Source organism: Heterodontus francisci, chromosome 19 (genome assembly GCF_036365525.1).
Source record: "Heterodontus francisci isolate sHetFra1 chromosome 19, sHetFra1.hap1, whole genome shotgun sequence".
NCBI lineage: Eukaryota > Metazoa > Chordata > Chondrichthyes > Heterodontiformes > Heterodontidae > Heterodontus > Heterodontus francisci.
Genome location: NC_090389.1, coordinates 85,837,556 through 85,897,922, shown reverse-complemented (window position 1 = coordinate 85,897,922; position 60,367 = coordinate 85,837,556). Strand labels below are relative to the sequence as shown.

Here is a 60,367-nt window from a genome sequence, read left to right as displayed (position 1 = left end):
ATCTTTCCTCAAATACCCTCTAAACCTTCTGCCCCTTACCTTAAATCTATGACCCCTGGTTATTGAAAAAAGATTCTTCCTATCTATCCTATCAATGTCCCTCATAATGTTGTACACCTCAATCAGGTCCCCTCTCAGCCTTCCCTGCTCTAAGTAAAACAACCCTAGCCTATCCAGTCTCTCTTCATAGCTGAAATGCTCCAGCCAAGGCAACATCCTGCTGAATCTCCTCTGCACCCTCTCCAGTGCAATCACATCCTTCCTATAGTGTGGCAACCAGAACTGTACGCAGTACTCCAGCTGTGGCCTAACTAGCGTTTTATACAGCTCCATCATAACCTCCTTGCTCTTATATTCTATGCCTCAGCTAATAAAGGCAAGTTTAGTTTAGTTTAGAGATACAGCACTGAAACAGGCCCTTCGGCCCACTGAGTCTGTGCCGACCATCAACCAGACATTTATACTAATCCCACATTCCTACCACATCCCCACCTGTCCCTATATTTCCCTACCACCTACCTATACTAGGGATAATTTAGAATGGCCAATTTACCTACCAATCTGCAAGTCTTTTTGGCTGTGGGAGTAAACCGGAGAAAACCCACGCAGACATGGGGAGAACTTGCAAACTCCACACAGGCAGTACCCAGAATTGAACCCGGGTTGCTGGAGCTGTGAGGCTGCGGTGCTAACCACCGCGCCACTGTGCCGCCCAAGTATCCCATATGCCTTCCGAACCACCTTATCTACCTGTCCTGCTGACTTCAGTGATCTATGGACAAGTACACCAAGGTCCCTCTGACCCTCTGTACTTCCTAGGGTCCTACCATCCATTGTATATTCCCTTGCCTTGCTAGTCATCCCAAATTGCAACACCTCACACTTCTCAGGATTAAATTCCATTTGCCACTGTTCTGCCTATCTTACCAGCCCATCCGTATCATCCTGTAATCTAAGGCTTTCCTCCTCACTATTTACGACACCACCAATTTTCGTGTCATCTGCAAACTTACTGATCAGACCTCCTATATTCACATCTTAATCATTAATGTACACTACAAACAGCAAGGGCCCCAGCCCCGATTCCTGCGGTACACCACTGGTCACAGGCTTCAACTCGCAAAAACAAACCTCGACCAGAACCCTCTGCCTCCTGCCACTAAGCCAATTTTGGATCCAATTTGCCAAATTGCCCTGGATCCCATGGGCTCATACCTTTTTAACCAATCTCCCATGCGGGACCTTATCAAAGCCTTACTGAAGTCCATGTAGACTACATCAACTGCCTTACCCTCATCTACACATCTAGTCACCTCCTCAAAAAATTCAGTCAAGTTTGTTAGACATGGTTTCCCCTGACAAAGCTATGCTGACTATCCCTGATTAATCCCTGCCTCTCCAATTGGAGATTAATCCTGTCCCTCAGAATTTTTTTTCTAATAGTTTCCCTACCACTGATGTTAGACTCACTGGCCTGTAATTACCTGGTTTACCCTTGTGCCCTTCTTGAATAATGGTACCACATTCGCTGTCCTCCAGTCCTCTGGTAACTCTCCTGTGGCCAGAGAGGATTTGAAAAATTGTGTCAGAGCCCCTGCTATCTCCTCCCTTGCCTCACATAACAGCCTGGGATACATCTCATCAGGGCCTAGGAATTTATCCACTTTTAAGCCAGCTAAAACCGCTAATACCTCTCCCCTTTCAATGCTAATATATTCAAGTATGTAACAATCCCCCTCCCTGATCTCTACACCTGCATCATCCTTCGCCATAGTGAAAAGTAATGATTTATAACCTCACCTATGTCCTCCAGTCCTCTCGCACCACCCTTGAATCTAGGGAAGACTAGAAAATTATGGCCAATGCCTCCACAATTTCCACTCTCACTTCTCTCAGTATCCTTGGATGCATCTCTCCAGTCCTGCTGCTCATCAACTTTAAATACAGCTAGACTATCCAACACCTTCTCATCAATTTTAAGCCAAGTTTCTGAATTACCTCCTCTTTCAACCTGATCTGTCCAGCATCTTCTTCCTTGGTAAAGACTGATGCAACGCATTCATTTAATACCTCAGCCATGCCCTTGCCTCCATGTGTCCTTTTTGGTCCCTAATTGGCCCCACTTCTCCTTTTACTATTAATATGCCCATAGAAGACTTTTGGATTCCTTTTTTATTAGCTGGCAATGTCTTTTCATACTCTCTCTTTGCTTCTCTTATATGCTTTTTCACTTCCCCTCTGAAACTTCCATATTCCGCTTGGTTCTCGGCATCTGACACCTATCATAAGCACACTTTTTTTCATCTTAATCTCTATCTCTTTCATCATCCAGGGAGCTCTGGACTTGTTGCCCTACCTTTCCCCTACATGGGAATATACCTTGACTGTGCCCTAACTATCTCTTCTTTAAAGGCAGCCCATTGTTCAACCTTCTTAAATAGATGTAAATGATCACAAGGCATTGTTTCAAAGAAAAACAGAGGAGTTGTCCCTTGTGTCCTGGCCAATATTTAGCCCTCACCTAAATCAGAATATATGGTTATAAACTCATTGCTGTATGTGAATTCTTGCTTTATGCAAATAGCTGCTGCATTTCCTGCACTATAACAGTGACCACACTTCAAAAAGCTGTGAAGCTTGTTGGAATATCCTGAGGTCATAAAAGCCACTTTTTAAATGCAAGAACTTTATGTTTTTAAAGATGCTCTATGCAAACAAGTTATTATTTGCTCCAGTTCCTTCTCTCTCACAACCTTGCTCATCTCTGTTTTGCAGATGCTACCATGCTCAGCTTTCCTCTCTTGTTCCATCTAAGCTGTAAATACAACATCCTACACACTCTTCCCTCCTAACACTGCACTGACTCATCACACCACCACCTGCTCGAATGTGCTCTTTCCCAGGGTTCATAAAAACTGATACTTCCTAAATACCTGTCGCCCCTGCCTTCACATCCACATTTGGTGTCAGCTAACAGTTACAACCTGAATATTGCACTGAATACTTTTAGTATTGCACTGCTTTACTCAAAGGTTGACACTCCAGTGCGGTACTGAGAGTGCGCCGCACTGTCAGAGGAGTCACCTTTCAGAGGAGGTGTTAAATTGAGGTTCTGTCTGCCCTCTCAGATGGATGTAAAACATCCCATGGCACTAATTTGAAGAGCAGGGGAGTTCTCCCCGGTGTCCTGACCGATATTTATCACTCAACCAAAGCCTCTTGCACTAACTTTTTCCTACAACCCAAGCTTGGCCTCATCTAACTGCTACTGACTTGAACGGTCTCAACTTTGCACCTTCCCTGTCTAAGTTCACTAAGTAAATCAAAAATCGCTGTTTGAATAAAAAGGTTGCCACAACTAAAAACATCAACAGGATAGGAATAGGAGGCCATTCAGCCCCTCAAGCCTGTTCCACCACTCAATTAAATCGTGGCTTATCTGTATCTCAACTCTATCTACCCACCTTGGTTCCGAATACCCTTGGCTGAAAAAGTTGAGGGATGCAACCTTTCAAGCAAAATAGTGTAGAGCACACTAGGGTCCATGATGAAACTGTGGGGATACTCTGAGTCATTAGCTTTCAGTGTTTGTTGACTTTATTGGTATAGTATTTCTGTTGCCTATACTAACAGTTTTCATCGGAGTAGCTGACACTTTCTTTCCTAAGTTGAAGCAGGACATTCCTGTAAGATTTGCCAGTACTCACCTGGAGAGTTCCTGGACTCTTAATAACTGTAGCGGGAGGGAAAGGATGGGGTGGGGTTAGGAGTAGGCGGCGTGCCTGAGAGAGCTGTCAATTCGGCAAGAGGTCTCTCAGAGGATTAACAACACTGCGGGGGTGGGAGGGCCCGAGAATGTACTAACACTTGCAGGAGGCCCTGGAAGTGTGTCAATAGTTGCTAGAGGTCCCACGCAGAGAAAAAGTGTGGAAAATCTCTGGTACAGAAAAAACTTGTTAATAAAAGGTTTGGACAATTCTGCCCCCTGGTGTCTATTACTGATGGCATTTTCTGTTCATGGAATACAAAGAATTTACAGTTATCTAGTAATACCTTTCACTAGCAAAAACACCAAGAGTGGTGGATACTGGCAAGATAATCCGTTTTTAGTTGAATTGGTTGAAGGATAAATATTGTCCAGGACACCAGGGAGTATTCCCCTGTACTTGTTCAAAAAGCACTGTGGGATCTTTTGCATCTCATCCAAAAGACTGCACCTCCGACAGTGCAGCTCTCCTGTGTAGTACAACAAGGGAGTGCCAGCCTAGATTTTGTCCCTGGGGTCATCTATAAATCCATGATCTCCTGACTCAGAGGCGACAGAGCTACCCACGGAGCCACAGCAGATTACAAACCAGCGTGTATTGAACCTAGGTAGGAATGGGGCCGAATTGTTAGGATTTGGGGGGAGCTAGGCAAATCATCTAAACTGTCAAGTGCGTGGCACAAAAGCTCTGCACTTTGACAGCCTCCTGCAGGCAGCTGGACTTCTCGGCAGAGCTTTAATCAATAGGCAGGCTCAGTCTGGTCACAACTCATTGGATCAAGGGCTTGGCAGAAGCTTTGAATTCCAACAAAGGATCCTATTGATGGAGCCCATCACTGGCTAATAGCCTGGAAGGCAGAAATTCTCTCCACTGACGCGCACACACACACTCATATGGTTCAACTGAGTTAACAGCAGACAGAGCCATCCTTGTTTCAGCCTGGTTTTGAAATAATCAGTGAACCTCTTAAGAGCCTCAACAATATTACTCCTTGCAGATTGCACTTTATGTTCTCAAGCTTTACTTCACAAACAACAACTTTCCCACATGTCCTTCAGCATTAACATTGCAGTCCACTCACTGGTTACACCCCACACTCTCAAATAAATGATTCTTGCTACTATTGCACTTTGTAAAGGTTAAACATTTAACACTGCCTGGATGATTATACGGACAAGGAATAAATAAGGGGGATTAGTATGTAAAATTAAAGTGCATGGGATTGGGGGCAGTGTATTGCGATGGATAGAAAATTGGTTGGCAGACAGGAAATAAAGAGTAGGGATAAATGGGTCTTTTTCCGAATGGCAGGCAGTGACTAGTGGGGTACCGCAGGGACTGGTGCTAGGACCCCAGCTATTCCCAATATACATTAATGATTTAGATGAGGGAACTAAATGTAATATCTCCAAATTTGCAGATGACACAAAACTGGGTGGGAGAGTGAGTTGCGAGGAGGGGGAGTTGGGAGGAGGATGCAGAGAGGCTTCAGGGTGATTTGGACAAGTTGAGAGTGGCCTAATGCATGGCAGGTGCAATATAATGTGGATAAATGAAAGGCTATCCACTTTGGTAGCAAAAATAAGGCAGATTATTATCTGAACAGTTATAAACAGGGAGGGGAATATGCAGCGAGACCTGGGTGTTCACGTACACCAGTCGCTGAAGGTAAACATGCAAGTGCAACAGGTGGTAAAGGCAAATGGTATGTTGGCCTTCATAGCGAGATAATTTGAATACAGAAGCAGGGATGTCTTGCTGCAATTATACAGGGCCTTGGCGTGGCCACACCTGGAATATTGCACGCAGTTTTGGTCTCCTTATCTGAGGAAAGATGTTCTTGCTATAGAGGGAGTGCAGCAAAGGTTTACCAGACTGATTCTTGGGATGGCGGGACTGACGTATGAGGAGAGATTGAGTCGGTTTGGATTATATTCGCTGGAGTTCAGAAGAGTGAGAGGGGATCTCATAGAAACCTATAAAATTCTAACAGGACGTTACAGGGTAGATGCAGGAAGGATGTTCCCGATGGTGGGGGAGCCCAGAACCAGGGGTCATAGTCTAAGGATACAGGGTAAACCTTTCAGGACTGAGATGAGGAGAAATTTCATCACCCAGAGAGTGGTGAGCCTGTGGAATTCACTACCAAAGAAAGCAGTTGAGGACAAAACATTTCATGTTTTCAAAAAGGAGTTAGATATAGCTCTTGGGTCTAAAAGGATCAAAGGGTATGGGGTGAAAGCCAGAACAGGCTACTGAGTTGGATGATCAGCCATGATCATAATGAATGGCGAAGTAGGCTCGAAGAGCCAAATGGCCTACTCCTAATTTTTATGTTTCTATGAATCAACAGAAGCAGTGAGTCTCCTCTGGCCTACAAAAATGAGATTCCCATCACAAATATATTGGGCTGTTGAGGGGTAATTTGTCTGTCTGATTTTTCTCAAATTTGGGGGAAGAGTCTTTCAGTCTGGTACCTCAGCCAAATGTCTATTCTTCAGTTGTCAGCCATGGCTCAGTGGGGAGCACTCTTGCCTCTGAGCCAGAAGGTTTATGGGGTTCAGGTCACATTCTAGAAACTTGGGAGTACAAATCCAGACCGACACACCCAGCGTCGGTTGTGAGGGGATGTTGTACAACCACCAATGGTGAAGTGATTAAAATTGGGGATGCTCGTGAGGTCAGAAATAGATAAATGCAGATATCTTGGAGGGTGACAGGGCTGGAGGAGATTACGGAGATAGGGAAGATCAAGGCCATGGAAGGATTTGAAAACAAGGATAAGAATTTAAAAAATCGAGGTGTTGCTTAACCAGGGACCAATGTAGGTTAACAAGCATGTGGTGATGGGTGAACAGGACTTGGTGCAAGTAAGGACACAGACAGCAGAGTTTTGGATAACCTCAAGTTTACGCAGTGTAGAATGTGGGAGTCCAGTCAGGAGAGCATTGGAATAGTCAAGTCTAGAGGTAATGAATGCATGGATGAGGGTTTCAGCAGATGAGCTGAGGCAGGGGTTGAGTGGAGTGATGCTAGAGGTGGAAATAGGCAGTCTTAGTGATGGCGTGGATATGAGGTTGCAAAATCAAATATGGTACATAGATTGGAATTGGTAGCTGGAGGCTACTCTCTCAGTACTGCACTAGACTGACAGCCTACATTTTTGTGCTCAAGTCCCTGCAGTGAGTCTTAAAACTGCAGGGATGCAGATCCACAACCACCCACTCATCACAAATAACAATTCCTTATGTAAACAGTAGAATATTTGACTGATTTGGTGATTCTGACAGCATGACAGCTGTCATGATGTTGGTCACACAAATGTACACACCAGTGACAGTGAGTGACCTCTGCAGGGGAGTTAGAGGTTGAAACTGCAACAGTTTTTCCCCTGTGCACTAACCCCATGAACTTCAACCAGCTACAGTAACTTCAGCTGTTGCATTGGTTATGCCAACTTTCATACAGTACCATCAACATAGCAAGGTGCTTCATAGGAGTGTTATTGAACCAAATCTGACAACGCACTAATCAAGTAGATATTGGGACATTTAAGGAGTTATCACTGGCCTGCACCCCATCATAAATGTCAGAATGGGAATGCTCATTGATGACTGCAGAGTGCTCAGTTTCATTCTCAACTCCTCAGATAATGAAGCAGTTCACACCCATGTGCAAAACCTATCAACATTCAGGCTTGGGCAGGTAAGTGGCATGTAACATTCATGTCACAGAATTGCCAGGCAATGATCTTCTCCCATGATATAGAGTCTAACCACCTCTCCATGACATTCAATGGCATTACCATTGCTAAATCCCACCATTAACATCCAGGGCGTCATACTGAACAGAAATTTATGTGGCTACAATAGGTCAGAGGCTGGGTATTTTGCAGTAAGCAACTGACCTGACTCCATACTTCAACCACCACCTTAAAGAATCACTCCCTCAACCATCAGTGTCGGGGAAGCAGTGTGTGCCATCTACAAGAGCACTGCAGCAACTCACCAAGACTTCAACAGCACCTCCCAAACCCACGACCTCGATTACCAATGGCAGCAGATGGACAGGAACACCATCTCCAAATCACATCATCCTAACATGACCATTATTGGCTGTTCCCTCGTGTCGCTGGGACAAAATCCTGGAATGTCTTACTCATCAGCACTGTGAGTGTACCTTCAGCACAAGGATTGAAGTTGTTCAAAACAGCAGCGCCACAAGGACAATTAGGATGGGCGATAAATTAGGGCCTTGCCAGCAAGGCCAGTGAATGAATAAATAAATGTGACCAAAAATTAGTCGAAGAGGTATGTTTTAACAAGGGGCTTAAAAAGTAGACAGAGGCAGAGAGGTTTAGGGAGAGAATTCTCAAGCTTAGAGCCCAGGCAGCTGAAAGCATGGCCAACGGTGGGAGTGATTAAAATCAGGAAGGTGCAAGAGGTCAGAATTGGAGCAGCACAAAGTTTTCAGAAGGTTGAAGGGCCGGAGGAGGTTATAAAGTGGGGGGGGCACAAACATGTTAACTGCTACAGAAAATCTTGACTTACTCCGGGGGGAAAAGAACACATTTCAAGAATTAACAAAGATGCCACAGTTGCTTCTGTTTTAAGCACTAGGAAGAAATCTGACTGACATCTTCATGAGGGTATGTTAGTGCAGTGACTGTATTACGAGATTAGTAATCTAGCAAGAGTTCAAATCTCACCGTGGCAGCTTGAGAATTTGTTCTTCAGATCAGTATAAGAAAAAAAGTCATCAGTACCAGTGTCCATGAAGCCTCAACCCAACTAACTAATTTTTTGAATTCATTCATGGGATGTGGGCGTCACTGGCTCGGCCAGCATTTATTGTCCATCCCCAATTGCCCGAGAAGGTGGTGGTGAGCTGCCTTCTTGAACCACTGTAGTCCTTGGGATGTAGGTACACCAACAGTACTGTTAGCAAAAGACTTCCAGGGTTTTGATCCTGCAACAGTGAAATAGTTCCAAGTCAGACTGGTGTGTGGCTTGGAGGAGAACTTGCAGGTGGTGTGAACTTATGCTGAAGGTACACTCACAGTGTTGATGGGCAAGACGTTCCAGCATTTTGTCCCAACGACACAAGGGAACAGCCAATGTCCTTGATTGGAAGGAAAGCTGCCATATCCGGTCCAGTCTAAAAAGTTTTCATGGGACTGGAATCACTCAGTTGCATCAGAACTAAGACTTGCATTTATGTAGCGTCTTTCGCAAGCTCAGGACATCCCAAAGCACTTTGCAACCAACGAAGCACTTTTTAAAGTGTAGTCACTGCTGTAATGTAGGAAATGTGGCAATTAGTGCACAACAAACTCCCACAAACAGCAATGTTATAATGACCAAGTAATCTATTTTAGTGATGTTGGTTGAAGGATAAATATTGGCCAGACAATAGGGCAATTAGGGATGGGCAGTAAATGCTGGCCTTTCCAGAGAAAGGGAAAAAGCTGACAAATTTTAATGTCTGGAACAGTGACATCCCTTATATGTAACAATGATCAACATAGTGAGATCCATCGCCACGATTCGTATAGGTTACCCCAAACTGCTAAGTAAATTCAGCTGCCTAAAGTCATTAACCATCAGGTACAGCAAATGCAGATGGGTCAAACACATTTCCCACCAGAAATGGAGCAAAGTAAGAGTCTGAGCTATTTTTCCCACAGCTATGCTGGAGAATCACAAAGCAGGAATCTGCACAGAATACTGGACAAACAGCAGCATTTTTAACCTCAGCGCATTAAAGGTGGAAACCGAGATAAGTAAACAAAAGTTCACAAATGACTGATTATCTTATGGTTTCTGCTATCTAAACCCTTTTCTAAAACCAATCTATAAATTACAGAATTGTTACAGTGCAGAAGGAGGCCATTCAGGCTATCATGTCCGCACCAGCTCTCTGAAAGAACAATTCCCTCAGTTCCATTCCCCTGCCTTCTCCCCATAACCCATTATTGATCAATGTGGCGAGGCCAGCAATGTGCTATGGAGGTTAACCGCCAGTTCAGAAAAAACTGGTTATGCACCAGCTTACACTAGCAAAGCTAAATGACACTGATTGCTATACGTATCTGGCGCATACACTCAATTAAAGCAGAAAATTAGTAGCTGTACATAAAAGTTAAGCCTGAAGTTAAAGCTGTGGGTTTGAGTGGCATTGCACTCACTATACTTTTATATTGCTGGTCTCTTCACTATGAAACATCTTGAAAAATTACTGAAGACACTGTAATCTCTCAAGAAAGTTAAGTACCAACTTGCATTTATATAGCAAGTTCTACATTGTATAAAGTCCCAAGGCACTTCACAGGAGCATAGTAAGACAAAAACTGACTGAGCCGAAGAAGGAAACATTAGGACAGGCGACCAAAAGCTTTGGTCAAAGAGGTAGGTTTTAAGGAGCATCTTAAAAAAGGAGAGAAAAATTAGAGAGAGGGGTTTAGGGAGGAAATTCCACAGCTTAAGGCTCTGCTGTCAATGACACAGTACTTAAAATCAGGGATGCGGATGAGGCCAAAATTGGAGGAGCACAGAGTTCTTGGAGGTTGCAGGGCTAGAGGATGTTATAGATTTAGGGAGGTGATGAGGTTATGAAAGGATTTAAAAGTGCTTGGAAGTGTACAGTTTGACAATTGTAGGAATGGTTTCAAACCAAACAAAAACTTGGAAAAACATCTTTGATAGAGAGATACTGGAACACAAGTTAGACAATGTACACCTAGTTTTAATTATACACTCAGAAAAGAGCACAATTTGGGGATAGGGGGTTGGGGGGTGGAGTCATTAAGCAAAGTAGGATAGCTTCAGTTAAAAAATGTGACAGTCTTATTACAAAAAGATAGTACTTCATTGTAACTAAATGGAGAAAATCTTTGCAGAAGTTCTTCTTTTAAAATCTGTTGAAAATACAGACATTAGTTGGTAAAGTTGGCAGACAAGATGGGGAAAACAAAATCCACCAAGAGGGCATTCAAAAAGCAACTGGATGAGAGTGTTCAGGTACGAGAAGGAATGAGCTTTTGATGGGTCAAATGGCCTTTTCATCCTTAATCCATCGTGTGCTAAGTACACAGTTCATTGCTGTAACCATCCAAAAAAATGCTCATCTATGCCAGGGACATGCCGTCAGTTTTTGCATTATGCCAAGCCCCGCACAATTTCTTCTCTTTTTAAATCAAAACTGCTGTACGATTAACTTCCTTCGCACATCGTGAGTGAACTTGTTAATTTTGAAGAGATCGCTTTCGTAAAACGCAGTCATGTTGTGAATGCTGATTTGACGAGCCTAGAACAAAAAAAAGAGCAAAACCTTAAGCCAACTAAACCAGACAAATCACAGTAAAACAAGAGGGTCCCAATAGCTTCTTTTAAATTGAATATTGACAAAAGAATGATGGGATTCAATAAACTTCAATATTACTGGTAAATGTGCACATAACAAAATGTTCAAATGAATCAGACAGCGTGTGTTAATGGGCCAGAGAGCACAAACATAATTCAGGCCCCCCATTTTTGAAGTCCAACATACTCTGTCTTTATAAGCTGCTTTGCCCAAATTTGTAATAGCAAACTTGTCTCACTGTATTTAAATCCTCCAGCCACTTGGCTTTCACAGGAAAAGTGTCGTAAGTTAATGACATTCCCTAAGTACCTGTGAAATCTTGGAATTTCATGCAACTGAAACAAAATTAGACTTGATCATTAAATCAACATGGCCAATTATGATCCAGAAATTCTTAAAATTAGAACACCTTAAAAAAAAACTATGTGCAGCAGTGTTTTGCTTGGCAGTCCTGCTTTACAGCAACATGACATTATTTTGCAATTGCTGAGACTTCTTAGATGCTCTGGGTGGGTACAGCAGGGACTCAATACGTTAAGTGTTTTAAGAAAAGCACAAGATCCCAAGCTGATCAGTTTTGAATGCCGGGGTGGTGAGTGAGTCTGGGTGGCAGAGGTTGAAATGAATTTCCCAGATTCTCTCCACCCAAATTTGGCTTGGGATTTTAATCCGGCTTCTTGCCTCTCCCAGGATAATGGTTTTTGGGTGGGGTGGATGCATATATAGCGTGTTATCATAATTGGGTCCGGCAGGCTGGATGGACCTGAGGGTCTTTTCTTGTCTGTATAAATAGGCAGACACAACTAAATTGGTTCCTGAAGGTGAAGAAGGAGAGACGATAGGATAGAGCATCCAACTGTCTAAAGTAGAACAACATTCAGTTCTACACCTCAGCACAGGACCCAAGTACTAGAACTGGTCCAGGAAACTCAATCTTATTCCTTGCTCTACATAGTTCAGAGCACAGACACATGCTAATGAAGGATGTAGAAATTGTTGCAAATGAAACTATCCCAATCCTTCAGATGATACTAACTCATGCTGGAGTATGGTTCCACAGGCACCAGACATTTTTTTTAAATTCGTTCAGGGGATGTGGGTGTTACTGTCTAGGCCAGCATTTATTGCCCATCCCTAATTGCCCTCGAGAAGGTGGTGGTGGTGAGCTATGTTCTTGAACCACTGCAGTCCTTGGGGTGTCGGTAGATCAACAGTGCTGTTAGGAAAGGATTTCCAGGATTTTGACCAAGCAACAGTGAAGGAACGGCAATATAGGTCCAAGTCAGGACGGTGTGTGGCTTGGAGGGGTACCTGCAGGTGGTGGTGTTCCCGTGCATCTGCTGCCCCCATCCTTCTAGGTGGTCGAATTTGTGGGTTTGGAAGGTACTGCCGAAGCAGCCTTGCTGAGTTACTCAAGTGCATCTTGAAGACGGTACACACTGCTGCCACCTTGCAATGGTGCTGGAGGGAGTGAATGTTGAAGGTGGTGGACCGGGTGCTAATCAAGTGGGCTGCTTTGTGCTGGATGATGTCAAGCTTCTTGAGTGTTGCTGGAGTTGCACCCATCCAGGCAAGTGGAGAGTATTCCATCACACTCCTGACTTGTGTCTTGTAGATGGTGGACAGGCATTGGAGAGTCAGGTGTTGAGTTACTCGTTGCAGAATTCCCAGCCTCTGACCTGCTCTTTTAGCCACAGCATTTATGTGGCTGGTCCAGTTCAGTTTCTGGGCAATGGTGACCCCCAGATTATTAATAGTGGGGGATTCAGTGATGGTTATGCCATTGAACATCCAGGGGAGATGGTTAGATCCTCTCTTGGTTGAGATGGTCATTGCCTGGCACAAATGTTACTTGCCACTTATCAGCCCAAACCTGAATGTTGTCCAAGTCTTGCTGCTTCAGTATCTGAGGAGTCGCGAATGGTGCTGACCATTGTGCAGTCGTCAGCGAACATCTCACTTCTGACCTTATGATGGAGGGAAGGTCATTAATGAAGCAGCTGAAGATGGTTGGGCATAGAACACTACCCTGAGGAACTCCTGCAGTGATGTCCTGGGACTGCCTTTATCTGCTCCCGGGTGTGCATGCCTCAACAGTGTTAGCAAGTTACTTGATCATTGGGGATATATCCATTGTGCCCTTGGGCTGCATCCACTTTCTACTCCAGTCACTAAATAGTGATCAACACAGGGAACCCCCCCCAACCCATCTGAGCTCGAGGGCAGCGAATCCCTATTGCTGCCCTCACCCAGATTACCAAGTGAACCCACCCCTCCCATGACACTGACTGAAACTGGAAGCTTCCTAGTGGGCTTACCTACTGGACCATCGGGGAGTTGCTGTGTATGTTTTATTTTCAGTTAGTAAAAATTAATCCTAAAACTCTTATTGAAGTGACAAAGTTATTAGGAGACCACATAAATTTCACTAACTGCAACAACACAACCATAATTCTCGTTTACCTTTTCCACCAAATCTTTTTCAGGTATTTCAATGGTGTCCTGCTGTGCCCCATATCTATTGCGTTGGTAAGTGGCCTGTTCTGCCACTAACTGCTTCAGAACGAAGAGCAGTAGCTCATTATTGTCTCGTTTGAATGTCAAGTACCTTGAAAATGTCTGAGGGGGAAGAAAGAGTGAGAAAGCATAATTGCAGTGGTTATAAATAAATGTCTTTGGTTGATTAACACATCTTCCACAAGTTCAGTTTTTAAAAAGCAAAATGAAACTCAAAGCAGGAAGCTTTTTGCTTCCAGCATCCATTTTAATCCTGTCCAACATGACGGAATTCTCTCCTCGATCCCCACGTGTAATGCATTTGGATAAGTCCAATCCAGCTTTTAGTGAGTGGACACAACAATGCAATCAAATATCCCCAGAGAGATACTATTGAATTGATTACAGGACTAGTGAATCTCAGTAGCAGCAGACATCAAACACCATTATGTGGATTCCCTCAGGCAGATGGACCAAGCAGGATTCGAGATTTGCAGATAATTGTTTTTTTTTAAATTAAAAATTTATTTGAAAGCATTAACCCAATGAAAAAATATTTCCCCAGGGCACCAACATTTCTACAATTTGTGGACCTGACCAGTTGATTGCAATTTCTGTCATTAGAGCCACAACTTTAAACCAAGTTGAACTACCTCTGGTGTGCCTATAGATTAAACCATAGGTTTTTGAAATCAGGTCCATGAGGAGATTCCAGAGAGTCCACAAGGTCAGAATTATAAACATCTGAAATCAGATATCAAGAATTCTGTGTTTTATACATATTTTTCCCTTGTAATTGTTGGCCTACCAACACTTGTTTTTTTAAATGCAGCATTCTAAAAAATCTGTGCCATTTTATACAATTTTGCTGGAGCTATAAACAGAGCTTTTTAGTAGGAATTGCAGACACTATCTCAAATACCCCCAGGAATGCCACTTATGGGGTGGTTCCTCAAATGACTGAAAACCACTGGTTTAAGCTCAACAAATTCCCAGTCAGCATTGTAGAATACCCTCTGCCAATCCACTACCATTCATACTCAGGGGCTGGACGAAGATCGGGACAGCTTGACATGATAAGGCCAAGAACATCGACGGGAAAAGACAGAGCAATTCATACACATGTATTTAATTTGGACGGAAATCTAATTATATCTAGCAAAAAGATATAAATTTTACATTTATTGTCCAGCACACTCAAAACTGGATATTCCACCTCATCCCATAATCAAACACACAACGACCTGGTTGAACAGACACTGGCAACAAGAGCAACAACAAAAAGCAAAAACAGCCTTCCCGCAGGCTCACCTTCCTCATGCTCCTCATGACACTAAACTTCTGCGTGTCAATGAAGCTCTCTAGCATGACCCGAATGGCCATGTTGACATCATCCTCCATCACATAGTCTCTCAGGTGGATGCGAGCATGTGCCTCAGCCATGCGAATCATGGATTCAATGTGTCGCACCGTGATGGGAATACTTCCTGTGGCCTGTAGGGGAGACAAAGGGCATTTCCTATAAACCCATATTAAAAAGGTGACATTTGAAAATGCCTGAATCGGCACAAATTTTTTGCAAGACAGGGTTAAGCTTCCAACTTAATGTGCATTTAGTTAATTTTGCTGTGTTTAGAATGCCATTGTTTATAATTTAGCACTATCTTGTACTAATGTTCAAGAGTCCTAAGGCTGGAACATTACTTTCTGTAATGTGCTGGATTGTTTTGAAACAATGTATGTCGCATAATTTCCATTCCTTGTCCTCCTCCCTCAGAAGCTGCTGCTAGTAACCCACTGGCAAGTACAACCAACCTCAGGATTCTAGGTAGTAGAGTTGTTCCACCGCCTCACCCCCAAAACAGGAGGACAATACAACATGTATGTGTATGTCTCTCTCTCATACCTGGAGCAGAGGGGTATAAAAAACCCTTATCTAAGTCTTTAGGCAGGATATCTGCTTATAAATAGAAGCACCAACCTCTCATTTTCTATAGCTTCAACAACATATATTTCATTAGACAGAAACTATTTACTGTTTTATTTAGAGGCAAATAGCACAGATGCATTTAAGGGGGAGCTAGATAAATATGTGAGGGAGTAGGGAATAGTAGGATAAGCTGATACTGTTAGATGAGAGAATGCTCGTGTGGAGCATAAAAAGTGGCATAGACCAATTGGGGCAAATGGCCTGTTTAAGACTATGTAATCCTGTGCAATGTCTGTGAGACAGTCACTTAACTGGTGATGCTGGGAGTTCCCACCTCCTACTTCTGCAGCAAGTCGGTGTAGCCTTATCTACACCTCGATCAAGTGCTTTAGAGAAGCAAATACATTAGAGTGGTGGCTGTTTATAAGGCTTGTTGAGCTATTTTAATATTTTTTTTTAAAAAATCAGTATTTGCCTAGTGTCATTTGCTCTGCACCCTTAATTGGGTGAATCTGTCACTACTCCTCAATAAACCTTCTACCCATATATTTTCACAAAATGCCGAATAACTGATCAATAAAAGGTAGCAGGAAGTATGAAGAAATGCACACCACAGAGATTTAAACTAGCTCAGCTTGTCTTTGGAACAGAAGGGGAGTGTTCAAGCCCAGAGTCTGAGCTCACAAATTTACTTTAGTAGTACAATGCAGTTCTGAGGGGGTGTTACATCGCTGGAGGTGTCAGCCTTTGGATGAGGGGATTATACGGAGGCCCTGTCTGTGCTCTCAGGTGAAAGTAAAAGATCCCATGGCAATATTTCAAAAAGCAGGGGAGTTCTACATGGTGTCCTGGCCAATATTTATCCCTCATTCAACATCACTATAACAGATTATCTGGTCATCATCACATTGCTGTTTGTGGGAGTTTACTGTGCACAAATTGGCTGCCACATTTCTTACATTACTAAAAGGTGACTACACTTCAAAAGTACTTCATTGGCTATAAAGCCCTTTGGGAAGTGCAGTAGTCGTGAAAGTCGCAAGAAATGCAAGTCTTTCTTTACTGAGGAGGTTAAAGATGAGATGAGCGTTATTCTAACAAATTAAAAGTGTTAGAAAAGTTATTTAAACTAAAGGGGAAAAAAACACCTCGGGACACCAAGAAATGGAAGAAATAGAAGACCCAGAAATTGCATTAGTTATATTGAATGTGGATGTTTGCTGGCTAACTGGAGAGTGACAAATGCAATACCCATTTTCACAAAGGGAGATGCAACTAACCTGAGTAATTACAAGACAAAATTTAACATCTATGATGGAGAGCTTTAAATATCCAGCAGAAAAATAAATTCAAGCAGTCAGCATGGATTTCAGAAAGGAAGACAGAGTTTGACAAAGCTGAATAGAGTTCTTTGAGAAGGTGACAGTTATGGCAGATGGCAGAAATGCAGTGAATGTGGTGTACATGAAGTGCGCTAAAGATTCCAACAGTTACCACACAGAAGATTGAGTATGGAATTAGAGAGGATCAAATTGGATATAAAACTGAACAGTTGTAATTAAGGGAAGTTTCTCGGGATTTTGAAGTAGGTAGCAGTACCCCACTTTTGCTCAATGTGTACATCAATGATATACATTAATATTTACAGCAGAGTAACAGGCCATTCAGCCCAACATGAATATGCTGGTGTTTATACTCCACACAAGCCCCCTCCCGCTCCATGTATTGCATCTAACCCCATCACCATATTCTATTTCTTTTTTTCCATGTGCTTATCCAGCTTCCCCATAAATGCATCTGAGATTTGTCTCAGCCACTCTACACGGTAGCCAGTTCCACATTCTCACCAAGTTAAGCAGCAGGTTTTGGGTTGGACCACTGGATAACCCTGTTGCACAAGTGTTGTCACAGGAATGGAGTGAAAGAAAAAAATCTGAGATGGTTTTGCCCATCCCATCCTGACTGGAAAATGCATTTCTTGCTGGTCAATTGTGGAACAGTTTTCGTGACTCTTGACAATTTGAAATTACTGCGCTTTGAATCAAAGTAACACCGGGAGAGTCTACTTTTCCTTTTTCAGCAAGTGGTTAGGATCTGGAGTTCAGAGGCAGATTCAATTATAGCTTTCAAAAGGAAATTGGATATTTATCCAAAGAGAAAAGATTTGCAGGACTACAGGGAAAAGGTAGGAGAGTGAGATTAGCTGAGTAGCTCTCACAGAGAGGGGGCTGGCACCGACATGATGAACTGAATGGCCTCCTTCTGTATTGTAACCATTCTAGGATTCTAAATTAGAAGTTGACAAAACATCTAATATGACCACTGCTGATGTGGAATGGGGGTAGAAAAGGGAAATGTTCTCAAATCTGTTAAATATTGTTTAGAATTGTGATAATTGTAAGCCAACACTTAAAAATGCTAATTTCATTGCTTGTGCACATTTAAAAAAAAATCACTCACGTGTGAATGGGAAAGCAACATTAATTGTATTCTGATTTTTCATTAAGATAGCAATTCTAACCCCAAATTGTAATTCAGCCTCAGAATTATGAGGGGGAAAGTGATGGCACGGTGGCTTAGAATGCAGGATTTTGACATCTCTAAGACCTGAGATAGTCAATAATTTGAACAGAGGGTGAGAGAGGAGGGTGCCTAATTTTGCAGACGACACACAGAGGAGGGATAGCAAAGAAGGAAATCGGTATGAGGATACTGATCAGATAATTATTGATAAGACAAGGAGTTAGCTGTACAGCTGTACAGAAAAACAGTACAGGGAGGGCAAGAGAACAGAAATACAAAAACCAAAGTCTTCTACCATCGACTCCTTTCGGAGGTCACTGTACATCTTGGCCACTTTGTCCTGGTCCATCTGGTTCAGCTTGGGGTGGACTTTCTCTTTGCCGTAGATGACGTATTTCTTCAGCAGCTCCTGTGGAATGGGATCCACCCCGTATGTGTTTGGCAAATAAGCATCATCGGCTTCTCCATTTATACAATCTTTGTTGCTTGGATGGTTTTTGATGTGACTGGCCACAACAAAACGAGCCAGCAATTCATCCTGTGTGAGATAGGCAGTAAGTATTTATAACCGTTATTAGGTGACATATAGCATCAAATTAATAGTAGATAAGAAGGAATGGCACAGTATTCCAGTAGTCCAAAGTACTAAATTATGGGAACATAGAGAAATAGAAATTTACGGCACAAAAGGCTATTCAGTCCATCATTCCTGTGCCAGCCAAAAGTTATCCAGCCTAATCCCACTTTCCAGCTCTTGGATTGTAGCCCTGTAGATTACGGCACTTCAAGTGCTCAGGTGCATTTCCAACTCTTTTTTTTTTTAAAAAAACATAATGAGCGTTTCTCCTTCCACAACCCTGCCAGCAGTGAGTTCCACACCCCCACACCGTCTGGATGAAAGATTCCTCAAATTCCCCTCCATTCCTTCTACCAAATATTTTAAATCTATGCTCCCTCTCTGTTGGGGAAATAGTTTATTCCTAGCCACTGTATCTAGGCCCCTGATAATTTTATTACAGAATCGTTACAGTGCAGGAGGTCATTCAGCCCATCGTGTCTGCACTGGGTCTCCAAAAGAGCAATTCCCTCAGTTCCCTTCCCCTGCTTTCTCCCTGTAAGCCTGCACATTCTTCCTTTTCATATAAGAGTAGGCGGTGGCGTAGTGGTATTATCACTGGACTAGTAACCCAGAGACCCAGGGTATTGCTCTGGGGACATGGGTTCAAATCCCACTACAGCAGAAGGTGGAATTTGAATTTAATTAATAAATCTGAAATTAAAACTAGTCTAATGATGGCCATGAAACCATTGTCGATTGTTGTAAAAACCCATCTGGTTCACTAATGTCCTTTAGGGAAGGGAATCTGCTGTCCTTACCTGGTCCGGCCTACATGTGACTCCAGACCCACAGCAATGTGGTTAACTCTTACATGCCCTCTGAAATGGCCTAGCAAGCCACTCAGTTGTACCTAACCGCTACAAACTCTATAAAAAGGAATGAAACCGGACAGACCACCCGGCATCGACCTAGGCACCGGAAACGACAACGGCAAACCCAGCCCTGTCGCCCTGCAAAGTCCTCCTTTGGCTTGTGCCAAAGTTGGGAGAGCTGTTCCACAGACTAGTCAAGCAACAGCCTGACATAGTCATACTCAAGGAATCATACCTTACAGACAATGTGCCAGACACCGCCATCACCATCCCCGGGTACGTCCTGTCCCACCGGCAGGACAGACCCAGCAGCGGTGGTGGCACAGTGGTATACAGTCGGGAGGGAGTTGCCCTGGGAGTCCTCAACATCGACTCTGGACCCCATGAAGTCTCATGGTATCAGGTCAAACATGGGCAAGGTAACCTCCTACTGATTACCACCTACCGCCCTCCCTCAGCTGATGACTCAGTACTCCTCCATGTTGAACACCACTTGGAGGAAGCACTGAGGGTAGCAAGGGCACAAAATGTACTCTGGGTGGGGGACTTCAATGTCCATCACCAAGAGTGGCTCGGTAGCACCACTACTGACCGAGCTGGCCGAGTCCTAAAGCACATGGCTGCTAGACTGGGTCTGCGGCAGGCTGTGGGGGAACCAACACTAGGGAAGAACATACTCGACCTCGTCCTCACCAATCTGCCTGCCGCAGATGCATCTGTCCATGACAGTATTTGTAAGAGTGACCACCGCACAGTCCTTGTGGAGACGAACTCCCGCCTTCACATTGAGGATACCGTCCATCGTGTTGTGTGGCACTATCACCGTGCTGAATGGGACAGATTTCGAACAGATCTAGCAATGCAAAACTGGGCATCCATGAGGCGCTGTGGGCCATCAGCAGCAGCAGAATTGTACTCCACCACAATCTGTAACCTGACGGCCTAGCATATCCCCCACTCTACCATTACCATCAAGCCAGGAAACCAACCCTGGTTCAATGAAGAGTGCAGGAGGGCATGCCAGGCATTCCTCAAAATGAGGTGTCAACCTGGTGAAGCCACAAACCAGGACTACTTGCATGCCAAACTGCGTAAGCAGCATGCGATAGACAGAGCTAAGCGATCCCATAACCAACGGATCAGATCTAAGCTCTGCAGTCCACCACATCCAGCCGAGAATGGTGGTGGACAATTAAACAACTAACTGGAGGAGGTGGCTCCACAAATATCCCCATCCTCAATGATGGGGGAACCCAGCACATCAGTGCGAAAGATAAGGCTGAAGCATTTGCAACAATCTTCAGCCAGAAGTGCTGAGTTGATGATCCATCTCGGCCTCCTCCTGAGGTCCCCAGTAACACAGATGCCAGACTTCAGCCAATTCGATTCACTCCACGTGATATCAAGAAACGACTGAAGGCACTGGATACTGCAAAAGCTATGGGCCCTGACAATATTCCGGCAATAGTACTGAAGACCTGTACTCCAGAACTTGCCGCGCCCCTAGCCAAGCTGTTCCAGTACAACTACAACACTGGCATCTGCCCTGCAATGTGGAAAATTGCTCAGGTATGTCCTGTACACAAAAAGCAGGACAAATCCAACCCGGCCATCTACTACCCCATTAGCCTACTCTCAATCATCAGTAAAGTGATGGAAGGTGTCATCAACAGTGCCATCAAGCGGCACTTGCTTAGCAACAACCTGCTCAGTGACGCTCAGTTTGGGTTCCGCCAGGGCCACTCAGCTCCTGACCTCATTACAGCCTTGGTTCAAACATGGACAAAAGAGCTGAACTCAAGAGGTGAGGTCAGAGTGACTGCCCTTGACATCAAGGCAGCATTTGACCGAGTATGGCATCAAGGAGCCCTAGCAAAACTGAGGTCAATGGGAAGCAGGGGGAAAACCCTCCGCTGGCTGGAGTCATACCTAGCACAAAGGAAGATGGTTGTGGTTGTTGGAGGTCAATCATCTGAGCTCCAGGACATCACTGCAGGAGTTCCTCAGGGTAGTGTCCTAGGCCCAACCATCTTCAGCTGCTTCATCAATGACCTTCCTTCAATCATAAGGTCAGAAGTGGGGATGTTCGCTGATGATTGCACAATGTTCAGCACCATTCGTGACTCCTCAGATACTGAAGCCAGTCCGTGTAGAAATGCAGCAAGACCTGGACAATATCCAGGCTTGGGCTGATAAGTGGCAAGTAACATTCGCGCCATACAAGTGCCAGGCAATGACCATTTCCAACAAGAAAGAATCTAACCATCTCCCCTTGACATTCAACAGCATTACCATCGCTGAGTCCCCCACCATCAACATCCTAGGGGCTACCATTGACCAGAAACTGAACTGGAGGAGCCATATAAATACCGTGGCTACAAGAGCAGGTCAGAGGCTAGGAATCCTGAGGCGAGTAACTCACCTCCTGACTCCCCAAAGCCTGTCCACCATCTACAAGGCACAAGTTAGGAGTGTGATGGAATACTCTCCACTTGCCTGGATGGGTGCAGCTCCAACAACACTCAAGAAGCTCGACACCATCCAGGACAAAGCAGCCCGCTTGATTGGCACCCCATCTACAAACATTCACTCCCTCCACCACCGACGCACAATGGCAGCAGTGTGTACCATCTACAAGATGCACTGCAGCAATGCACCAAGGCTTCTTAGACAGCACCTTCCAAACCCGCGACCTCTACCAACTCGAAGGACAAGGGCAGTAAATGCATGGGAACACCACCACCTGCAAGTTCCCCTCCAAGTCACACACCATCCTGACTTGGAACTATATCGCCGTTCCTTCACTGTCGCTGGGTCAAAATCCTGGAACTCCTTTCCTAACAGCACTGTGGGTGTACCTAGCCCACATGGACTGCAGCGGTTCAAGAAGGCAGCTCATCACCACCTTCTCAAGGGCAATTAGGGACGGGCAATAAATGCTGGCCTGGCCAGCGACGCCCACATCCCATGAATGAATAACAAAAAAACCCATCCAATTCCCTTTTGAATGCTTCAATTGAACCTGCCATGTTCTCAGGCAGCGCATTCCAGACCTTAACTACTCACAGGGTGAAAAAGTTCTCCCTCATGTCGCCTTTGCTTCTCTTACCAAATACTTCAAATCTGTGCCCACTCGTTCTCGATCCTTTCACGAGTGGGAACAGTTTCTCTCTATCTACTCTGACCAGACCCCTCATGATTTTGAATACCTCTATCAAATCACCTCTCAGCCTTCTTTCCTCCAAGGAAAACAGTCCTAGCTTCTCCAATCTATCTTCATAACTGAAATTTATCATTCTGGGAACCATTCTCGTGAATCTTTTCTGTACTCTCTCCAATGCCCTCATGTCTTTCCTAAAGTGCGGCTCCCAGAACTGGACGCAATACTCCAGCTGAGGCTGAACCAGTGTCTTATACAAGTTCAACATAACTTCCTTGCTCTTGTACTTTATGCCCTATTGATAAAGCCATGGACACTGTATGCTTTATTAACCACTCTCTCAACCTGTCCTGCCACCTTCAATGACTTATGCACAGAAACACCTAGGTCCCTCTGCTCCTGCACCCCCTTCAGAATTGTACCCTTTAGTCTAAATTGTCTTTCCATGTTCTTCCTACCAAAATGAATCACTTCACATTTCTCTGCATTGAACTTCATCTGCCACTTGTCTGCCCATTCCACCAACTTGTCCATGTCTTTTTGAAGTTCTACACTATCCTCCTCACAGTTCACAATGCTTTCAAGTTTATCATCTACAAACTTTGAAATTATGCCCTATACACCAAGGTCTAGGTCATTAATATACATCAGGAAAAGCAAGGGTTCCAACACTGATCCCTGGGGAGCTCCACTACAAATCTCGCCGGCAGCGGGCGGGCGGACCCGCCACCAGCAAGGTCTTCAGCTGCGCTCTCCCCGCACCTGCTCCCCAGGCCCCCTCTCCCCCCACCCCTGCTCTCTCTGACCCGGATCCCCCCACCATCTGCCCGTGTTACGTGAGGACGTCATCTGCACATGCGCCAACCAATCCTGGCACTGCGGAACGCAGTGCATGCGCAGAGGGTAGGAACCAACGGTTGGCGCAGTTGGATGACATAAGCTGCCGGCTGCGTTGTCAGTAATCACTTTGAAAGTCAAATCATTCTTTGATGCCACTGCAGCAGCCTGGGACAATTTTAAAATCACAGCGTAAGTCAGTGATGGGTGGAGCCTTCTTTTTACACTATGTGGGAGCAGAGATAGGGCATTTACATCAGAAATACTGCACCAAAAACAAGGACAGAATTTAATTCATACCTGAACAGGGTCAATGGTGTCTCTAACAACACAAAGAACGTCAAATCTAGATACAATAGGTTCCGACAGATCCACATTCTCCGCAAAGGTCAAAGAAGGGTCATACCGACCACCTGAACAGAACACAAGTAGGCAAAGAAGTTAAACATGGGCTCACAGATCATTCTTGGAAAGTTCTTTTAATATTTGTCAAACCTACCAACAATATTACACAAGAAATGTCAGCATGAAACAGCGGGAAACATTTCAGTCACATTCCAGCACAGGATCTAGGCTCCCAGCACTGTCTGAAGATGTTGGAACTAGCCCCTGTAAGCTTGTTCCACTGATTCAAGTGGACTATAAGAATCCCTCAGCAGTATTCGAAAGGGGACAGGAGTTTTCCCTTCCCACTCACGTCCTGATCAGAATTTCCCCCCACCCATCCTCCCCCTCCTGATCAAAACTACTAAAGGTTAGTCACTAATCTCATTGCTGTGTAGGATTTTGCTCTGCACAGCATGGATGCTGCATAAAATTCACAACAGCAATGACAATTCCTAATTTTGATATTTATTAAGGGACTATATAAATTCCAAGTCTTCTTCATATAAAGAGGTGTAACAGTATTTGTTGTATCCAAAACAGCTCAAATCTATTACATTGCACAGAATGAAATGCACTCTAAAACCATGATATGGATGATTCAAAAATCAAAATTTTAACCAGCCTTCTCTCTTTACAGATGCTGATGGAAGCTGCTTGATATTTCAAGCATCTTCTGTTTTTAATTCAGAACTCCAGAATTTGCAGATTTTTCCTCTGAACACAATAATGACAACTCATTTATGTAGCACCTTTAATGAAATAATAAGTCCCAAGATGCTTCACAGAAGCATTATAAAGCAAAACATGACAACACCGAGTCACATAAGGAGATATTAGGTCAGATAATCAAAACCTTGGTCAAAGAGGTAGATTTTAAAGGAGTTTCTTAAAAGAGGAAAGCAAGGTACAGAGGCAGAGAGGTGTAGGAAGGTAATCCCAGAGCTTAGGGCTTAGACAAGAATGGCCACCTATGGTGGAGTGATTGAAAATTGAGGATGCACAAGAGGCCAGAATTGGATGAGCACGGAGATTTCAGAGGGTTGTGGAGCTGAAGGAGATTACAGAGATAGGGAAGGGCGAGGCCATGGAGGGATTTGAAAACAAGGATTAGACGTTTAAAATCAAGACACTGCTTGACCCGGAGCCAGTGTGGGTCAGCAAGCACAGGGATGATGGGTGAATGGTTCTCGGTACGAGTTAAGACATGGGCAGAGTTTTAGATGACGTCAAGTTGTGGGAGACCAGCCAGGAGTGCATTGGAACAGTCAAGTCTAGAGTTAACTAAAGCATGAATGGGGCATGTAAGCTAAACAAATCCACTATTTTTCAAAAACAAATGCTGGGTGGCACACTGCTGGCACCTGCACAAATGCAGCCTCATTGACCGAAACATCATTCTTTGCGAATGTCTCAGGCAGCTGCCAGTAATAAAGATGATGGCACTACTCAATTTGACACAAAAAAGCAAGTTGAACCCAAACTCCTCACCCCTCAATGGCCGTGATCATTGCCTCCATCCCAAACAATACTCTGCTCCCTTCCACGATCACCACCTCAATCACCGCTTTCTCTTCCCCATTCCCTCCTGCGATTGCTGATTCTCTGACAGTCCCTCATCGCCCCCGACTGCTTGACACTCCATCTGCTCACTCTCCTGACTGCTCACTGTTTGTTCCCCGCCCCGCCGCTTTCTCCCCCCTGCAGTTGGCCGCTTGCCTGCTCAGTGCGTGGTTATATCATTATGTGTGACATCATTATATGGTGACATTGGCATGCCCATGTGCAGATTCATACTGGCAAGCATTCAGACGCACTGATGACGTCAGCGATCACTCTGCACGTGCTCTCCATTGTCAGGAGACACATAGTTTTTCAAATCCTATATTAGAAACCTTCATCAAGCATGCCATTTGTTGACACCCAATGCCAGTAGCCAAAAAAAAAACAACTCCCAGGAGTGGCAGCTCACTAACTAAAAAGTAAGACTTGCACAGATTATGACATAAGCAGCAATTGTATGCTCAGGAAAATCCCACAAACAGCACTGAGAAAAATGACCAGTTTTGGCAGTATTCAATTGAGAGGAAAATAGTGGCCAGAGCACCAGATGAACTCTCTACTCTGCTTTGAACAATACCAAGGAATCTAACATCCACCTAAACATGGTCTGGTCCTTCATTTTAAGATGTTGAATGAAGACCTCTTAGCCCCTCAGTGCTGTCCTGGAGTGTTTTGTGTAAGGCTTGAGCCCACAATCTTTCAACTCAAAAGAAAAAAAACTTGCATTTCTATAGCACCCCACAGCCAATTAAGCACCTTTGAAGTGTAGTCGCTGTTCTAATGTAGAAAAACAGCCAATGTGTACAAAGCAATCTCCCACAAACAGCAATGTGATAAATGGCCATTTTTTTTTTTAAAAATAGGTAATTTTGGTTAAGGAGTAGATATTGGCCTGGACATAGGGGAGAACTCCTTGTTCCTCTTTGATGTAGGGTCTTGGGATATTTTTCCATCCACCTGAAAAAGCAGACAAAGCCACAGTCTAATATTTCCTCTGAAAGACAGGATGGCACTCTCTCAGTATTGAACTAGATGTGTATGGCTAAATTTTATGCTCAAGTCTGAGGAGTGGCAGTGGAACCCACAAACTTCTGACTCAAGAGGTGAGAGTGCCATGCACTAATCGATCACTATTTGCACTTCTTTTAAAAAGTCTGCCTTTTGTATACAATGGTTATATTTCTTATCTTTGTTCTTATTACCTATCTTCTTCCTGCTTATACAACCAATACTCAAAACATTTGTCAGCAAAGAGGAGTACCCTGATGAGGACTTTCCGTACTTTGGTCTTCGCTCTTAGACGGGCAAGGTTGAACAACCTACCACCTGATCTTGAGTGGAGGAAAATTCCTTCTTAAGACTTGAATGCATGTGAGAGAAGCAGGGAGAAGAAGATCCCAAACAGTGTAGGTGCAAGAACACAGCCCTGTTTCACGCCACTCAGGATAGGAAAGGGGTCTGATGAGGCGCCGCTATGCTGAATTGTGCCTTTCACATTGTCATGGAATGAGGTGATGATACTTAGTTTAGTTTTAGTTTAGAGATACAGCACTGAAACAGGCCCTTCGGCCCACCAAGTCTGTGCCGACCATCAACCACCCATTTATACTAATCCTACACTAATCCCATATTCCTACCACATCCCCACCTGTCCCTATATTTCCCTACCACCTACCTATACTAGGGGCAATTTATAATGGCCAATTTACCTACCAACCTGCAAGTCTTTTTGGCTTGTGGGAGGAAACCGGAGCACCCGGAGAAAACCCACACAGACACAGGGAGAACTTGCAAACTCCACAGGAAGTACCCAGAATTGAACCTGGGTCGCTGGAGCTGTGAGGCTGCGGTGCTAACCACTGCGCCACTGCACTACTAAGCCACTTAGTAGCTTTGGTGGACATCCAATCTTTTCTAGCAGTCTGAAGAGACCACGTCTGCTGACGAGGTCAAAGGCTTTGGTGAGATCAATGAAAGCAACGTAGAGAGCATCTGTTGTTCACGGCATTTCTCCTGTAGCTGGCGAAGGGAGAACAGCATGTCAATGGTGGATCTCTCTGCTTCAAAACCGCACTGTGCCTCAGGGTAGACACGCTCAGCCAGCTTCTGGAGCCTGTTTAAACTGACTCGAGCGAAGACTTTCCCCACTATGCTGAGCAGTGAGATTCCACGGTAGTCGTTGCATGCATTTGATGCTGCATTAACATCTCACACTGAAGGGTGTCTGCAGAGACTCATCGACAGGATTGCGTCTGCCTGCACAGAGTTTGGCCTAACCATCAGCCTCAAGAAAACGAACATCAAGAGACAGGACGTCAAAAATGCCCCATCCATAAATATCAGTGACCACCCTCTGCAAGTGGTTCAAGAGTTCACCTACCTAGGCTCAACTATCACCAGTAACCTGTCTCTTGATGCAGAATTCAACAAGTGCATGGGGAAGGCTTCCTCTGCTATGTCCAGACTGGCCAAGAGAGTGTGGGAAAATGGCGCACTGGCACAGAACACAAAAGTCCGAGTGTATCAAGCCTGTGCCCTCAGTACCTTGCTCTATGGCAGCGAGGCCTGGACAACGTATGCCAGCCAAGAGCGACGTCTCAATTCATTCCATCTTCACTGCCTCCGGAGAATCCTTGGCATCAGGTGGAAGGACCGTATCTCCAACACAGAAGTCCTCGAGGCGGCCAACATCCCCAGCATATACACCCTACTGAGCCAGCGGCGCCTGAGATGGCTTGGCCATGTGAGCCGCATGGAAGATGGCAGGATCCCCAAGGACACATTGGACAGCGAGCTCGTCACTGGTATCAGACCCACCGGCCGTCCTTTTCTCCACTTTAAAGACGTCTGCAAACGCAGCATGAAGTCCTGTGACATTGATCACAAGTTGTGGGAGTCAGTTGCCAGCGATCGCCAGAGCTGGCGAGCAACCATAAAGGCGGGGCTAAAGCGTGGCGAGTGGAAGAGACTTAGCAGTTGGCAGGAAAAAAGACAGAAGCGCAAGGGGAGAGCCAACTGTGTAACAGCCCCGACAACCAATTTTATCTGAAGCACCTGTAGAAGAGTCTGTCACTCTAGAATTGACCTTTATAGCCACTCCAGGCGCTGCTCCACAAACCACTGACCACCTCCAGGCACTTACCCATTGTCTCGAGACAAGGAGGCCAAAGAAAGAAGAACTCAAAACATTGGAGGAAGATAAAATTATTTGGTTTAAATTGCATAATATACAGAGCAAGTGAATGGAGTATAGGCAGAATTAAAATAATTAACACTGCTAGATTAACTACCATTTCAACGGCTTAGATAAGATGCAGCTCCTCTGTATTTCTGAGGCTGATGTGTGTATCCTTCAAACCAGTTCCCCAGACAGTCACAGTAACTCTCTGAATCTGCTGAAGTTTGCTACAATGAATTTAAACAATAGGATTTGTTCTACACTGAATGCATTGCACTTTCATACAGTGAGGGATCCAAATCCTGCTTCCAAAAGTATACTAGCTAGATTAATAAAGATCCACCTGCTTCACCTACTATCATCCTGATAATTGCTTATTACGATAACGGAGGTGAATGGTCATATCAATCAATCCATTAATTAGTTTACAACAGACCCAGACATGACATTAAGAAAATCCAGTTGTAAACAGCTTTGGGAACCATAAGCCCACATACGTTTGACTTTTAATTACCCTCTGATGTGGCCTAGCAAGCCACTCAGTTGTATCAAAAAATTTTTCAAATAATGCACTGTATAACCACACAGATTTTCTCCCAATAACTACTGATGAACATTACATTCTGGTTTGTGTCCTCTAAAGTCACATTCCAACTTGCAGCCAGTTTGGGTCCTGGATTCTGCACCCCAGAATACATTGCACAGGCATATTATTTGATTGATTCCCACCTATGGGATTGGCAGCAGCAATTATCGTGCATCTGGCCTGCAGAGAGGTCACGATACCAGCCTTAGAGATGGAGATGCTCTGCTGTTCCATTGCCTCATGAATACTGGTCCTATCCTGTTCATTCATCTGAAAGTAAAAAAGTAGCGTCATTCATACATTTTGTCATCTTTCAAACGAGATGTTAAACCGAGACCCTGTTCGTCCCCTCAGGTGAATGTAAAAGATTCCACGACATTATATTTTTGTTGAAGAGCAGAGGAATTATTGCCAGTCTCCTGGACAATATTTACCCTTCAGTCATCATCATTAAAACAGATTATGTGGTCGTTATCACATTGCTGTTTGTGGGAGATTGTTGTGAGTAAATTGACTGTTGCATTTCCTACATTACAAAAGTGACTACACTTCAAAAAGTACTGCATTGGCTGTAAAGCACTTTGGGATGTTCCGTGCTACAAAGGTCACTCTGTAAATGCAAGTCTTTTTTTCAGTACCCATTTGAAACTTTCTACAGGAACCAAATGATCACAGGTTCGACTCCCAGCTTCTGTGGGGGTAGGCTCCAACTGGCCACAGCAACCCAATAATCTGCTGGTGCTCTCTGGGGAAGGAGGGTTGGGACGAGCCACAGTTCCAAGTCCAGATTTCTTTTGTGGACTCCTTGTAGAAGGCGCAGGATGTTTCTTTTGCTGTCCATTCTCAGGAAGGGCATTTATTGCCCATCCCTAGTTGCCTTTAAGAAAGTGGCCATATCCTGTCTGGAGCAGGTTTTGATGCAACTGACTGGCATGCTAGACCACTTCAGAAGGCAGCTGAGTCAATTACATTGGTGTAGCACTGGAGACACAGGCCGGACTGGGTAAGGAAAGCCGGTTTCCTTCCCTAACAGGACATCAGTGAAACAGTTGGCTTTTTACAACAATCTGATAGTTTTATCGCCACCAGCTTTTTCACTCCAGATTTCTTTTTAATCTGAATTCAAATGCTCAAATTGTCATGGTGGGATTTGAACACTCTCTCTCTGGGATTTGTGGTCCAGCAATAGTCACTACAATATCATACAGTAACTGGCAAGGATCAGATTAGGCTCAGGAGTGAATTACTCCTTCCAAAATAAAAAAAATCACCTGTAAAGAGTGCAAACTGGGAAAAGTTTATTTATTTTGTTTAGAGATACAGCACTGAAACAGGCCCTTCGGCCCACCGAGTCTGTGTCGACCAACAACCACCCATTTATACTAATCCTACATTAACCCCATATTCCCTACCACATCCCCACCATTCTCCTACCACCTACCTACACTAAGGGCAACTTATAATGGCCAATTTACCCATCAACCTGCAAGTCTTTGGCTGTGGGAGGAAACCAGAGCACCCGGCGGAAACCCATGCGGTCACAGGGAGAACTTGCAAATTTCACACAAGCAGTACCCAGAACTGAACCCGGGTCGCTGGAGCGGTGAGGCTGCAGTGCTAACCACTGCGTCTCTATGCCGCCCCATGATAGATGGCACTTCAGGAACTAGCCCTGAGCACAACTCAGTCTTTAGAAGCGGGGGTGGAGACCAAGAAAAGAGAAACTAAAATATTTGCAAGTGTGCCTTTTCTTACCTTGTCGAACTCATCTATGAGACAGACTCCTCTATCTGCTAACACCAGAGCACCAGCCTCCAAAGTCCATTCCCTGCTCACTGGGTTCCTCTGCACATAAGCAGTTAGGCCAACAGCAGAAGCACCTTGACCAGTGGTGAAGACTGCTCGACTGGAGACCTTCTCGGCATACTTCAGGAACTGTGATTTGGCTGTGCCCGGGTCACCACATAGCAGGACATTGATGTCCCCACGTACTTTGTGCTTTCCACCTGAAATCCAAACAATCAGAACGAGAGATTTGTTTAAAATCCTGAAAATAGCATCAAGGAAAATTTACAGTCTTCATTAATCTCCACTTCTGGAAAACCCAATACTCGGGGATACAAATGTGGAATAGTCACTCATAAATTCAAAAGCAAATTCAGGAGAACATTCTTTACTTAGAGAGTGGTTAGCATATGGAACTTGCTATCATAACATTGGGGCAAACAGCACAGATGCACTTAAGGGGAAGCGAGGAATAGAAGGATTTTCCAACAGGGTTAGATGAAACAGGGTGGGAGGAGGCTTGTGCGGTGCACACACAACACTGGAGATACATACATATATATAAACAAACGATGCACAGGACCAAGGGCAAAAAAGGATAGATGATCATTTTTATCATTAGCAATGCTAACTCTTGGAGAAAGGGGTTAAAAGGTGCACATTAAAAGGTATAGAAGGAGAAGATGCAATGGAACAAGCAGTGGTAATTAGATGACATCACAGTTGTGCTTTGGAAGATTGTAGAATGAAATGAAGCCTTACAATTTTTTTTTTTTTAACAGAACAGTGATTGAAATCAATGAATACACACACTGGAGGGTTTAAAAAAAAAGTACTGAACAATTTATAGAGCACCTTTAAATTTACAAAAATATCCCAAGTGCAATCTAAAAAAATGACACAGCCAAGTGAGGACATATTATGAGGGGTGATGAAAAGCTTGGTCAAAGAGGTGGGCTTTAAGGTTGAAGGTTAAGAGAAATGTGTTGAGACAGAGGGAAATAGGGAAGAGAACTCCAGAATGTGGCTCCTGGGCCATTTAACGCATGGCACCAATGTTACTAAGGAAGGTTAATTTCTTAGTAGATGTACCTACCTGGGTTTTTGGCTTCACCTCCAAACAGTGCTAGTGCGAGGCCTCTTTTTATGTCCTCATGACCATATATAGAAGGTGCCATGCTAGCAAAAATCTAAGTGAGGGGAGAAGCAGATGTTATAATCAAGAGGCCAACCACAAAAATCAGTTACAGCTGATGTTTAGCAAGTCTAATCCTTACACAATAACACCAGAGCCTTTCTGGTTAGTATCCAGTGGTGTTAAACGTCCCATCTATCTTAACCCAGTGCACAATAGGAATCCGCTTTACACACATCACACACAGACACAAGCAAAATAAACTTAAAAATTTATTCATGATCTTACACAACAGCAAATAATTTCAAAAAGGTACAGACTCCATGAATACCAGTGCTGGTACACAGGCACAGAACAATCTCACGATTACATTGATCTGAGTCACAATCACTCTTTTAACGCATAACGTACATCGTACTACAACCCAATTTGCTCCCATTTTTTCAAAAAAAAGTTAAGTTTAATTGCCTGAATAATCTTCAAATTTATATACAGCCAAACTTTTTGTGCTCTTCAGGCTGCTAATGCTGAGGATCAAAATATTTTTCTACTCTTGCTACTCAATATGAGCATCTTGGAGTAACAGGTCTAGTTTATTAAAGACCAGGAGCAGAGTATAACTTCTGAGATTTCTATCACTTCTGATAACATGGTGACACCATGTTAAACTCCCCACATGGGACATGGAGCATCCCACCCCCCCCCCCACAACTGGTTGGTGGATGCTCAATAAAGCCCAATCGTGTACATTACTATGCAAAGATCACAACCTCTTGATGCAACAAGGTGACTGTTTCATTTTTCACACCAGATTTCCAATGCCTTTTGGACTTGGGGCTAAATTGCATCTGGGTTGACTTGTTAGGCTTGGCTTTGTGCTGAAACCCATGAAACCAAATTTGTTAAGTGATCACTTACGTCATAGAACAGAAGGGGAGATGTTGGACCACACCTGATTATCAGGTGAAAAAACAAACATGAGGGTGGGTGGGGAAAAAAAATAAATTTTTGGTGGCAGTGTCTTGCACCTAATATTTTATGGAAGTAGATTTACTGCCTGTCAAAGTGACAGCTAGCAATATCCGAGTGTCCTGGTGTCAAGCAGGCCCCCATCTGCCAAGAATGAGGCATAATAATTTTGTCATATGAACATTGATTTTAAACTGCTACTGGAGTGATGAAAGGACTTGTTAAAAAAAAAACTCACCAGATACTTGGATGGAAAAACATTTTTGCATACTAACAAACAGTGCTTGGAGGGACAAAGGGGCTAACCCCTGCTCCAATTTAACTCACAATGGACATTGGCACCAGGTATTGTGTGTAAAAAGACACATTCCAGGGTCAGCTAAGACAAGAGAATCCACAAACAGACATGGTCAGACCAGCTAGTTACGTGACTAACTTGCTTGGCAACCTGGGTTTTTCTGAACTGTACAAAGAGTTTGAACTGAAAAAAAAAAGACTGTTTGCTCCTGGAGTGAGAAGTAGAGCATGGCTACCTGACCCAAACCTGATGGGACCAGACGACATTTGTTGGGTTCGGGTCGGGTCAGTCTTCCGGGTCCGCCATTCAGGCTCGGGTCGGGCCACATCAGACACACTATCACCACCTGCGGTACGTGGCTCCAATCTTGATGTCCTTTTTGGACTTGAAAGGTTGTTTAGTTACAGTTTTTTAAGCTTGTGCAGATAAGCAACAAAGTGAAAAACAGAAGCTAGGTTAACTGATGGTTGGTTCGGGGGAAAAAATGAGAGGACTCGGGCCGGATCGGATGTGGTTCTGTTGGGCTCAGGTTGGGTTTCATTTGCAGACCCGAACCGGCCTTTAGTGAGAAGCTCTCTCCTGTCTGCTCCCATCTCTTTCTCACAAGCCTCTGGACCCACTGAGGACACATGAATTTCAAGAGAAAAGTTTCCTGCATCAAATAAGGTTTAAGAATAAAACTGGGCCCCAACGAAAAGCAAGACCCATCTACAATCAAGGACTTTACAGCGAGCTTGAAGAACAGTAGCCAAAACCATCTTCAGATATTGCCTCAAACTTTTGCACTTCATTTCTTCTGTTCTTTTTTGTCTCTATCTGCGTATGCATGCTAGCGTGGGCGCGTCACGTATCCAACAAACAAAGAACAGTACAGCACAGGAACAGGCCATTCGGCCCTCCAAGCCTGCGCCGATCTTGATGCCTGTCTAAACTAAAACCTTCTGCACTTCCGGGGACCATATCCCTCTATTCCCATCCTATTCATATATTTGTCAAGATGCCTCTTAAACATTGCTATCGTACCTGCTTCCACCACCTCTCCCGGCAGCAAGTTCCAAGCACTCACCACCCTCTGTGTAAAGAACTTGCCTCACACATCCCCTCTAAACTTTGCCCCTCTCACCTTAAACCCATGTCCTAGTAACTGACTCTTCCACCCTGGGAAAAAGCTTCTGACTATCCACTCTGTCCATGCCGCTCATAACTTTGTAAACCTCTATCATGTCACCCCTCCACCTCCGTCGTTCCAGTGAAAACAATCAGAGTTTATCCAACCTCTCCTCATAGCTAATGCCCTCCAGACCAGGCAACATCCTGGTAAACCTCTTCTGTACCCTCTCCAAAGCCTACACGTCCTTCTGGTAGTGTGGCGACCAGAATTGCACGCAATATTCTAAGTGTAGCCTAACTAAGGTTCTGTACAGCTGCAGCATGACTTGCCAATTTTTATACTCTATGCCCCGACCGATGAAGGAAAGCATGCCATATGCCTTCTTGACTACCTTATCCACCTGTGTTGCCACTTTCAGTGACCTGTGGACCTGTACACCCAGATCTCTCTGCCTATCAATACTCCTAAGGGTTCTGTCATTTACTGTATACTTCCCACCTGTATTAGATCTTCCAAAATGCATTACCTCACATTTGTCCGGATTAAACTCCATCAGCCATTTCTCCGCCCAAGCCTCCAACCGATCGATATCCTGCTTTATCCTCTGACTATCCTCATCGCTATCCGCAACTCCACTAACCTTCGTGTCATCCGCAAACTTACTAACCAGACCAGCTACATTTTCCTCCAAATCATTTATATATAATACAAACAGCAAAGGTCCCAGCACTGATCCCGACAGAACATCACTAGTCACAGCCCTCCATTCAGAAAAGCACCCTTCCACTGCTACCCTCCGTCTTCCATGACCGAGCCAGTTCTGTATCCATCTTGCCAGCTCACCTCTAATCCCGTGTGACTTCACCTTTTGTACCAGTCTGCCATGAGACAGCATCCACTGCCCTTCTCTCATCAATCATCTTCGCCACTTCCTCAAAAAACTCGATCAAGTTGGTGAGACACGACCTCCCCTTCACAAAACCATGCTGCCTCTTGCTAATAAGTTCATTTGTTTCCAAATGGGAATAAATCCGGTCCCGAAGAATCCTCTCTAATAATTTCCGTACCACTGACATAAGGCTCACCGGCCTATAATTTCCTGGATTATCCTTGCTACCCTTCTTAAACAAAGGAACAACATTGGCTATTCTCCAGTCCTCTGGGACCTCACCTGTAGCCAATGGGGATACAATGATTTCTGTCAAGGCCCCAGCAATTTCCTCTCTTGCCTCCCTCAGTACTCTGGGGTAGATCCCATCAGGCCCTGGGGACTTATCTAACTTAATGCTTTGCAAGACGCCCAACACCTTCTCCTTTTTGATAACGACATGACCCAGACTATCTACACTCCCTTCCCTCGACTCATCATCCACCAAGTCCTTCTCTTTGGTGAATACTGATGCAAAGTACTCATTTAGTACCTTGCCCATTTCCTCTGACTCCACAAATAGATTCCCTGCTCGGTCCTGGAGTGGGCCAACCCTTTCCCTGGTTACCCTCTTGCTCTTTATATACATATAAAAAGCCTTGGGATTATCCTTAATCCTGTTTGCCAATGACTTTTCATGACCCCTCTTAGCCCTCCTGATTCCTTGCTTAAGTTCCTTCCTACTTTCTTTATATTCCTCAAGGGCTTCATCTGTTCCCAGCCTTCTAGCCCTTACGAATGCTTCCTTTTTCTTTTTGACTAGGCTCACAATATCCCCGTTATCCAAGGTTCCCGAAACTTGCCAAACTTATCCTTCTTCCTCACAGGAACATGCCGGTCCTGGATTCTAATCAACTGACGTTTGAAAGACTCCCACATGTCATATGTTGATGTACCCTCAAACAGCCGCCCCCAATCTAAATTCTCCAGTTCCTGCCTAACATTCTTATAATTATCCTTCCCCAATTTAGCACCTTCACCCGAGGACTACTCTTATCCTTTTCCACAAGTACCTTAAAACTTACGAAATTATGGTCACTGTTCCCAAAATGCTCCCCCTACTGAGACTTCGACCACTTGGCCGGGTTCATTCCCCAATACCAGGTCCAGTACGGTCCCTTCCCTAGTTGGACTATTTACATATTGTTTCAAGAAGCTCTCCTGGATGCTCCTTAAAAATTCTACCCCATTCAAGCCCCTAGCACTAAGTGAGTCCCAGTCAATATAGGGGAAGTTAAAAATCACCCACCACTACAACCCTGTTACGTTTACATCTTTCCAAAATCTGTCTACATATCTGCTCCTCTACCTCCCGCTAGCTGTTGGGAGGCCTGTAGTAAACCCCCAACATCGTGACTCCGTAGGCATTAACTGAATTAGAGTTTAAGTCTAATAAAGTTCAACCTATTTTCTTTAAGCCTAAGAAAACCTGCTTGGCTAGTTTCTTTGCCTTATAATTGGAAGTTAGTGAACAAGGATTCATTAAGGGAGCTAAAAAAAAAAGTGTTTAAAATTAAATCCTGTTACAGCAAGACCAGATGAAGGCTGAGAGGGAACCATAGACCCCTTTCTCACCTGGTTGTAACACCTGGACACCTGCTTGTAACAGATGCTCGGGTTCCTGAATATGCTAACCGGGGATAAATCCTGTTTTAAGACGCTGTGGCTGAATTCGGCATAAATAGAGCTCAGTTTTTCCTGGATCTAGAAGCCTAAAAGATGAGGCTACTAAAAAAAAACGTGTTTCTGACTTGCATTAATGAGGTTTCTGCTGCTGGCTCAATTACTCCTTCAGAGTATAAATATATAAAAGGCACTTGTATACATATTATAAATAACAAATACAAAAGAAAATAGGAGACTTATTTTTTCTTGCAGAAAATAAAACAGCACATTAATCAACTTTGGTAGTTTACTAAGAGGTTTTCCCTGAAGCCTTACCATCACAACACACACTCACCCTCTCTCCAATTCGCTCATCTTTAGAAAGGCCCACAATGGCCTTAATGTCTTCATCTGTAAGCTCACCAACAGCCACTTTATTGTCCTTCTTTGTGATATGATTTGCCATGATCACTGTAGCGAAGACTGGGAACCCATTGGCAGTATTGAGGGAACCATCATAATTATTGTGATATATGCCAGTGAGCTCCTGCAAGAACAGACAAGATAAGCAAACAAATCAATTACCCACCAGAATAACTGCAAATTAAAACACTTAAAAATTATATTTCCCTGTAACTGTTAAATGATTCCTTACACATTAGTACTTACCAAACCATGAAATGCAAATGAGGGAGATTCATTCAGCCCATTTGGGGATATTGGGGTGGGGTGGTGGTGTGAGGGAAGGGGGCAGGCCGTGGGAGTGGAGTTGAGTTAGATCAACCCTTGAATGGCAGAGTAGGCTTGAAGGGCCTACTCAGACTTACGTTCTTACTTGGATTAATCTTTTTTAAAAACCTGCATTCTCTGCCCCACTGCCATTAACTATTAGGACTTTAATCTCTGCTACAACACACTGGCAAAATACACTGGGAAAAGAATTCTTAAGTAACACATGTCAGGGTTAATACACTAATTCAGCCTCTTGATGCGTTACTAACTTTCAACATGATGCAGATGATTATTCCATAAAGTTTTATCTTTTTTTTAAATTTTATTTTATTTATTTTTTATTTAGAGATACAGCACTGAAACAGGCCCTTCGGTCCACTGAGTCTGTGCCGACCAACAACCACCCATTTATACTAACCCTACAGTAATCCCATATTCCCTATCACCTCCCTACACTAGGGGCAATTTACAACGGCCAATTTACCTATCACCTGCAAGTCTTACCTACCTCAAGGTGAACAGTGTAAGGGCCACATGAGGCCAAGGTCAGTTATTCTGCTGGTCTGACTGTCGTGGTAATGTTAATTTGGCACTGATTGCAGCTATACTGTGACCTGTTTACTTGAATTGGAGTAGAGTGTATTAACTCTTTAAACTAGGTGTAATGCTGGAACTGCCTCATGTAATCACAAAACATGTAATATAACTGGTGTATAAAGTGGACATCCTTTTAAAGTTGATTGGAAAAGAGAAGTGCTGATCCTCCAACAGTTACCATTTTTTGTATGATTCCCCATGTGTACACAGAAAGATTCTAAAACTTACTATTTCATCACCCGGTTTACAGCTGTCTACCAGGTCTGCAAGAAGAATCGCATCTTTTGAGCGTGGTAGCCTCCCGGCTGCAACCTTGCCTGGACTTTCCTGAATGGTGATCCTTTGGTAATTCTGGTACACAGTCTGAAGGGAAACAGAGACTGATCTGTAAACAGGATATCAACACAAGACCCATTTCACAGGAGGCATTAATCATATTCATATGGAAGAGCAGGTATAGGTTATGACAGTCAAGCTAAACAACATCAACTTACATTTTAACAGCATCTTTAAGACAGAAAAATAAGACATTTAAATGTCAGAAGAAAATATGATTTTTTTTGGTCTTCCACCATAATTTCTAACCAAATCAGTGTGCCGATTCTATTCAGTAGTTATTGAAAAAAAAGGGGGGGGGGGGGGGGGGGAAGTAACAAAAATGCTATGCCAGGAATGTCTAAGCTCTGTCTTCATGAGCCACATAGGTGTCGAGCTTGGAAGTTCAGGGGCCACAAATAGAACCAACATTGTTATTAATTTGCATAAATCTCAGGTGACGGTTACTTAGATTACCCATGTTCTGACTTCGGATTCATCCAATGATACGAGATCCCAAAGATCGGCTTTTTCCAAACCTCCGCCTCTCAAAATTCAAAAGTAACATACTGGCCAATGAGAAATGAGCAAATAGTACTAAGTTATTGGAGCTTTAAAGCACAGATTGCTGGAGGTCAATCCCACCTCCAAGGACACCTGGGTTTGGTGCAATGTGACAGTTCCTTGGTTGCTCGAACCCTGGAAATGCCATGCTGAGCTGGTCAAAGATGATTCATGTCAATTACTACCTTCAGTAATGTCCTGAAATTTGACTGATATAGAAATCAAAATTTAGATCAGAAATATGACAAAATTTACAATCTATAAAAGCACAACCTCACCCACACACATACATACACAAGAATAGATAGGTAGAAAAGGATAGACCCCTCCACTAATTGTCATACTTCGACTCCTGAAGAGACTGAACAAAACCTTTGGCTTGTATGGCTTAGTAAACATGACAATATCTAGAAAAGAGAAGACCGACAGGTGACTTGATAGAGGTCTTAAATTATGAAGGAGTTTGATAAGGTACGTGTAGAAATGTTTGAACTTGTGAAGGGGACCAAAACTAGGGGTCAGAAATATAAGACAGTCAGTCACTAATCAATCCAATAATGAACTCAAGAGAAATTTCTTGGAGTATTCACAGCACAAACAGGCCATTCGGCCCAACAGGCCCATCCACAAGCTTCCTGCCCCCTTTCTTCATCTAACCCCATCAAATTACCCTTCTATTCCTTTCTGCCACATGTGTTCATCTAGTTTCCCCTTGAATGCATCTATGCAAGTTGCCTCACTTCCTGTGGTAGTGAGTTCCACATTCCAAACAGCATGTTTAAAGATGACTTGCTTGGTGGTAAATGCATAAGGGAGAATGGAACAGCAGGTTATGCGGATAGCATTAGATTAATTAGATGAAGTAGGGTGGGAAGAGGCGCATATAGATCATAAACACTGACATAGAACAGTTGGGTCAAATGGCTTGAAAAAAAAGTGGTATGATCAGCATGTTATTCCACCTCTTGTGTAACTACCCAGAAGAGTAATTCAGCCAAAAGAGGGAGCTATTTTATGCAATACCCGATTAGAAGAACCAATGGATCACGTCAACATACCTCCTCCATGTTGATTTCAAATGGCCCTACAGACTGACACTCAGGACAAGAGCCTGGCTTCACTTCCTGGTTCTGGGACTGGAAGAACGGTCCCAGGATGAAGTTACACTTGTTACAGTTGTACTTGACCATGCTGAGCTGCGGCAGGACCCCTGTAGAGCTGGTGACCACCCCACTCGTCCGGATCAGCTGATTCAAATGAAGCTGTCTGTAATGAAAACAAAGAGGGGCTTTGAAGGTATTAGGACAAGTTGATAAGGCTGTTAACAAAGCATATAGGATCCTGGGCTTTTTAAATAGAGGCAAAGTACAAAAGCAAGGAAATTATGCCACACTTTTATAAATCACTAATTAGCCCTCAACTGGATTATGGTGTCCAATTCTGGACACCATGCTTTAGGAGGGACTATATAATCTGGGATTGTTCCCTTCAGAGCAGAGAAGGTTAAGGGGAGATATAAATACAGCCACTCAGAATTATGAAGGGTTGTTGTAGACCAGGAGATACTGTTTCCTCTGGCAAGAAAGTCACAGATTTAAGATAATTGACAAAAGAACCAGAAGGAAGATGAGACATTTTGAATGCACTGAGTTATGATCTGGAGTGTGCTGCCTGAAAAAGGGTGGTGGAAGCAGATTCAATAGTAACTTTTAATAGGGAATCAAATAAATATTTGATCTTATATTGATTCCCAGGAATGAGAGGGTTTTCCTATAAGGAAAGATTGAGTCAAACGGGCCTATGCTCTCAGAAGCTTAAAGAATGAGAGATGATCTCACTGAAACCTAAGATTCTGAGAGGGCTTGGCAGGGTAGATGCTGTGAGGTGGTTTCCTCTGGAATTAGGGGCCATAGTCTCAGGGTAAAGGGATGGCCATTTTAGATGGCTATGAGGAGAAATGTCTCCAGACACTTGTAAATCTTTGGAATCACTGCCAGAGGGCTGTGGACACTCAGTCATTATTTTCAAGGCTGAGTCATTAGATTTTTGGACTCTAAGAAAATGGAATTGGGTGGGAAACTGGAGTGAGAGCAAGCATCAGCCAAGATCTTAAATGGTACAGAAAGTTAGAGGGGCCATTTGGCCTACCCCTGCTCCTATTTCTTATATTCTTAAAAAGAAAAATTGGCAGGGCTATGGGGAAGGAGCAGTGTAGTGCAAGTAATTAGATAGATCTTTTTAGAGCCAGCACAGGTACAATGGACCGAATGGAGCCCTCTGTGCTGCATCATTCCATGACTGATGAGTTTGGGTTATCATATCATGTGAAAGACAGATTTTAACATACCATTTTTAGTCACATGCAAGAACTCTGAAGGCCTTGAATTCAAAAATACTTGAACTTGACAACCTGGGAAGAGGTTGCACTGTGATAAAAAGATTCAGTATTGAAGTTTGCGCCAAGTGAAATGCTCTTTGTGAGGCAGCAGTAGGAGCTAAAATTAGTCTCAGGAGTCATTGGTCGGATTAAGGAAAAAAACATTAGAACATTACAGCGCAGTACAGGCCCTTCGGCCCTCGATGTTGCGCCGACCATCTGACCTACACTATTCCATTTTCATCCATATGTCTATCCAATGACCACTTAAATGCCCTTAAAGTTGGCGAGTCTACTACTGTTGCAGGCAGGGCGTTCCACGCCCCTACTACTCTCTGCGTAAAGAAACTACCTCTGACATCTGTCCTATATCTTTCACCCCTCAACTTAAAGCTATGTCCCCTCGTGTTTGCCATCATCATCCGAGGAAAAAGACTCTCACTATCCACCCTATCTAACCCTCTGATTATCTTGTATGTCTCTATTAAGTCACCTCTCCTCCTCCTTCTCTCTAACGAAAACAACCCCAAGTCCCTCAGCCTTTCCTCGTAAGACCTTCCTTCCATACCAGGCAACATCCTAGTAAATCTCCTCTGCACCCTTTCCAAAGCTTCCACATCCTTCCTATAATGCGGTGACCAGAACTGCACGCAATACTCAAGGTGCGGCCTCACCAGAGTTTTGTACAGCTGCATCATGACCTCGTGGCTCCGAAACTCAATCCCCCTACTAATAAAAGCTAACACACCATATGCCTTCTTAACAGCCCTATTAACCTGGGTAGCAACTTTCAGGGATTTATGTACCTGGACACCAAGATCTCTCTGCTCAACTACACTAACAAGAATCTTCCCATTAGCCCAGTACTCTGCATTGCTGTTACTCCTTCCAAAGTGAATCACCTCACACTTCTCCGCATTAAACTCCATTTGCCATCTCTCAGCCCAGCTCTGCAGCCTATCTATGTCCCTCTGTACCCTACAACACCCTTCGACACTATCCACAACTCCACCGACCTTCGTGTCATCTGCAAATTTACTAACCCACCCTTCTACACCCTCATCCAGGTCATTTATAAAAATGACAAACAGCAGTGGCCCCAAAACAGAACCTTGCGGTACACCACTAGTAACTAAACTCCAGGATGAACATTTGCCATCAACCACCACCCTCTGTCTTCTTTCAGCTAGCCAATTTCTGATCCAAAGCTCTAAATCACCTTCAACCCCATACTTCCGTATTTTCTGCAATAGCCTACCGTGGGGAACCTTATCAAACGCCTTACTGAAATCCATATACACCACATCCACGGCTTTACCCTCATCCACCTGTTTGGTCACCTTCTCGAAAAACTCAATAAGGTTTGTGAGGCACGACCTACCTTTCACAAAACCATGCTGACTATCGCAAATGAACTTATTCTTTTCAAGATGATTATAAATCCTATCCCTTATAACCTTTTCCAACATTTTACCCACAACCGAAGTAAGAACAGGCATTATTACAAAACATTAGGCTCAGTGGAGGGGCATGCTGGTTGGGTGAGGGTATCACAGGGCTCAACTGTGACGCCCGTTCCAATTGACTAGCCTGTTGAACCCGCTGGGCTCAGCTCACAGAATAGCTGACAGCAAGCGAGAAAAAATGGTGAGGGAAAAGAGATACATCAAAGTGGTGCAGAATGATGTTGCAATTAACTAAATATGAAGTGAGAAGTCATCCAACTAAAATTAATGTTTTCTGTCAACTGAAATTAGAACTAATGTTCTTATGAAGGCTACAACTGAAACCAGTGATCAAAAGAGAGATGAGACCAAAAGAAGAATCTTGGACAAAAGTGATGGTAAATAGCCCACAAACCTTGTAAAAGAACGCCAACTGAAGCAGTCTCTTAGCTGTCATTTAAACTATTTACTGAACATTTCTTGAGAAGTTAAATAATTGACATTTTCAAACAAAAGTTTAAACTAAATTTTCAAATATGAAAAGCCAAAATTATTTTAAGAATGTCTATAAAAACTGCTCCTCCTCTTCTCCCTCCCCCTCCAATACTAACTAAGTGAATAGAAAAATTTAAGACTAAAAATAAAAGTCCAGAAGCAACAAAAAAAAAATTATAATTGCTCTGCTAAGTTGGGGTTAACTCTGACATGTGCCAATGTTATACTTGGCCTAGAAGAGCTTGATATTGACAACAGCATTGACATTTCTTTGTTTTTGGAATCATACAACACAGGGGGAGGCTAATTGACCTATTGAGTCTGCTCTATGAAGAAGCTGTCCAGTTAGGTATTTAGTACATCAATATGGTATTTATAAACAGCATATAATTAAAACATATAAATTCAAAACACGGTTAATTAAACAAACAAGTCCTTTAAAGACAATAGTACACCTTTAGAACAAAAAACAAAGAAAATTACAGCACAGGAACAGGCCCTTCGGCCCTCCAAGCCTACGCCGATCCAAATCCTCTAACTAAACCTGTCGCCTAAAAGAACAACTGGAAAGCACCCTACCTGAGCGATCGGAGCTCCTCAACCAGAGGCAGGCTGGATATCCTGACATGGATCTCCTTGGCAATACGGTCATACTTCGGGTACATGGAGAGGACCACTTCTTTGGCCGCTTCGTCGAATATCTTCAACATTTCTGCTGGGGCCTCAGGCAGAAAGTAAGCCAACACATGCTCTCGGGCAGCCAAGTCTTCATAATTAACCACTAGACTCTCTCTGTTCTCTGCAAGCACAACAACCACTCCATGACGATCGGCAGTATTAGCTGAAAGGCTGTCTCATGCATTGGAATTGCTATTTCAGGAGATTATTAGAAGTCTTACTCTATATTCCAAGTGAATGGCTGACACCGTGGTGCCAGTAATCGCTGGGGGTGGGGCTGGTCAGTCAAAGTCAATTTTACTGCAAAGAATTATTTAAACAGAATCTCTACAAACTACGGCAAGCAGAACTCAGACTGAAGCGAGAGCAAAGTCTGTGCTAAAAGCAAGATTGTTTATCCAGCAAAATGCAGAGTGGAGGGATAATTACATAATAGAAATTGTGCATGTAATTTCAATTTGTTGCAAAGTTTTTGCCAACTTGGTTTTCAGGAGTACTGTCAAGCTGTTTCCAGGTCTCATCACTCCTGATTTGGCCTGGCCATCAAGATTTGTGTAAAGGCTGATGCCTGATATTCCCTTAATACCGATGCCTTTACCAGACTAACCTTTGCACATATCACTAATCTTCTCCTTGAAAACATTGTGCCCATGCTCATCGACATGGGTCCTCAGGAAATTCTTGAAACGGTGGTAGATCTCCAGTCTGGGTGCTGCCATGGAGACCCACTCCCTGACTGAGTGACCTTTCATGTCCTCCAGGTTCTCAATACTTTCAATCATCTGCATGAGAGGGAAGAAGTGAATAAGACAAACAATAAGAAAACTCCCACAGCTAAGTTAGAAGCTACCATCAGCTCCACATCAACTGTTTTACTGTTAAGTCCAAAGAACAGCCAATTTTCGTTCCTACAGTATGCACCATATAATATATAACTGAGGATGGCTGAGATTGGACAAAATCAAATCATTCTGAGCTATCTGAGCAGCAATAAACCTAGCACAAGACTTCTAGATTTGTCTCTGCCCTGCTGCTGCAAGTCAATTTGGGCTCTGTTAAGAGTTCCTGCGTCAAACAGTGATCGGATACATGTGTCATTGGATTATTGCACAACTCATTTTTAGTCAATCCGTCCTATCTGTTTTTAGCAGGTTTCACAGGATCAATATAAATGATCCAAATTCTGAGTTGGCCTATATTATTTTTTATATTAAATCTGTTTGTGTCTGTCCGAGGAAGTCACAAAGTGGGTGGGCAAGTGTATGTAGCATGATGCACAAGACATCAACCCTCAACTCATTTAAAAGGTGTCTGGATATGCATCTCAAGTGCCGTAACCTGCAGGGCTATAGACCAAATGCTGGAAGGTGGAATTAAGTCGGGTGGCTTGTTTTTCGGCAGGCAGAGACACGATGGGCCAAGTGGCCTCTTTCTGTGCCATAAACATTCTATGATTACAACTGAGTGGGACAGGCTGGATGGATGTGTAGGCCTTTTCCTGTCTCTCACTTTTCTACGTTAGAAAAGGATCAGACTCACCTCCTCATCATCTTCTGCTGCCCCGTCTGCTGCTCGCTCTGCCAGACGGCGCTTTCTTGCTGGCCGCTCTTCATCCTCATCATCACTCTCTGAAACAAGAAAAGAAACATCTCTTTAATATGTTTCACCTACCGAATAGCCCTCTTTCTCACACACATATTTTGTCATGTTTCTCTGCTTAAAATTACATTTCCTGCAAATTTGATGGCATACTATAAAAACCCTCTACGTAATGACATCCTCATAGCAAAAACACTGCAATATCCAACTAATACACAAAAAGGGGAAAAAATACAATTCTACCTATGCTTCCTGACTGAGCATGACATTTCATTGCTTCCAAGGATGAAACACTGAATTAGTTTTTTTTAAAATCCAAAACTGCTTTTGAAGTTAGAGACATCAGAGTCCTACAATCTGAACAGCAGCAGCACGGGTACTGAAGTGGCAAAGGATTCTCAGCAGAAAAGCTGTAACTATACAGAAGACATCATGTTTCAGTGCTCGATTATAAAAGTTGTAAATTGTGATTCTGACAAGTACAACAAAAAGTCTTTTTATCTTGGAACATTCATCCCTACCTCATCTTGCCTGAAAGGCTGTGACTCACACTTACAGAGCACCTGCTGGAATTTAAATTTAATTAATTAATAAAAATCTGGAATTGAAAGCTAGTCTCAAAAATGGTGTCATGAAATTATCACCGATTGTCATAAAACCCAACTGGTTCACGAATATCTTTTAGGGTAAGAAATCTGCTGTCCTTCCCTGATCTGGCCTACACGCGACTGCAGACCCATAGCAATATGGTTGACTCTGAACTGCCCTCTGAAATGGCCTAGCAAGCCACTCAGTTCAAAGGCAATTAGCGATGGGCAACAAATGCTGGCCTGCCATCGACACCCAGATCCCAGGAAATAAAAACACTGCTCTACAATTCCAGATATACAAGCTGTCTAAGGTACCATATCAAAATCGCCACTTTTTCCACTGTGAACTTAGACAGTGACCATCAGTTGGCTATTAACCTCAGCCTAGCCCAATCTGGCACCATCCAATGTCCACACATGTTCACTCTCTAGTATGTGGCAATGGACTACAAGCAGCAACCAGTCGATAAATTTAGTGACACAGAACATTTGAAGTAGCCCTCCCATCACGTCAGTTAGCATCAGCTAATTCAAGACAGGTCAGTAAATAAATCTGGGAAGCAAACCCTACTGAGCTGCTTCATGATTCTAAAGAATTACACCTGGACTTGTCAATCACCTTTGGTTACCAATTTTAGGCATTAAAACCACTAGCTAGTGGCAACCAAGAAGTGTACTTTGTGCAGCTCTCCTTCTTGGGGACTCTCAGCCACGGTTCAGAGGGTAACCCTCTGGCCAGTCAGAAGATCATAGCTTCAAAACCCACTCAAAAGACTTGAGTACATAGTCTAGGCCGACAGTCCAGTGGAGTACTTCGGAAGTGCTGCACTGTCAGAGGTGCTGTTTTTCAGATGAGATGTTAATCAGAGACCCTGTCTGCCCTCTCAGGACGTTAAAGGTTCCCATGGCACTATTCAAAGATGAGCAGGGGAGTTTTCCCTATGTCTTTTACAATATTTATCAACCAAAAAACAAATATTATCTGGCCTCATAATATTGCTGTTGGTGGGAGCTTGCTGTGTGCCAATTAGCTGCCACGTTTCCCTGCATTACAACAGTGACTATCCTTCAAAAATATTTCATTGGCTGCGAAGTGCTTTGGGACCATTCTGACGTTCTGAAAGGCATTATAAAAATGTAATTCCTCACTTTCATAACCCATTACCCTTATTCATGGCACCAGGAACTTCATTAAGTCAGAAAACTTCCATTTGCTTGCTGCCTCAAATTGCAAAGTCCTAAAGCCAAGTCACCAAGAGGTTTAGTTTAGTTTAGAGATACAGCACTGAAACAGGCCCTTCGGCCCACCGAGTCTGTGCCGACCATCAACCACCCATTTATACTAATCCTACACTAATTTAATATTCCTACCACCTCCCCACCTGTCCCTATATTTCCCTACCACCTACCTATACTAGGGGCAATTGCTAATGGCCAATTTACCTATCAACCTGCAAGTCTTTGGCATGTGGGAGGAAACCGGAGCACCCGGAGGAAACCCACGCAGACACAGGGAGAACTTGCAAACTCCACACAGGCAGTGCCCAGAATTGAACCCGGGTTGCTGGAGCTGTGAGGCTGACTGCGATACATAGGTAAAATGTTATAAAAGGACAGTACAAGTAACTTGGGACATTCTTTACTGCTGGCAGGCACAGTATTTGGACAGAACAGAAAGCCAGCACTTCTCAGTCTGTCATTGGGTAACACAGAGTCTTTTGCAGACAAGGACGCTGCAGCTTGGAACAGCGATCAGAGTCTGGTACTAGCTAAGCCCTCACCCAAAGAGTAGCACTTGCTTGAACAGGAGCAGATCCACTGGGCTGCAGTGACTGAACCATCACCAGTAGAAATATGGGATTTCTACTGAATTCGACATGAACGTTGCACTTTTCCTTGGCCTTGTCCACACCAAAGGGCTGCCTTCCATACCACAAGGCTGATACACTACATCAGACTGCAAGCTAGCTTTTATGCACATTCTTGCAGGCAAGAGCAGCACTGTCAAAACACATTCCCTGTCCACTTTGTTTCAAAGCACAAGATTAAGGGAATGAAAATGTAAAAAGTTGAAAAAGAAAAATTAACTGGTTACGGCTAATCTTCCTTCAGGTTATTTAAGGCACAACACAAATGACTGGCACTCACCGTACAGGAGATCTATCCTCATACGGCCTTGGCGCAAACCCTCTGCATGGTCCCTCCTGCGCATTTCTCTTTCAGCTTCTGCTCGTTGGCTAGCAGTCATCTCCTCCAGCTCCTCATCATCATCTAGTCCTTCCCGTTCGTAGACATCCAGTTCCGGAATGGCACGGTAGTCGCTGAACATGGGAATATGCAAGACATTATTTTATAATTAATATAGGGAAACAAAACACATAAAACAGGCGAAGGCTATTCTTGAGGGATTGTTGGGGCAGCAACAGAGGAGAAAGAAAACACAGCGAGTTAGAAAGGGCACTTGCTGGAATATGGGTTCAAAGACAGGCTAGAGAGTTCGGATAAAAATTCTCTGCAGTATGTTGACTGCACATGAAATGAGAATGGGTAATGTTAGAAGATTGGATGCAAGACCACAGTGCAAAACTTATCTCTGCTGATATTATCCAGTAGAGTATGTGGGAAATGGAGAAATCCACACTGCTGCAGTAATGGGTGACTTTTCATTTTGCCACAACCCCATTTTGGGCACATATTCCAATCCTCTTAACACCCTGATAAATACAAAATTCAACATCAACTTATAATGCAATAAAATATTCCAAGGCGCTTCACAGAAGCATTATAAAACTAAGTATGACACCAAAACACAAGAGGAGATATGTCAGATGACCAAAAGCTTGGTCAAAGATAGGTTTAAAGGAGTGTCTTAAAGGAAGAAAGCAAGGTGGAGAAAGTTAGGGAGGGTATTCCAGAGCTTAGGACATAGGCCACCAATGATAGAGCAATTAAAATCAGAGATGCACAAGAGGCCAGAATTAGAGCAGCGCAGCTATTTTGGACGGTTGTGGAGGCTGGAGGAGATTACAGAGATATGGAGGGGCGAGGACATGGACGGATTTGAAAACAAGGACAAGAATTTTAAAATCACGACATTGCTTGATCTGGAACCAATGTAAGTCAGTGAGCACAGGGGTGACAGGAAAATGGGACTTGGTGCGAGTTAAGACACGGACAGCAGAGTTTGGGATAACCTCAAGTTTACGGAAAGTAGAACGTAGGAGAGCAGCCAGGAGTGTGCAGGAAGAGTCAAATCTAGAGGTAAAGAAGGCATGAATGAGGGTTTCATTCATTCAATTCACCCAATTTCTATTTGGTTAAATACATCCAATGGCTTTTAAAAAACCTTCATTGTGCATTATGGAGTGGTAGAAATCTCATAGCTATCACCAACATATGGAGCTCAATCACTGCTGCAGATGCATGAGGAGACAACAAATTGAAAAATTTCACAATTATTATATTGAACTACTGAAACACGAAGATGAATTTATCCTTTTTTCCTCCTGAGAGCAGCTGATCGCCATGGGTAAAAAAAAAAAATCACATTTCAAAATGAAGAATCAGACTAGGCTGCAAGTGGTGATGCCAGCTGGAAGCTAGGAATCATGGTTCAATTCCTGCAAACTCTTCAGATAGACACACTTGAATTTACAGACAATCCCCCTTTCCCAAACAGAGAGGAAACACCAGTTAGAATTGTAGTATCTGTCATGTTGCCATCATTACTGACCGTTCCAAGTCATCTCCCATCAGATCCTCTCCATCTTCCTCCTCCTCCGCCAGCACATCAGTACCCAGCAATCCTTCCGATTCATCTTCAAACGGAGGGAGATCTCTTCCTGGGCTGGAAGTTAAGGCATCTCCACGCCGAGGGGTTCGGTTGGGGCTAGTCGCCATGGTGAATGACTCAGAAGAATCCTAAGTGGGGTGAGGGAGGCAAAATATATGAGAATCACATAAATAAAAGTGCTTCAAGTTATAACTAATTTGTCCACTAGGCTGGGCAAAATATCTTAAGTCATCATTACAGTACAGAAGTGGAATAATCGTGTTAAAATTAAAACAGTGACCTGAAGTGTTAACTTTCTTTTTTTCCCCACAGATGCTGCCAGACCCCCTGAGTATTTCCAGCACTTGGTTTTTATTCCAGATTTCCAGCATCTGCAGTATTTTGCTTTTAATCATATGAAGTTCTCAGGCCACAATGGGGGGTGGGGGGAAAAAGACTGACTAGGTTAGGTGCATCATAAATCAAATTATTTATTGCAAGTAGATGTCTGTTTGCCATAAGCTAGCACTAAGCCAAAGGCAGCTGTGCAATTTTCACCAAATTTTTGGCACACGTAACAGTGGCAGTTTGCAAGACTCATGGAAAGGCTGACCTCAGATGCAGTCAGAATTGTATAGGTTGAACCCTTTACAGTTACAGGTGCTAATAACTGTACAACTGAACTATAACTGGTAGCACTCTCTCCTCTGAGCCAGAATGTACGAGTTCAAGTTCCACTCGAGACTGGAGCACAAAATCTAGTCTGATCCTCCCTGTGCAATAGTAAGGGAGCGCTACACTATTGGAGATGCAGTCTTTCGGATGAGACGTTAAACAGATGTTTCGTCTGCTCTCTCAGCTGCATGTAAAAGATCCCATGGCAATGCTTTAAAGAGCAGGGGAGTTGTTTCTGGTGTCCTGGCTTTTTTTTTTATCCCTTAACCAACATTCACTAAAGAGAGATTATCAGGTCATTGTCACATTGCTGTTTGAATGACCTTGAAAATGTGCTGCACCGTTACCCTACATTCCAATATTACCATACATCAAAAGCACTACTGTGGCTGTAAAGCACTTTGGGACCTCCTAAGGTTGAGAGAGGTGTGGCAGAAATGAAAGTTCTTTCTTTCCATTCTTACATATCCTCAATTTCAGCAGTTTGCAGGGACAGAACAAAATTTTAAAAAATCCCTTTCAAATTACAAATGCCATTAATAATCCTGGAAATAAGGCAAAAGCCATGAATGGAGATAGATGCAGGACAATAGTTAAGGGGAAAAGAACAAAATATAAACACTTCACAACTGATCATTGTTGGAGAAAATCTGGTCAGACGGACATTTGTTCCGTTTGAGTCAGGACCAGTGATTTTCATGGAAAAACAAAATCATTACAGCAGAGAAGGCAACCATTCAGACCATCGAGTTCATGGAATACAATCCCCTGAACAGTGGGGGGAAAAAACACTCCTATACACCAGCCAGATTAAAGGAGTAACTATTTGGTCAAAGTAAAAATGCTTCAACATGAATCTGCAAACATATGATACACCTTCAGGGTACAGGGCACTTAAATACAGGTCCACCTAAACAGCAGATAACCATCATACAATACATGGCAATAACAATTAACATTACAGAACTACACCACACAAAGTAATGTACAAACCAACTAACAATAACATTTATACATCACGTTTAATGTAGCAAAACATCCTACCATGCATTACACAAGTACAAGAGACAGAAATTGACAAAGACAAAGAAGATATTTGGACAGGTGACCAGAAACTTGTTCAAAAAGGCAGATTTTGAGGAATATAAAAGGAGAGAGGTGGTTTATGGAAGGAATGTCAAAGCTTTGGGTCAGACTGCTGAAGACACGGCCACCGATGGTGGGGCAAAGGGGGCGAGGGACACACAAGAGGCCAGAATTGAAGGAGCAGAGATCTGAGGATTGTACTACTGAAAGAGGGGTGAAGCTAAGGAGGGATTTAAACACGAGAATGAGAATTTTAAAAATTGAGGCATTGCTGGCTCAGGAGCCAATGTAGGTCAACGAACACAGGGGTGATGGGTGTATGGGACTTAGCTCGACTTAAGATACCAGAGCAAAATTTCAGCTGAATTTAGTAAAGTATCCATTGTTCAGAGTTTGTGTTTAGCACAGTTCTTGTCACACTTGGCTGTCACAACTATTACTGGACAACAATTACTATTTATATAGTACCTTTAACATAATAACAGGTCCCAAGGCACTTCATAGGAGCATTATAAAACAAAAAATGTCACCAAACCACATAAGGAAATATGTCAGATGACCAAAAGCTTGGTCAAAGAAGTGGGTTTTAAGCAGTGTCTTAAAGGAGGAAAGCAATATGGAGAGGCAGAGGGGTTTAGGAGGGAATTCCAGAGCTTGGGGCCCAGGCAGCTGAAGGCAGGACCACCAATGGTGCAGCAGTTAAAATCAGGGATGCTCAAGAGGCCAAAATTAGAGGAGCGCAGATATTTGAGGGTTATGGGGTTAGAGGAGATTACAGAGATGGGCAGGGGTGAGGCCATGATTTGAAAACAAGGTTGCGAATTTTAAAATCAAGACATTACTGGACCAGGAGCCAATGTAGGTCAGCGAGCACAGTGTTGATAGGGGAATGGAACTTGTTGCCAGTTAAGACACAAGCAGCAGAGTTTTAGATGACCTCAAGTTTACCAAGAGTAGAATGTGGAAGATCAGCAGGAGTGCAATGCAACAGTCAAGTCTACAGGTAACAACAGGAGTGAATGAGGGTTTCAACAGTAGATGAGCTGAGACAGGGGCAAAGTCGGTAACTAGGGAACAGAGTTTGGCGCTAGGACCGCAAGCGACGGCTTCAGCCTTCCCTATGTTTAATTGGAGGAAATTTCTGTTCATCTAGTACTGCACATCAGATAAGCAGTCAGATAATTTAACAGTGGAGGTATGGAGAGAAGTGGAGGTGAGGTAGAACTGGGTGTTGTCGGCGTACATATGAAAGCTAACACTGTGTTTTCGGATGATGTTATCAAGGGGCAGTATCTAGATGACAAATAGGAGGAGGCCAAGCCTCACTGTGAGCAACGCCGCGGGAGCTCAGACAATACATGAAAAAGCGAATATAGACACAGAATTGCCTTTCGTTTAGTATCTAAAAGAGGTTTTTTAATTTTGTATTTGAAAGTCAGTAGATATTGTCCCTGTTAAAACGAGTCGTTTTAAACAGACTCCAGAAGCTGGCTGAGCATGTCTACCCTGAGACACAGTGTAGCTTTCGAGCAGAGAGATCCACCATTGACATTCTGTTCTCCCTTTGTCAGCTACAGGAGAAATGCCGCGAACAACAGATGCCCCTCTACGTTGCTTTCATTGATCTGACCAAAGCCTTTGACCTCGTCAGCAGACGTGGTCTCTTCAAACTACTAGTAAAGATCGGATGTCCAAAGCTACTAAATATCATCACCTCATTCCATGACAATATGAAAGGCACAATTCAGCATAGCGGTGCCTCATCAGACCCCTTTCCTATCTTGAGTGGCGTGAAACAGGGTTGTGTTCTCGCACCTACACTGTTTGGGATCTTCTTCTCCCTGCTGCTCTCACATGCGTTCAAGTCTTCAGAAGGAATTTTCCTCCACACAAGATCAGATGGCAGGTTGTTCAACCTTGCCCATCTAAGATCGAAGACCAAAGTACAGAAGGTCCTCATCAGGGAACTCCTCTTTGCTGACGATGCTGCATCAACATCCCACACAGAAGAGTGTCTGCAGAGACTCATCGACAGGATTGCGACTGCCTGCAATGAGTTTGACCTAACCATCAGCCTCAAGAAAACGAACATCACAGAATAATACAGTGCAGAAGAGGCCCTTCGAGTCTGCACCGATGCATTAAAGACACCTGACCTGTCTACCTAATCCCATTTGCCAGCACTTGGCCCATAGCCTTGAATGTTAGGATCTGCCAAGTGTTCATCCAGGTACTTTTTAAAGGATGTGAGGCAACCCGCCTCTACCACCCTCCCAGGCAGGGCATTCCAGATCATCACCACCCTCTGGGTAAAAAAGTTCTTCCTCAAATCCTCCTTAAACCTCCTGCCCCTCACCTTAAACTTGTGACCCCTTGTAACTGACCCTTCAACTAAGGGGAACAGCTGCTCCCTATCCACCCTGTCCATGCCCCTCATAGTCTTGTACACCTCGATCAGGTCACCCCTCAGTCTTCTCTGCTCCAGCAAAAACAACCCAAGCCTATCAAACCTCTCTTCATAGCTTAAATGTTCCATCCCAGGCAACATCCTGGTGAATCGCCTCTGCACCCCCTCCAATGCAATCACATCCTTCCTATAATGTGGCGACCAGAATTGCACACAGTACTCCAGCTGTGGCCTTACCAAAGTTCTGTACAACTCCGACATGACCTCCCTGCTTTTGTAATCTATGTCTCGCTTGATAAAGGCAAGTGTCCCATATGCCTTTTTCACCACCCTATTAACCCGCCCTTCTGCCTTCAGAGATCTATGGACAAACACGCCAAGGTCCCTTTATTCCTCGGAACTTCCCAGTGTCAGGCCATTCATTGAATACTTCCGTGTCACATTACTCCTTCCAAAGTGCATCACCTCACACTTTTCAGCGTTAAATTCCATCTGCCACTTTTCTGCCCATTTAACCATCCTGTCTATATCTTCCTGTAACCTAAGACACTCCACCTCACTGTTAAACACTCGGCCAATCTTTGTGTCATCCGCGAACTTACTGATCCTACCCCCCACATTGTCATCTATGTCATTTATATAAATGACAAACAATAGGTGACCCAGCACAGATCCCTGTGGTACGCCACTGGACGCTGGCTTCCAGTCACTAAAACAGCTGTCTGTCATCACTCTGTCTCCTACAGCTAAGCCAATTTTTTTGGGACATCATGGGACAGGATGTCAGAAATGCTCCATGCATCAATATCAGCAACCACGCTCTGGAGGTGGCTCAACTATCACCAGTAACTTGTATGGCGATGCAGAAATCAACAAGCGCATGGGAAAGGCTTCCGCTGCTATGTCCAGACTGGCCAAGAGAGCGTGCGAAAATGGCGCACTGACACGGAAAACAACAGTCCGAATGTATCAAGCCTGTGTCCTCAGTACCTTGCTCTACGGCAGCGAGGCCTGGACAACGTATGTCAACCAAGAGCGATGTCTCAATTCATTCCATCTTCGCTGCCTCTGGAGAATCCTTGGCATCAGGTGGCAGGACCGTATCTCCAACACTGAAGTCCTCAAGGCAGCCAACATCCCCAGCTTATACACACTACTGAGCCAGCGGCACTTGAGATGGCTTGGCCATGTGAGCCGCATGGAAGATGGCAGGATCCCCAAGGACACATTGTACAGCGAGTTCGCCACTGGTATCAGACCCACCGGCCGTCCACGTCTCCGCTATAAAGACGTCTGCAAACGCGACATGAAATCCTGTGACATTGATCACAAGTCGTGGGAGTCAGTTGCCAGCATCCGCCAGAGCTGGCGGGCAGCCATAAAGGCGGGGCTAAAGTGTGGCGAGTGGAAGAGACTTAGCAGTTGGCAGGAAAAAAGACAGAAGTGCAAGGAGAGCGCCAACTGTGTAACAGCCCCGACAAACAAATTTTATCTGCAGCACCTGTGGAAGAGCCTGTCACTCTAGAATTGGCCTTTATAGCCACTCCAGGTGCTGCTTCACAAACCACTGACCACCTCCAGGCGCTTACCCATTGTCTCTCGAGATAAGGAGGCCAAAGAAGAATATAGCTATAAGACGCATTTTGACCAGGAGGAGGGCGCAATTAACAGGTATTTCCCCATCCCCACGGGAAAAAGTTACCAATTTCTGGCAGGGCTCAGGCCCAGCCCAATCCCGGCGGCTCGGTGCTTTGTTGCAGGCCGTGGGACCGCAGGTTTAACCGGGCCGGCTCTTATCACCAACCGGGGAGCAGGAGGTGGTCAGGGTCTCCATTGCACCACAAACCAAACCTCTTTTCTCTCAGATTTTGTTCGCCGTCTGCCCGCGATCACCTCCCCGCCCCCGGTGCCCCCTTCACTCACTTACCGCCATTCTGCCTCCGCGTCTTTCTCCTCAGCAAGAAACGGACAGCAGCTTTTCGCGCCAAATCGCCCACCTGACCCAAAAGTCGCGCCAAAAGCAGCGGTGTGCGTTACGCCATCACGTCCTTATGTCTAGCAGACTAATCCTGTGGTGTAATTTGCATATTAATCAACATGATTAGGACGTCACAAACGAGCCTCGCATATTTAATAAGCATAACGTCATCAGCGGCTGCGCGAGCGTTAACGAGTATGGAGCGTTCGAAGATGTGGCGTACGTATTGCGATTGAAAGACGGTTTGGTCGCCTAAAATACGCAGCTAGTCATGTATACAAATTATTTCTAACAGGAGCCAATTAATTTTTATACCCAAAGAGACGATAGCTCCAATGAATGGAAGGAATCGGAGTGATGATAGCCCAGGTCCCGCCCTCACATGGTGGTTATTGGTTGTTGAGTACGTCCACTTGACTTTTTCTCATCCTCTGATTGGCTAGCTGTGTTGTCAATTACCTTGCGAGTAAGGGATAATCTCCAAATTGCAGAGGAAGTTAAAAAAGAACTTACTATTATATCCAACCTTGATTTTTCTCTATTGCTTTTGGACTCAGTCGACTACTCTTGTTCTTCAGCACTTCTGCTCTGTTGGCTACCTCAGTGGGATTGCCTTAGCTTGGTCCCGCTTTTATCAGATTGGAGCCAGAACATCATTTGCAATAGGTCCTCTTGCACTGTTACTTCTGGAGTATTCCAGGGATCCATCCTCAATCTCCTTCTCATGCACATAAATTTGTTCTCCCCTCAGAAAATCATCCACAGACATGGGGCCAGCTGCTAGACCTACACTGCTGACACCAAGCACTATCCATCAAATCTCTGGACCACTCCACTCGTTTTGTGTTGGCAAACTGCTTGTTCAATATCCAGTCTTGCATGAGTTACTCCAGTGAAATATTGCAGAACAAAGCCACTATATACCAGCCGCCTGCCATAAAACTCTGTATCCTCACCACCTGTTCCATCCCCTCACTAGTCATTGTGCTTGGCTAAACCAAATTGTCTACAATCTATGCCAACTTTATAACCCTGAGCTGAATTTCTGATCTAACATACTGTCCATTGCAAACACTGATTACTTCCATTGTCGTTATATCACTTGCCTCCACCCCTGCCTCAGCTCATATGCTGAGTTGCTCTTGCCGACAGACAGTACAGACACAATGGGACGAATGGCCTCCTTCTATGCTGTAACCATCCTATGATTCTATTAGTTCAGCAGATGAGGAACTATGACCAAGAAGGAAAATGGACCTTTTCTGTCTGTACTCTATTCATTTTACGGCTAGCACTCTCACCTCTGAGTCAGAATGTTGTGAGTTCTGGTCCCACTTCACAGACTTGAATACATAACTTATGCTGACAACTCCCAGTGCAATATTGAGGGAGTTCTACACTCTTGGAGGTACCAGCTTTCAGGTGAGATTTTAAACGAAGACCCCTTTTTCCCTCTTAGGTGGACAGTAAAGATCCCATGGTCATCCAAAGAAGTGCAGGGTAGTTCTCCTCAGTGACCTGGCCAAAATTTATCCCACAACCAATATCTCAAAAAAACATTGAGGGCGGCGCAGTGGTTCGCACCGCAGCCTCACCGCTCCAGCGACCCGGTTTCAATTCTGGGTACTGCCTGTGTGGAGTTTGCAAGTTCTCCCTGTGTCTGCGTGGGTTTCCTCCGGGTGCTCCGGTTTCCTCCCACATGCCAAAGACTTGCAGGTTGATAGGTAAATTGGCCATTAGCAATTGCCCCTAGTATAGGTAGGTGGTAGGGAAATATAGGGACAGGTGGGGTTGTGATAGGAATATGGGATTAGTGTAGGATTAGTATAAATGGGTGGTTGATGGTCGGCACAGACTCGGTGGGCTGAAGGGCCTGTTTCAGTGCTGTATCTCTAAACTTAAACATAAACATATTATCTGATTATTACCGTATTGATATTTTCAGGCTCTTGCTGTGCGTAAATTGGTTTCCGTATTTCCTTACATTACAACAGTGACTACACTTCAAAAAAAAAGTACTACACCAGCTGTGAGGCACTTTGGGACATCCGGAGGTCATGGAAGCTGCTATATAAACACTTGTTCCTTTTTAAAAAATAGGCTTTTGTCTCTTGACGGTAACAGTGTGTAATTTGCCTACTGTGGAATGCTGAAATACAAGTTTCCTACAGCACCAAAACTTACTAACTTGGAAGCACCAGATGCTTCAATGGGACCACCCTTCCAGATCCCACTGATGTTCCTGGATGGTCATGGTGTAGTATTGAGAGCAGGTGGTCCCACTACCCTTTTGGATTGGACCAGTCAGCTTGTAAACAAATAGAAAACAAAAGCATTTTGTTTCCTGTAAGCCCCATGTCAATCTTAAAGGGACCGCGCAGTTCAACAAGGCGGCTGCGCACAGCAAACAGAAGTTAGAGGGAACATTGCATGATGGTTTGTATTAATGATGTTGCTTTTCCAGAGAAAAGATTGAAGGGGGGAGGGTTGGAATCAGAGGGAGGGTCGACCCCAGGGTAGTCTCAAGTACCTGCATATAGTTTTGTTCTCCTTACCTAAGGAAGGATCTAATTGCCTTGGAGCGGGTGTAACAAAGGTTCACTAGACTGATTTCTGGGGTGAGAGAGCTGTCCTATGAGGAGAGATTGAGTAGAATGGGCCTATATTCTCTGGAGTTTAAAAAATAGGAGGTGATCTCATTGAAATGTATAAAATTCTTAGTTTGACAGGGTAGATGCCGAGAGGCCATTCCACCTGGCTGGAGAGTTTAGAATTAGGGGGTCATAGTCTCAGGATAAAAGGTTGGACAAAGAGGACTGAGATGAGAAATTTCTTCACTCAGAGGTTTGTGAATCTCTGGAATTCTGAATCCCAGAGGGCTGTGGATGATCAGACATTGAGTGTTTTGAAGACTCTGATTGATGAACTTTTGGGCACGAAGGGAATCAAGGGATATGGAGATAGGGTGGGAAAGTGGAGCTGATGTAGAAGATCAGTCATGATCTTAATGAATGAAAAAGCAGTTTTCATATTTCATATGTTCTATGCACCTTCTTGAGTGACCAGTTGATAAGTTTCATCAATGGAAGATTAGGAGCTGACCACCGGACAGTTGTGGCAGAGGGTGACTGGAAGGGGAGCAAAAAATTAGAAGTTAACATAGTGTGAAGGAAAACTTTCAATAATTTACCATATAACTAGATTCAATTTCCTTATATCATAACTTTAGGGCAATATATACATGTATTCTGTAACTTTTAAAAATTGATGTGTTGGTATTAGCCAGTTTGTTGGTTAATAGCAGTGAAGTGACCGGGGTGTTGCTGTATAGCAATGTTGTTGGATATGTAAGAATTTTAATGTGTGCCTTCTGAACTGCCATTAAGCTTGAAAATCAAGCTGCACACTTTGGTTCCTGATTGATGTAGGGATGATGATCAGGAATTCAAAAAAAATTCCAGTATTAAAATGCGCACAATTAATGTAAGGAATATATTGGAATTATACCCTCTGTATGTTAATGCTTTAATCTATGGTGCTGTATCTAGCTTGCTTTTGAGTCATCCTACATTAAGACAATCTGAATAAGATGAATCTGGAGAATATTTTGCCAACTGCATGGAACATATGGAACTAGGGAGGTAAGATGCAGATCAGCTATGATATGATTGAGTGGCAGAACAGACCGGAGGGGCTGAATGGCCTCCTGTTCCTATGTAAAGTGCAGTGTTGGTTGGAACCCACTGAATGTGCGGTTTACTTGTGATCAATAAATTAATGACAGCGCAAAATCGTGACACTACCACAACTTTACTTTTCTAACGAAGCAGCAATTCTAACTGGATTACAACAGGTCTTGTAGATTTCCTTATAATTTTACAGAAAGGCAGGTGAGGGACAAAAATGGGAAAAGCTGAGATATAAATGAAAAATAGTGAGAGCCGTGCATAGAGAAAGAAAAAGAGAGACAAATAACAAAACAGACAGAAAAATAATTAGAGGAAGGAGG

The 60,367-nt window shown here is 43.8% G+C and overlaps 1 protein-coding gene across 1 annotated transcript; it reads right to left on the bottom strand.

Moving 5' to 3' along the window:
* Positions 1-10,490: 10,490 nt before the first annotated feature.
* Positions 10,491-56,495, bottom strand: mcm2 (minichromosome maintenance complex component 2). The gene is made up of 17 exons (XM_068052146.1): positions 56,308-56,495; positions 50,174-50,361; positions 48,589-48,761; positions 45,791-45,879; positions 44,859-45,033; positions 44,153-44,372; positions 40,315-40,522; positions 38,606-38,740; positions 37,404-37,595; positions 32,099-32,192; positions 30,973-31,223; positions 29,361-29,487; positions 23,807-23,919; positions 18,374-18,616; positions 14,937-15,119; positions 13,593-13,748; positions 10,491-11,072 (listed from the first exon to the last, which is right to left on the bottom strand). The coding sequence occupies exons 1-17, from the start codon at positions 56,311-56,313 to the stop codon at positions 10,962-10,964; spliced, it is 2,664 nt and encodes an 887-aa protein (XP_067908247.1). The 5' UTR covers positions 56,314-56,495; the 3' UTR covers positions 10,491-10,961.
* Positions 56,496-60,367: the final 3,872 nt, after the last annotated feature.

Excerpts from the sequence above, each read along its gene's own strand:
- mcm2 (XM_068052146.1), bottom strand. Across the intron at positions 45,880-48,588 it reads GAGGATAGATCTCCTGTACG|AGAGTGATGATGAGGATGAA; the intron begins GTGAGTGCCAGT and ends TTCTTGTTTCAG. Across the intron at positions 31,224-32,098 it reads AGGTGAAGCCAAAAACCCAG|GTGGAAAGCACAAAGTACGT; the intron begins GTAGGTACATCT and ends TTTGGATTTCAG.